Source organism: Argopecten irradians, unplaced genomic scaffold (assembly GCF_041381155.1).
Source record: "Argopecten irradians isolate NY unplaced genomic scaffold, Ai_NY scaffold_0426, whole genome shotgun sequence".
In the NCBI taxonomy this organism is placed as follows: domain Eukaryota; kingdom Metazoa; phylum Mollusca; class Bivalvia; order Pectinida; family Pectinidae; genus Argopecten; species Argopecten irradians.
The window spans coordinates 1-57,801 of record NW_027187893.1 but is presented as its reverse complement, the minus strand read 5'-3'; the positions used below and the strand labels follow the sequence as shown (position 1 = coordinate 57,801).

At 35.6% G+C, this 57,801-nt stretch overlaps 3 protein-coding genes across 4 annotated transcripts; 2 read left to right on the top strand and 1 right to left on the bottom strand.

The window, feature by feature from the left end:
• Window positions 1-9,029: 9,029 nt before the first annotated feature.
• Window positions 9,030-27,147, top strand: LOC138312700 (nucleolar protein 58-like). Its single transcript, XM_069253479.1, has 23 exons — window positions 9,030-9,082; window positions 14,071-14,125; window positions 14,279-14,369; window positions 15,122-15,202; window positions 15,570-15,686; window positions 16,241-16,357; window positions 16,735-16,787; window positions 17,669-17,725; window positions 19,525-19,560; window positions 19,768-19,830; window positions 19,990-20,025; window positions 20,206-20,268; window positions 20,429-20,464; window positions 20,646-20,708; window positions 20,868-20,903; window positions 21,085-21,147; window positions 21,307-21,342; window positions 22,663-22,716; window positions 23,094-23,141; window positions 23,443-23,487; window positions 25,026-25,065; window positions 25,487-25,632; window positions 27,009-27,147. Exons 2-22 carry the CDS (start codon window positions 14,072-14,074, stop codon window positions 25,534-25,536), a joined length of 1,239 nt encoding a protein of 412 aa, XP_069109580.1. The 5' UTR covers window positions 9,030-9,082; window position 14,071; the 3' UTR covers window positions 25,537-25,632; window positions 27,009-27,147.
• Window positions 27,013-36,653, top strand: LOC138312698 (uncharacterized). Its single transcript, XM_069253478.1, has 11 exons — window positions 27,013-27,174; window positions 27,395-27,551; window positions 28,115-28,333; window positions 28,849-29,083; window positions 29,842-29,940; window positions 30,287-30,445; window positions 31,680-31,712; window positions 32,011-32,088; window positions 32,255-32,369; window positions 33,637-33,761; window positions 34,044-36,653. The coding sequence occupies exons 1-11, from the start codon at window positions 27,085-27,087 to the stop codon at window positions 34,063-34,065; spliced, it is 1,332 nt and encodes a 443-aa protein (XP_069109579.1). The 5' UTR covers window positions 27,013-27,084; the 3' UTR covers window positions 34,066-36,653.
• LOC138312697 (uncharacterized) lies at window positions 28,371-53,084 on the bottom strand. 2 transcript variants are annotated; one of them, XM_069253476.1, is made up of 11 exons: window positions 52,897-53,084; window positions 52,151-52,306; window positions 51,334-51,472; window positions 48,501-48,584; window positions 47,441-47,472; window positions 46,218-46,638; window positions 44,145-44,280; window positions 42,047-42,325; window positions 38,025-38,653; window positions 36,454-36,537; window positions 28,371-35,223 (listed from the first exon to the last, which is right to left on the bottom strand). In XM_069253476.1, the coding sequence occupies exons 1-11, from the start codon at window positions 53,080-53,082 to the stop codon at window positions 34,901-34,903; spliced, it is 2,469 nt and encodes an 822-aa protein (XP_069109577.1). In that variant the 5' UTR covers window positions 53,083-53,084; the 3' UTR covers window positions 28,371-34,900. The 2 variants fall into 2 exon arrangements, with proteins under 2 accessions (XP_069109577.1, XP_069109578.1); XM_069253477.1 differs by lacking the exon at window positions 48,501-48,584.
• Between the last annotated feature and the right edge of the window lie 4,717 nt (window positions 53,085-57,801).

The following is a 57,801-nucleotide window of genomic DNA, read 5'->3' as shown; positions in this document are numbered from 1 at the left end:
GGACCTTGGATTTTGTCAGGTGCTATCGCCTGTAGTGATACACTGATAGCCAACCACTGATTGCCCAAATATTGTCACAGAATTCGGATTTCCAACCAAATCGTCTATATTCTATACCTTGACCCACTGATAGCCATCCGCGGTTAGCGCCAGAGTCCGTAGTTCCCGTCTAAAGTCCCATCTGCTCCAGGTGATACTGATGAATCCAAACAGCCTAATCTGTAGTTGATGAGGTACCACGACAGACATCACCGTCCAAGCCAAAATCGTCCGTCCATAAAACAGACCCCTGACTCAAAGAATATAAGAACCAAGCTCCGTGAAACTCCACACCATACACTGCTCTCTTCGTTGTGGATGCTCATAACTACGTGGCGTACATAGATATTCAAAAACTAGAGCAGGTCCTCTTAGATTGCGATTATGTTTTGGTAAATTACTATGTCTTAAAAAGGGGTTGTGCTGGCTGCATACATGATGGTCCAAATTTTTCGTTAGCGGTCAATAAAAAAAGGCGAACACAGAGCCATGGGACCAATGTGACCCTATGACTTCCAGTGATTAGCGAACCTCCTGAGGTCCTAAGTCTGGTTTAGCGATACCTGCACTGTTTCCGAACTGGTATAACCTTTCTCATTCGCGCTCATAGTCATAACGGACTTCGCTTGATGATGCGTATCCCGACTTTTGTATCGAACATATTCGAGACCCTATTTTTTTATCTAAGACCAAAGGTTGTGTACACATGTTACAACTGTCAGCAAAGATAGAACCAGAGATCCGAGCATCTCTTTCAATGATAGTAACTCCTGAAGACACGCAATTAACAGGATAAAACGTGTTTATGGTGATAGTTTATATACATATGTGCTAAGGCTGAATTGTTTAGGAAATCACATCAGTTTGCCTTAGCATCGTTATTTGTCATTATTGAGCAATGTGCACACTACATACGTTCTTGGCGGGGGGAGGCGGAAGGTAGGGGGTGGGGCGGGGGGGGGGGGAGGGGGGGGGGGGGGGGGGGGGGGAGGAAATAAGCGATTTTGAAACGAAGTTAATTGTCCCTGCTACATCTTGGCCGTTGCATCTGATCGTTGAAATTTCAAATTGAAATATATCCATTAACTATTGCACCAAATGCCTATTCACGGCAGATATCCCACTAAATTGCCTCTCAGACTGGACGATTAAGTATTAACAAAAGAATAACGGTCACTGCAAATTATTATTTCACTCTAAGTGTCCATGTGTTTCATCTAAAATATTACATGGAAACAGAATTGTAAATAAACTTACCCCTTATCTTTCGTTCTCAAACAGGTTGAGAATAAGATCAACGACTTTCGTTGAACTCTTTACTGTAACGTCAACAATGTAAGATAAGATATAATTAAACCAGCAATACCGTTTCACGCCGAATGTATACGTCTTTTGATATTTTTTATTCTTAATGCTGATGGAAACATAGAAATTCATGTTTTAAATAACAAGAGGCCAAGAGGAACCTGTATCGCTCACAATGGCTCACATGTGGACTTTTTTTTACTATAATAAGTATTTACCAAAACCCCTTACAGTCAGGAAACCAAAAGTGACCCGACGAAGACGTTTTAATTTTGAATCCCAACCATATAATGATGCTATCAACAGCATATGATTACGATGTGTTCTTGGTTTTAGTTGTCATCATAGGATGATCCCTTTCTAGCCCTCACTTACCACAGTCCCCGGGTGGGGTCAGCCCCACTATTTGTACAAGTTTGAATCTCTACATCCGTAAGGATGCTACCTATTGCAATATGAGTGCAATTAACATGCTTATTTCAGAGGAGAAGAAATTGTCATTTAATATGAAAATAGCCAATTTGACACCCATTTTGTGGCCCCGCCCCTCAAGAGGTCAAGTGCCCAACCACATGGCATGATTTTTGAATCCCCCTTACCAATAAGGATGCTACCATTGCATTATGGAAGCTACATGTACCCTAATGCTTAGTTTCAAAGAAGACGTCGTTTATATAAAAATAGTTCAAATTGAACCTTTTGCCCCGCCCCTCAGGCCCAAGTGGGTCAGACTCCCCATCATTGAGTACAATTTTAATTCGCCTATCCGATAAGGATGCTACCATTTCATTATGAGTACTATTCACATCAGCCTTAGGTTCAGACTTATAAAATCATATGAAAAAGAGCATCCAATCTGACCCCTTTAAGCACTGTCCCCTCAGGGCTCAAAGGGGTACCCTCTTCATTCGTACAATTTGAATCTCCATCATATATAAGCGATGTACCATTGCATTATGATGCAATCACATGCCCCAAGGGTTTTCAGAGATAGAAGTCATGATTTATATGAAAAATAGTCCAATTTGAACCCCTATCAAGCCCTGCCCTCATTCAGGGGCTCAAAGGGAAAAAGTCCGTCATTCGTAACATACAATTTTGATGCCCAAGAAGTTGTGTATATAAAAAACTAGCCAATTTGACAGAGTTTGTGGCAAAATCGAACTCAGCTGCCCCAGGGTTATTCTTTTGTACAAGTTTGGTGAAATCCCTGTTTAAAGATGCTAACAATTACATGTTATGAGTTACAAAACGTAGTTCACTAATAGAAGAAGTGATTATTTAGGTAGTTAAAACGAGCAATTGTGAATCTATTTTAGCCCCACCCCGTCAGACTGCTCATATTAGATACCCCTTAATTATTCGTGAATGCTTTGTGTCAATAACCATCCTCGGGATGGCTACCATTGCATTTAGGACTTCGGAGGTAGTATTCAATTTAGAATTCGTCGATATTTCCGTACTAGGACAATTGGAATGTAAGGCAAAACACCTGCCTTAGGCCTCCGGTGGGTCAGTACCTGACCAATTGTGTACAATTTTGAATCCCGTACTCTTATTAAGGTTGCTGGATGATTACAATTACAGTTCAATTATGTTGCTATCCAAACGTAGTTTCAGATTAGATGTGTTTATATGATATTTAATGTTGTAGCCATAATTATCACTTGGGGTAAGACCCCGCTCATGGCTCACAAAGGCTCGTCATAACACTTTTCATTCGTACAATTTTCCACAGAATTCCCACCACCTATAAGGATTTAGTCCTAATTACATTTTAGTTGTTTCTTCATAGCGTTAAGGTCATGAGAAAATTTGATGTTTTTATATTAATGCTTTTCGGCTCGCGCCGCCCTCATGGTTCCCGGGGGTCAGCCCCTTCAGTTGTACAACTTATAGTATAAATTCCCAAATCCTATATAGATGCTTGGAGTAGTTTGCATATGATTAGGTTGGTTCACATGCTTAGTATTCAGTTCAGATGAAAAATTCGTTTATGGTTATATTTGTTAAGGATTGGAACAAATTTGAGTCCTAGGTGGGCCCCAGCCCCTTATAAATCCCGAGTCACCCGACTTTTTGTACTGCTTTTGAACCCTTAGACTTTTGTAGTGATGCTGAAATGGAAGTTGTGACATGTTATCCAGTGATTTGTTTTTCAGAATGACCTGTGTATAGCTGGGGAAATTAGCCAAAATGACTCCCATGGAATTTTTGGTGCTAAAAGTGCTGCCATTTTCAACCCTTTTTAGTACATTAGACCGTTAAATCTCCACCTTATAAGGATGCTTCCAGTTCATAATGAGTTGTCCTATTACAATGCTTAATTTTGAAAAAGTTGTGTTGTATGAAAATAGCCAATTGGTAAGACCGCTCGACTTTTTCTCCGCGCTCTAATCCCCGGGGTTAGTCCACCATATGGGTATAATTTTGAATTCCCATGCCCTATAAGTTTGTGCTAGCCATTGCATTATGGTACTAAGCTAATTCAGTGCTTAGTTTTTAAATGATGAAGTGTTTTTAGTGATATTTAGGGTTGCAGGAATTGAAACCTTTTGAGAAGCTCGCCTCCAGGCCCCTGGGGAGATCTGCTCCGTAATTGTGTACAGAGTTCATATACCCTATAATAAAGATTGAAAGATTATAATTTATATCACTGTGGTAGTATTAATTACCATATAAACCATTTTACGCAACAATTCCCCTCATCTTTTTCATCATTATACTCTGTGTTTACGAATTATGGCCTTCAAGACTTGAATTACATTCACAATTTCTAGGAATTCATTGTTTGAAAGTTTGAATGACTATGGGCCGAGAATGAATTGATTAATATGGAAAATCTGTAATTCCGTAACAGACACGGATTAAAGGTAAAAAAGTAGTTGAGGAATTTGATTGCGAAGGTACTGGGCAGGACGTTTCATTTGTTTTCGGTTTTTTTTTTTAAAACCAAGGCAATTGTTAGTAAGTTTTTTTTTTTTTTTTAATTTTAGAATTCAAAATTAGTTTGGGCAGTATTGACACAATATAATAATTGTAAAATTGAATATGAAGTTACTTTTTGATTTTAAAAGTCTTTCACCAGTGCTTATACATTACCATTGTCATCAAAGCTTGACCACATTACATATAACTGTGGAGCGATGGAGCCTGTCCGCCTTTCATTTTACAACACCTACAAACTTAATTTCACCGTGCCTTTGAAATGATGGGGCTTCTAAACAAAAATCATGTTAGTCCTCTTGGTTCAACTCCTAATAAAGTATAATAACTATGTAAGCTGCGATGTGCTTCCACAACCGTCAAAATACCTTGACAGGATTGTGTTAATTCTGGATAACCTTAATTGTAAAAATTAATCTTCTTGTATGTAACAGGGGACCTTATGTTATCAAATTTCATTATATGTTGCTTTCAACCATAAGAGTAAAATGATATCTTCTAATTTGTTTTACAGGTCTCTATTATTCAGTAAGCATTTGACATTTATAAAATGCTTTGTCATAGACCATAATTAAAATTTAATGGTTTATGTTTGAACTTTCCATAGGGAACCGTGTATTAAAATTTTACATTGGGTTTTGCCATTGTTAATAACAAATTTATGTAAATAGATCCGATTATAAAATTACAGTGTTCCGTGTTTCTTTCTTGACCAAGGCAATCTTATTAGTTACAGGTAATCCAATTAAAATATTTTGATCTTGAAACAGTTACACCGAATGTTTTCTATACTGTCCATAACGTCTGTTTATCAAATTAACCTTAGATAAAATAAATCTGTGTCATAGAATGAAATTCCCTGTCATATTGGGAAATAGACGTCCATCATTGAATAGTGGACCAATAAAAAATGGTTTTGTCACTTTGTAATTTTCAGGAATGATACAAATCTACTCTGAACAATAAGTGTTGAAAAAAAAACAATGGTCAAGTACACCTAGTATCACGGAAGCCTCTATGTCATTTAAATGGTCGGTAGAATGATCCGAACAATTATATTGTCATGTCGGATAATGGTTCGTATACAAGTACCCTCACGGTAATTCTATGCCAAAGTCATGTATTATTTGACTGCATAGTTTTTAATCAGTAATTACCAAAATTAGATATTGTCAAATCACGGTCAGCAAAGCAATCTTTGTATAAAATAACAGGAAATGTATCTAAAGAATTGGGCTTATTTATCTGGCATAAATATGGACGCAGGGCGTTATGAATGATGTCCATGGAACTTGAGATCCATACTGGGTATCACATAAATTGAAAGATATTTTCCATTGAGCTCACCGTGTTGTGAACGTATTGTATTATACAGCTTTAAATATTTATGCCTCGAGTTCTAGTTATATAGGAAAATTCGTATCATTAAACAAATAATGTTAGAGGCCAATAACACCTCTCGTTCAAATTTAGTTTAGTTACAATCATTAAAAACGTTGATTAAATCCCCCTAAAATGTCCCTGTATCAACTACCCTTAGGATGGCTGTGTTGAAGGGAGTTTTTTTAAGCTTCCGTGTTGCAACGTCAGTTTATTGGGATTTGGATAAAACAGTATAAGGCAATTACAGTTAAGTTTAGGTGGGGTTTTAATAGGGTAGTGAAATTGTTTTATGAGTAATTCATTGTCAAAATTGGGATAAACTAAAAAACATTAAATTTAAATCATTATAGGTATGAATTTGCCGATATCTGGAGTGTTGAATGGATTTCAGTTTGCCTTTTTTGCATCTTCTTGAACACATAGTAGGTTTTCTGGTAGAAATTATGGTTATGATTAAAGCTCCTTGAAATACATTTGATGAACATTTATTTTAACATAAAATGTTCATATGGTGTTGTCATCTTTTGGGGGAAACATGGTACAAATTAGATATGTAATTTCTTTCCACTACGTAATACTCTAAGTTACGCTTTTTTTTTTCGAGGAGAATTTCTGGGGAATGGACATTTCGGGAACGTATTAGGGGTTCCGTTGATGTTTATAACACTATATGGTACTCCTGGTTGTGCGAAAAGTCTTCAAGACGAGATCTAGGGATTAACCGATGTCCCCCATGGAGGTAGATGTTCCGTAGCGCTAGAACGGTGGCTAACATTAGGGGTCATGCATGGGTGAACCCCGAACATTTGGGGCATCGTTAGATCTATGTATTGAGAGCTTTAACGTAGAGTTTCATAGTTGGAGAGGCAATGAATCAAGCCCACCGTAAATTTAATTAGATTGTTAGGCTTCAGTACGCTGATATTTTGCCCCCCATAGCAATTAGGTTTGGTCATGCCCTTGAGGAAGACCATATTATGTACAAAGACGGGGAACGAAATAGTCTAAGAAATCTTGGTTGGAATTTACATGGGCCAATGGTTTTGTTGCTTTGGTATGGCTATCATTTGGATAGGTTAAAATGAAGGATACAAGACTAATGTGGTGTTGAGGGTGGTTAGGTTTGACTTCATTTGCAAAATCCCCAGCAATTATGCTTACAAAATGGCAGAACCGGTGAAGAATCGTTACGATTATTTAGATATTGGTACATAATCTTAGAAGGGGTGACAAATGGTAAATGATTGTTGAACTGGGGCATCATGGCTAAGTCATGCTGAATTGTCTACGTTACCTAATTGAGATATCTGCGATGTTAGAAGACGCGTTACAATTAACCATACTTTGTACCAACGGACATTGCGCTGCAATGCATTACTTAAACTTGTGTTATATGCAAAGCTTGAAAAAGCGCTTCCACTCTGTGCAATAACACATGAAATCAGGCCTTTTTTTGCGGTCTAATTTGTGTTACTGATACACTGAAGCCACCAGCAGACTCCCCAAATATTGTCACAGAATTCGGATAGTCCACCAAAGTCGTCTATATTATCCTTGACCCACTGTATTGCCATCCTCTGATCCCAGAGTCCGTAATTCCCTTCCAGTCCACCTGTTTCCAGGTGTACTGTTGAATCCAAAAAACAGACCTAATCGGTAGGCATTGATAGTTTACCACGACAACATCACCGGTCAAGGCCAAATGTTATGATCCGTCATAAAACATCCCCTGGCCAAAGACATAGCCTCCACCGTGAATCCACACCATAACAAATCGCTTGTCGTAGGGGTCATGTCACGTGGTACATAGATATTCAATACCTGCAGTCCTCTGATTGGTTTAAATTCGGTATATACTTTTGGTACGGAGGCGGTATTGTCTGCATACATGATGGTCCAAATTTAGTTGCGTCCAGAGCTTCAGACCATGGACCCTTTGCTTCCGGTTAGCAAATCTGAGAGCTCCAATAGGTGGTTTAGCGTACGGAATATTTCGAAACTGGTAAACTTTCTCATTCCGCACGTGCTCAATGACTCCGATGACGTCTCCAAGTTTCATTCATGGACATGTTCTTTCTCTAAACATACAGTCGTGGATACAACCGTTAGTATAAATGAGAACTTGTTGATATTTGTCCATGCTGAAATGCAAAGATTGGTGGGGAAACGATTATTCTTCATTGAATGATTGTTGATCTGAAAGTAACATGCTATGATAAACGTCAAAACTCAAAAGTAAGAAAGATCTCTGTACATTCGATAGATCGAACTAGTTACAAAGAGGACCGCTTTGTGCCCTCCTAGAGAGCCATTCATCGATATATACCAAACATCGGGAATAGATTGTCATCATGCTTCAAATGTATGAGGACACCAAATTAAGGTCTTTTAAGGAACTATTTAGATAAAGCAAAGAGTCAATTTGCCCTATTTACAAAAACTGATATTATCAAAATATGTTTTCCATTATGTTGAGACAGAAGAACTAGCACATAAGAAATCAAAAGATACGTGGAAGCGAACTCTTTTTGAAACATCTTATTATAAATATCTAAGAAAATGGAGTCTTATGTATTGTAGTGGCACAAGGACGATACATGCACATGCTTTTGATTCTTTACCATAGCTACACCAATAGGTGCGATACTCTGTCAAGGAGGACCCAGTATTCACATTTCAGTGGCTGTATCCTATATTTTTCAAAAGCCTGTGGTACATGTTACAATGTATGTAAATGGGACAATTCATTTATCATAGTCCTATCAACAACATATCATTTAGTATTCAAAGATAATTTAGATTCCGTATAAAACATAAAAGGTCTATTTCAATGTAATCAAATAGGGTCATTAATCACCTAGTGATTTCTTCCTAATTAGCAAATAATTAGAAAGATTCCTAAATTTTCATTTGGATTCCTGGAGAGAAAATCACACTTTACGATACTGTCGCAACTCGACATGGGTCTCTGTACCTTACCGAATAAGTGGATGTCTTATCTCGTGGGGCATAGGACAACTATATATGACTAGCTATAACCTTAGATTGTATACAAAGGTCCAAGTAAAAAAAGAAACCATTCGATTAACAGGCAAAACCAAAGAAACAATGTCCAGCCCATATCGACTAAAAGTAAAACACAATGATTGTCTCGAAGTCTTGCAGCGCAAAAAAATCATAAAATAAAATAAAATTTAGTGCAAAGTTGAATGCGGATACAAGCAGCATTCTCGTTTGCACAGTTAAGAAGTATTGCAGCTTACCTTAAATTGGGTCGTGGACACAAATACCACACTAGGCACCACCATCTGATTGGCTTATTTTCTTACTTCCTGCCATGTGCGCATGCGCATCGAAGTGTAAACAAAGCTGGGACAGATACTGCGTCGCAGATACTGCACATCGTCAGGTTGTTGTGTTGATTTGTCATTTTAAGAAGCTGAACGCACTAGATATGGGATTTATTTAATTGCCATATATATATCAAATAATGTTAGTACGGAGTGACAAACTGTCATGTCTTGTTAGTTCCATGAAATGAAATACAAGAAATAGTGTGTCTCGGTTAAATCAAGTTATGACGTTGCTTTAATACAGTACTACATCAATCAATATGGTTTGTGATATGGTTTTCCGAGAGAAGGGACGCCGAGACTCCAAACTGATAAATATTTGAGTCCCATAGGCCTCATGGATTCTGGACCTACATAGATTTTTTGTAAACTGATCATTTTCATTTGAAATTGTTACTTTTCAGACCATTTCATAACACTTTGTGAGACTGAATGGTTTAATAGATGTGGTGTTAAACGCATGCACATTGGCATGAATGGTAATGCCGTTACTGTGTTATATGATATAGTGCTAATGTAAATTGAATAATTAGTGCTTGATGTATGGTTTATAATGCAGTTCATTAATACTGGGGTAGAAAAGAATGAAGTGCGGAATACTGAGTTAAATTATATGATGTAGCGCTTCATCGAAAAGCATGATATATAGATACGATGTGGTTCATGGGTCGAAAACATGTGGTGCTTCATATATGGTTTGGTAAGCCAATTGATAATGAGATATAGATTGGATGTGGTGCTTAAGTCGAAAACATGTGGAGCTTATTATATGGTTTGTGTTGCATCAAAATACTGATATAAAGGATGTGGTGCTTAGATCAAAAACATGTGGTGCTTATCCTATGGTTTGTCAATCCAATTGATAATGAGATATAGGATGTGGTGCTTAGGTAGAAAACATGTGGTGCTTATTATATGGTTAGATAAGCCAATTGATGAGATATAGATAGGATGTGGTGCTTAGGTCGAAAACATGTGCTTATTATATGGTTTGTGATGCAGCAAAATGCTGAGATATAGGATGTGGTGCTTATTATATGGTTTGTTTTGAAGCTGTATACTGAGATATAGGATGTGATGCTTAGGTCGAAAACATGTGGTGCTTATTATATGGTTTGTTATGAAGCTGAATACTGAGATATAGGATGTGATGCTTAGGTCAAAAACATGTGGTGCTTATTATATGGCTTGTTATGAAGCTGAATACCGAGATATAGGATGTGGTGCTTAGGTCGAAAACATGTGGTGCTTATTATATGGTTTGTGATGCAGCTGAATACTGAGATATAGGATGTGGTGCTTATTATATGGTTTGTTATGAAGCTGAATACCGCGATATAGGATGTGGTGCTTAGGTCAAAAAGATGTGTTGCTTATTATATGGTTTGTGATGCAGCTGAATACTGAGATATAGGATGTGGTGCTTAGGTCGAAAACATGTGGTGCTTATTATATGGTTTGTTATGAAGCTGAATACTGAGATATAGGATGTGGTGCTTAGGTCAAAAACATGTGGTGCTTATTATATGGTTTGTGATGAAGCTGAATACTGAGATATAGGATGTGGTGCTTAGGTCGAAAACATGTGGTACTTATTATATGGTTTGTTATGAAGCTGAATACTGAGATATAGGATGTGGTGCTTAGGTCGAAAACATGTGGTGCTTATTATATGGTTTGTGATGCAGCTGAATACTGAGATATAGGATGTGGTGCTTAGGTCAAAAACATGTGGTGCTTATTATATGGTTTGTTATGAAGCTGAATACCGAGATATAGGATGTGGTGCTTAGGTCGAAAACATGTGGTGCTTATTATATGGTTTGTTATGAAGCTGAATACTGAGATATAGGATGTGGTGCTTAGGTCGAAAACATGTGGTGCTTATTATATGGTTTGTGATACAGCTGAATACTGAGATATAGGATGTGGTGCTTAGGTCGAAAACATGTGGTGCTTATTATATGGTTTGTTATGAAGCTGAATACTGAGATATAGGATGTGGTGCTTAGGTCGAAAACATGTGGTGCTTATTATTTGGTTTGTGATGCAGCTGAATGCTGAGATATAGGATGTGGTGCTTTAAAACATGTGGTGCTTATTATATGGTTTGTTATGAAGCTGAATACTGAGATATAGGATGTGATGCTTAGGTCGAAAACATGTGGTGCTTATTATATGGTTTGTGATACAGCTGAATACTGAGATATAGGATGTGGTGCTTAGGTCAAAAACATGTGGTGCTTATTATATGGTTTGTTATGAAGCTGAATACTGAGATATAGGATGTGGTGCTTAGGTCGAAAACATGTGGTGCTTATTATATGGTTTGTTACAGCTGAATACTGAGATATAGGATGTGATGCTTAGGTCGAAAACATGTGGTGCTTATTATATGGTTTGTTATGAAGCTGAATACCGAGATATAGGATGTGGTGCTTAGGTCGAAAACATGTGGTGCTTATTATATGGTTTGTGATGCAGCTGAATACTGAGATATAGGATGTGGTGCTTATTATATGGTTTGTGATGCAGCTGAATACTGAGATATAGGATGTGGTGCTTAGGTCGAAAACATGTGTTGCTTATTATATGGTTTGTGATGCAGCTGAATACCGAGATATAGGATGTGGTGCTTAGGTCGAAAACATGTGGTGCTTATTATATGGTTTGTTATGAAGCTGAATACTGAGATATAGGATGTGGTGCTTAGGTCGAAAACATGTGGTGCTTATTATATGGTTTGTTATGAAGCTGAATACTGAGATATAGGATGTGGTGCTTAGGTCGAAAACATGTGGTGCTTATTATATGGTTTGTTATGAAGCTGAATACTGAGATATAGGATGTGGTGCTTAGGTCGAAAACATGTGGTGCTTATTATATGGTTTGTGATACAGCTGAATACTGAGATATAGGATGTGATGCTTAGGTCAAAAAGATGTGTTGCTTATTATATGGTTTGTGATGCAGCTGAATACTGAGATATAGGATGTGGTGCTTAGGTCGAAAACATGTGGTGCTTATTATATGGTTTGTTATGAAGCTGAATACTGAGATATAGGATGTGGTGCTTAGGTCGAAAACATGTGGTGCTTATTATATGGTTTGTGATACAGCTGAATACTGAGATATAGGATGTGGTGCTTAGGTCAAAAACATGTGGTGCTTATTATATGGTTTGTTATGAAGCTGAATACCGAGATATAGGATGTGGTGCTTAGGTCGAAAACATGTGGTGCTTATTATATGGTTTGTGATGCAGCTGAATGCTGAGATATAGGATGTGGTGCTTATTATATGGTTTGTGATACAGCTGAATACTGAGATATAGGATGTGGTGCTTAGGTCGAAAACATGTGGTGCTTATTATATGGTTTGTGATGCAGCTGAATACTGAGATATAGGATGTGGTGCTTAGGTTTGTGATGCAGCTGAATAACATGTGGTGCTTATCGATAACATGGTTTGTTATAAAGCTTTGTGATGCACTGAATACCGAGATATAGGATGTGGTGCTTAGGTCGAAAACATGTGGTGCTTATTATATTGTTTGTTATGAAGCTGAATACCGAGATATAGGATGTGGTGCTTAGGTTAAAAAACATGTGGTGCTTATTATATGGTTTGTTATGAAGCTGAATACTGAGATATAGGATGTGGTGCTTAGGTCGAAAACATGTGGTGCTTATTATATGGTTTGTCAAGCCAATTGATGAGATATAGATAGGATGTGGTGCTTAGGTAGAAAACATGTGGTGCTTATTATATGGTTAGATAAGCCAATTGATGAGATATAGATAGGATGTGGTGCTTAGGTCGAAAACATGTGGTGCTTATTATATGGTTTGTGATGCAGCAAAATGCTGAGATATAGGATGTGGTGCTTATTATATGGTTTGTTATGAAGCTGAATACTGAGATATAGGATGTGGTGCTTAGGTCGAAAACATGTGGTGCTTATTATATGGTTTGTTATACAGCTGAATACTGAGAGATATAGGATGTGGTGCTGGCTTAGGTCAAAAATAATGAGATGTGGTGCTTATTATATGGTTTGTTATGAAGCTGATAGATGTGGTGCTAGATCGATAGGATGTGGTGATGCTTAGGTACGAAATAGGATGTGGTGCTTATTATATGGTTTGTTATGAAGCTGAATACTGAGATATAGGATGTGGTGCTTAGGTCAAAAACATGTGGTGCTTATTATATGGTTTGTTATGAAGCTGAATACTGAGATATAGGATGTGGTGCTTAGGTCGAAAACATGTGGTGCTTATTATATGGTTTGTTATGAAGCTGAATACCGAGATATAGGATGTGGTGCTTAGGTCGAAAACATGTGGTGCTTATTATATGGTTTGTTAAAACAATTGATAATGAGATATAGGATGTGGTGCTTAGGTCGAAAACATGGTTTGGTAAGTCAATTGATACTGAGATATATGTCATGGCGCGGCGTCAGTCGTCCGTCCATCCGTCAACATTCTTTTGAATCGCTACTAGTCATCGAGTTCTCCATGGACTGTGACCAAATTTGGCCACCAAAATCCTTAGTTGAAGGGGAACAGAACTTGTATAAATTTTGCCTCTGACCCCCCAGGGGCAGAAGGGCGGGGCCCAATAGGGAAATAGAGGTAAATCCTATACATCGCTACTTGTCCTAGAGTTCTGCATGGATTGTGACCAAATTTGGCCACAAACATCCTTGAGGGAACAGGAACAGAACTTGTATAAATTTTGGCTCTGACCCCCTGGGAGCAGGAAGGGCGGGGCGAAATTGGTAATCAGAGGTAAATATTCAAATTCCTTCAGAAAAGGAACAATGAACCTGTATTCAGAACATTACTTTGTATTATAAACCAGATGAGCGATACAGGCCCTTTGAGCCTCTTGTTATGTAGCTAAATACTGAGATATAAGATGTGGTGATTAGGTTATGATTGATATCTGTAGTTATTAGACATTAGTATGTAGAGAGTTTATGAAATGAACATTAATGAAGTCGTAATTAAATGATTTTATTTATTTTAATATATAGAATGAGCAAAAGAAGAAAGGTATTGGAAGAAGGATGGAGACGTTTAAAGAGCAGAGTATGTAAATTGATTGGAAGTGACATTAAATTAAATGCATGAAATTTGTGTTAAATTATGGAAGTGTATTAGCATTAGATATGATCAAACATTTTTAGCAGAGTTAAAATGATGTAGTTTTAATGCTAACTGTGTAATGCTTGTTACTTGAAGGTGGAGAAATTTGTAAAGAAGCAAGTTCCAGGACCATCAATTGCTGTCCTTTATATGAAGGAGGGACGGGAGGGAGGAATCAAGTTCTGTGGTGAATAATACATTTTTTTGCATAAATGGTGTAAATTTTGTTTAATGTTAAGGATGTCAGGATTGACTTCCCATGAATATGACATTACGTTGATAATTCATGTGGAAGGTAATGCTTCGTTAAAGACATAATTGATGAAGAAAAAGCGAATTGTATGATAAATGTAGTTAAGTTATATTTGTTATATTTTATTACTGTTAAAACACCTCATACAATCTGCCATTAGTATACCATTACCAAAAAGTGTTACGTATGGTTACAGTTGACTGGAATTGTGTTTGGTTGGTCCTTGTTGAAATGATGTAAAAAAGAAGGTATTCATTCAAGTTGATGATAGAAAAAAATGGTGCAAGTTGGATAGTGTGATATGTAGTAATTACCAGTGACAAACAAATTATACAGTATACAGTTGTTGACTGGGGTTGAGGGCAACAGATGATTTGTTGGGCCCGAAGACAAACTGTTGCCCGAGGCCGAAGGCCGAGGGAAACAGTATGTGTGAGGGTCCAACAAATCATCTGTTGCCCGAAAACCCAGTCTACAACTGTTTTGTTATACCCCATTGTGACGTCACTCCGGTCCAACAGCACATTTTAACATTCGATTTTAGCAGTTCTTTGGACCGCTCGGCGGAACAGTTCATTTATTGGCATTTTTGTCAATAGAGTTTATATAGAAACGATTGTATAGCGGTATAACAATAGCTGCTGATGTATAGCAAAATTGAAAATAAGCATATTTTCCGATTACAGGGTCTAGCAATATGGAAAAATTTGTGAATGAAGAGGCAGTTCAAGAGTCATTCATAAGTTGTTGCGGAAAGGAAGCAAAAGGTACAAGAATTATATGATGTTATGATGATGTGAAATGTATTAATTTGTAATTGAATACACTATTGATGAATAAATGTTTTGTTACTGGTTAAAAAGAATATGACTGGTAGAAGGCATTTTTAGTGTTGAAGTCTGAATTACTGTTATGTACATGTTATGTATAGTTTTATTGAAGTTTATAACAGTAAGCATCACATTAGTAATGACATATTTTTTATTTATCTGAAAGCTTGAAATGTGTATAATACAAAACGAAACACATAGATATGAAAATTGTTTCCTACACAAAACTAAAATTAAATGATCACATGGACACAAGAATTGTGTTGTGCACAATAGAGGTTAAGATTTCATTTTATCTGTTTAGATGGAGAAGAGACAGAGGAGTCGGGATGTACTGAAAGAATAAGCATAGAAATGGATCCATCGGCCATAAGTGTTCAAAATTTGAGAAAAATAGTTTCAGCCATTGTAAGGCAGCATGGTATGTATACCAAAGCAGCATGATATGTATACCTGTATAATAGATTAACAATAAGTGCAACATATTATGTAAATGAAGTATGATGATTCAAAAGTTTGATCTCAATATTATCAAGATTAATCCTGACATGTATGAGTTATAACATGTTATATAGTGAATAATATAGGGTGTATGGAAAGATGTTTAAAACTGATTTGATAATTTTTTTACTTGTTTGTAAAGCCAAAATGATTGATACAGCATTAACAAAATATGTAATGGTATAGATTTTAATCTCCAAAGTTAGTGTTTGTTAGATCATATCACCTATTGTGGATACCCCGATAGCTCTATGTCATAAGATTGCATAAAGATTTGTTTGATTAGTGGTAACAGATGGAAATATATGTATGGAATCCCTTACATGATATTTCAGATATTGGCTAAAGAAAAGCAATAAGTAAATCCCATTGATATTTAAACAGACTCCGAAATGAAAGTTTTACTTGTACACCTGATGCTATGCCTTTGTTGGTGATGTGTCACTAGTGTCAAAGAAAGATTTTTATCAACAGTTGAAAAAGTCGACAAGAAAGTGCAGAGAGGCTATTGGGGAGAGGATAGGTTTCGTCCACCATGGTGGCCAGAAGATGTACCTTTTGTGTCCCCAAATGCTGCAAGGGGGAACAAAGGTAAGGATGTTACTCTGAATCACAGGTGTAGGCTAGTTCCTGTGACTCAGAAATGAAAGATATTCATATTCGGCCACTACACATGTTCTTATCACTAACAAGGAAATGTGTATTGGCCGAACTTTCAAATCTTGTATTTTAGAATCACAGGAAGTAGCCTACATCTGCGCTCAGAATAAATGTTATATAGACTCAATAATATTTATGTATCAATTAAAATTTAACGTTTTGTAATAGAGGTGACTACTGTACATAATGTTTTTATCAGTTTTATCTGTAAGTGATATATATTAATATAAAATAAATTGATAATTGCATGACTTACTTTAATACTTATTTTTACTAATCAATGTTTGATGTTATTTAACTTTATAAAGGAAGATCAACTTTGACTGGGCTTGTAGAGACCATCAGATGTTACCAAGGCTGGGTAAGAATTATTACTATTAAGTTTGATCATAGTGTAAAGATTTAACATGAAGTTATGTATTGTTCAGAAAGTGACATAATTTGAGTTTTTGCAAGGGTATTTACAAGTATAGGATTGACAAAAATGATTGAATTAAACATAATATGAAATGTTTTGCTTATAAATATTCATTTGTTATTGTTTGAAGGTTTTGAATAAATGTTCTGTTTTAAAAGCAATTATTATACAGTACCTGTCAGTAATGACAGGTTTCCATGAAGCACACATAACATATAGTGCTTTTGAAAAGTAAAAGCGAAGCAAGTGTTGAAGTATATGTGAATATGTAGTTTAATAACTGAATGCTTTAATGACATTGTTTTAAGGTCATGTGACCCCAAGTGTCAGGATTACTTAAAGTCATCATCTTTCGTTCCTCACTGTGCATTAACTTTGTACATTTGAACTCCATCTCCAGTTATAGCTGTATAAATTGGCTGAAACTTCTATGAAATGATCCTGACATAGTCCTGACAAAGTATTGTTATTTTTCGGGTCAGTCCCAGATACAGGATGGCTGCCACAGCTGCCATCTTGGAGACACATTTTGAAATTCTTCAGAAGTTCCACTGGTGCGATTTATATGCTTGAAATGATCCTGAAATGGCCCCGACTATGTGTTTCAGGTTAACCACGAATTGAAGATATGGCCATCATGATACCATATGTAATATTGGTTTTTTCGCTGAGGTAGTCAGATGGCGGTTAAGGCCCTTGGAACTTAAAACTGAAAAGGGATACATAAATAGTATATAAATGAAATGTATATAAATGTTTGTATTTAAAAGATAATTATAGATATACAGTAATTTCATACTAAGTTACTGTTGACATTTACCTAGATGTCCATTGAAGCTGAATGCAGGGAAGACCCTAGAGATGGAAATGCTGATGCAACAGTAAGTATACAACATGAGATTAAAGTAAGTGAAAACATGTAATTGACAAAATTACAAAGTAGAAAAATCACATTTTTTTAATCAACAAATGTATTTTTTCATATTGTAAAAGAATGTGATGTCAACCAGTTTATCATTGAATGAAGTACATTGTAAATTTTAATTAAGTAATACATGTATGTATATATATATATATACATGAAATAAAACTCAACGACCTTCCTCTAGTACTTTCGTCATTTCATGATGGCTCTTCAGAAATGTTTATTTTTCAAAGAAGAAATCAATGACGTCACAAATAGCGTGAGGTCGCAAGGAACACACGTTTACATAACAATAATATGAGGTTGGGCCATTTTCTATTAGGGACTATTGAGGTTTTTTGTGAACATTATTTGCCCAATTTTGATATGAAATTAGTCAAACTTTATTAGAATTATTAGCCTAAGATATAGCATTTGAACATCCATATCCGTCCTCGATGAACCCCTGGTGGACCAGAGGGGTATATAGGACCAAACAGGGTCAAAATGATTAAGATTTCAAAAAATACTTCTATGCTCACAGGTCTGATGGAAGCAAATACTCTTCATAGTCTAAAAAGTCAAATATATAAATCACTGACTAACTTCAAGGCCCACCTTATAGTGTTTATATGTCTTTTATTTGTTTCATTATATATTCTAACTCAGGTGACCGTTAAGGCCCATGGGCCTCTAGTTTATAATATATTTAGAAGCTAATTTCCTTTGTTTTCGAACAAAACAGTGTCTGAAGAATGTAATTGATATAAAGGTATAACATTAAATTGATCACCTGCACAAGCATGTATATGTTTATTGACATTCAAATTACGTAGATAATCCATGTTATTTGTTGCCTATGAACAATCATAAGTGTTCTAAGTTGATAAGTACTTTGTCCGATGTAAAAATTACCACAACGAGAACAAATCGTAGCATATATCACACACTTCAATTTACAATTCATGTGTGCATTTGCAGTGAAATACAAGCCATTTTTAAACACATATGTACTTCATTCAATAATAATTGGACATTTACCGCATCTAGGTGTCTTCCATTTCGACACCACGGGGTCAGCAATAGAGTTATTGAACTTGGAACTTGTTAACATATGTTTTTAATTTTTAGGTTGTCTTCTACTCTGCAAGATAGTATGATTTTCAAAAGTCTTTCTCATACGATCTCTACTTTGCATTAACTGATTACATTTATTTTTAATCACAGGAAAAATATTGAAATTTCTTGGGTTGAAAGTAGAAACAAAAGTAATCAAAGCCTTATTTACTTTATGTTAATGTATACGGGATGTAAACGGTCCCTTTTCAATTGCTTTACCAATACCATGCTCTATTACCTCATCAGGATAACATTGAGCCTTAAGATATTAACTGACCAAGTCTAATATCTGGTAATTTCTTCTCACTAGCAATTATAATAATCCTTGAGGCGAGATTAAAAGGAATATTCACTTTAGTATGTTTACTATGATTAGAATAAAAATTCAGGTAATTGTGTGCATCTGTTGCTTTATAATATAACTCTGTAGTAATTATACCAGCTTCATTTGTTTGAACTAAAACATCTAAAAATGGCATATAAATTTCACTGCACTCCATTGTATAAGAAATTGATGGATGGAGATAATTCAACATATGAAATGAAATATATATATCCTTGTCTGGTGGCCATATCATAAAAAAATCATCAAGGAACCTTAAAAAATTATGTTTAACAAATTCATATATTCATAGGTAATATATACATCTATTGCAGGAGACTGGCCAATCGAAGAAAAGGAAAAAGACAGAAGTAAGTATTTATCTATTTCCATTTATTCATATAAATAAATGTTGTCATGATTGCATTTCACAACTGAAAAAGGAATGCATTAAAAAGTGGAATGAATTATTGACTTGGCAAATCCATCAATGTGAAGCTGAATATGAAAACAAGCTATCAAAACAGCAAATTTTCATACATTGATATATTTATCATGATAACATATTATAACTACAGGAGACAGGGGAACATTTGCAGAAAAACAAAGGCAAAGAGGCCCAGAAATCTGCAGAGGTCAAAGTAAGTGAATACAGATTATTTGCAGTATTATGATCATAAATCTACCAACAAGCAAGTGTCTGTTTTGTCCAGGATTTGGGGGATTATGGTGTCAGCCAATTTAGTAGAGAAATTGAAGAAACTGATATTTAAAGTAATGCATGTATACTTATATTGCAGGAGACTGGCCAATCGAAGAAAAGGAAAAAGACAGAAGTAAGAATTTATCTATTTCCATTATTCATACAAATAAAACTTGTCATGATTGAATTTCACAACTGAAAAAGGAATGCATTAAAAAGTGGAATGAATTATTGACTTGGCAAATCCATCAATGTGAAATTAAAGTAGAAAATGAAAGCAGAATTTTATCATGATAACATATTATAACTACAGGAGACAGGGAAACATTTGCAGAAAAACAAAGGCAAAGAGGCCCAAAAATCTGCAGAGGTCAAAGTAAGTGAATACAGATTATTTGCAGTATTATGATCATAAATCTACCAACAAGCAAGTGTCTGTTTTGTCCAGGATTTGGGGGATTATGGTGTCAGCCAATTTAGTAGAGAAATTGAAGAAGCTGATATTTAAAGTAATGCATGTATACTTTAAATTGCAGGAGACTGGCCAATCGAAGAAAAGGAAAAAGACAGAAGTAAGAATTTATCTATTTCCATTTATTCATACAAATAAAACTTGTCATGATTGAATTTCACAACTGAAAAAGGAATGCATTAAAAAGTGGAATGAATTATTGACTTGGCAAATCCATCAATGTGAAATTAAAGTAGAAAATGAAAGCAGAATTTTATCATGATAACATATTATAACTACAGGAGACAGGGGAACATTTGCAGAAAAACAAAGGCAAAGAGGCCCAGAAATCTGCAGAGGTCAAAGTAAGTGAATACAGATTATTTGCAGTATTATGATCATAAATCTACCAACAAGCAAGTGTCTGTTTTGTCCAGGATTTGGGGGATTATGGTGTCAGCCAATTTAGTAGAGAAATTGAAGAAGCTGATATTTAAAGTAATGCATGTATACTTAAATTGCAGGAGACTGGCCAATCGAAGAAAAGGAAAAAGACAGAAGTAAGAATTTATCTATTTCCATTTATTCATATAAATAAAACTTGTCATGATTGAATTTCACAACTGAAAAAGGAATGCATTAAAAAGTGGAATGAATTATTGACTTGGCAAATCCATCAATGTGAAATTAAAGTAGAAAATGAAAGCAGAATTTTATCATGATAACATATTATAACTACAGGAGACAGGGGAACATTTGCAGAAAAACAAAGGCAAAGAGGCCCAGAAACCTGCAGAGGTCAAAGTAAGTGAATACAGATTATTTGCAGTATTATGATCATAAATCTACCAACAAGCAAGTGTCTGTTTTGTCCAGGATTTGGGGGATTATGGTGTCAGCCAATTTAGTAGAGAAATTGAAGAAGCTGATATTTAAAGTAATGCATGTATACTTAAATTGCAGGAGACTGGCCAATCGAAGAAAAGGAAAAAGACAGAAGTAAGAATTTATCTATTTCCATTTATTCATACAAATAAAACTTGTCATGATTGAATTTCACAACTGAAAAAGGAATGCATTAAAAAGTGGAATGAATTATTGACTTGGCAAATCCATCAATGTGAAATTAAAGTAGAAAATGAAAGCAGAATTTCAAATTATATGAGAGTGGTTCATTTGTGTGTTTATTCATTAAGGATATCTGATGAATGAAAAGTACAGGAAAAGGATCAATGTATTGATTTCCATAATGTTTATTTATGTCAAAAAACATGACATTGACAAAATGTACAATTCATCAGTGCTTCAATACAGGTAATTGTTAAAACAATTGGAATGGCTCAAAGTATGTGATTGTAAGATTTATGAATGTAAATATTGTGATGAGGTTGATAGTATGACTTTTTGAATACTGTATGCCTCTCGCCTTAGATATCAGAAAATTATGATACACAACTACATGAAGACCCTAATTTAATATCCTGCAACTGCTGAATACTGATGTATAACTACTGCTAGATATCCATCAATACGATCACATGAATTTATTTTCCATCTGACGGATACCTTGCTAACTTGACACCAAACTTCAACCTTGTGTTGAATGTGACGTCACTTTTTAGCAGGACTCAATGAAGTTTCAATAATGATGTCGTTTTCACATTAATGAAACCCTTGTATGGTGGTGTCATCTTTTTCATGGAAAGGCATGTATTGTTAATAATTCTTAGATGGGTAATTATTTTGTTTTTGAGTAATTTAGTATTGTTTCATTAATATTACACACTGAACAGGTTTAGTGGAACTGTTAACGAAAACACTTGTATATGTCACACATTAGTAAAAAGGAGTACAATCTCATTCAGTTTAGCGAATGAGTCTTTATCTGCGCTTTAAAGAATCATCTTAGTTTGTTAAATGAAATAATTACTTGCAATTGGCATTCGCTTTGAATGTCAGGAAAGAGTTGCAGGATAATTGAAATACACAGATATAGTGTTTTTTAAAACCAGATTTATTTTGGAGCTTGACACAGAAAGCCAATCAAAGTCTCGTCATCTTATGTTTCCTGAGTCTCTCACCAAAATAACCCTTGTATTGTAAGACAGTAAACATGGATACCCTATATATACCTACAATGGAAGTGAATGTGTTTCCTATTGTTCCATGACTTAGCACCATATGATTTGTTGGAAAACTGTTCTCGTAAATATGTAATGAGACCTGGTGACATTGAAGAATGATTACAACTGTACAAAAAAGCAGACATTTGTTATAGTGAGTTATTGTTTTCATTTGAAATACATGTACATATTCCAGGTGTCTGGTGTGCCTTTCAAAAAGGATGAAGAACTGAAAAAACCTGATGTTACGGTAAGTACGAGTCTTCCACAGAAAATTACATATGGTATTTCAAGATGAGAAAGATTGAATTGTAAAGACAGCAAAAACGAATTGTCTTGTCAAAGATACCTATGGTGACCAACAAAATAACTTTGATATGGACTTAGCTTAACAAAGCTTGCGATACATATGTTATAGTATGAATTTACTGCAAGTGTGTTTGTTGTAATTATGTTTTACTGTTAATACAGTATATGTTAGGTTATGACATTTTGAATGTAATTCAATATATATGTAGTTGGACATAATGCCAAAAAATTGGTGCCATGTATCATAATATTACCTAAATAATTGAGTTAATTGATGTAAGTGTATATCATATTCAAATAGAGAATGCTATTTTGCAGGTGTCTGATAAGCCTAGACATGAAAAAAATGAGGCCAAAAACATTAATGTAAGTGAATTAAGATATCATTAAGATGAGGAATATAGAAATGGCAGCAAAAAGTAGGTTTAAAAGATTCAACGGAATCTTGATTTATTATGCTATTTAAATATGTGATAGTTGTATCATTCCTGAGGGTGTAAATATATGTTTGTATATGTGTTTCTGTAAGCTGACAAGTTAGAATAAGTTGCAGTTCCATTTGGATTTTTGAAAATGCATTGTGGGAATGTTAAATTGAAGTATTAATCCCTCAATTAATTATTTTCATGTCATTCGAAGGATTTGCTTTCGATATTATTTTATGCAGAGAGCTTCACTGACTGTTGATGACATCATTAACATGTGTCAAAAGGTAAAATATAGTGGATATCAGTGCTTGTTGCATCTAATTTAATTCAGAATGTTATACAGTGTTTACTGGTTATGTTTGTTCTTACCCATGGTAAGATGAAATCATCAGTGTTACAGAAAGTAACGACATCAGCATGCTTTGATGACACTTTTTGCTTTTTGTAATGCATAACGTTATGAATGATATGCATTCAACTTTGAATTTTTTTCCTGTTGATGTGATTTAACCAATTTCGATATACATTTAGAGCATTTATTACTTGATTTATGAAACGTTGAAAAGTCTTATTTTATAAAAGAGTGTAATGTAGCATACCATCATGAAAGTGTCATAACTATACATTTTCATGTTTCTTTGAAGCCAGAATAAATATATTGATAGTTTTCTAATAGATTTCACTGATTCAAAATACTTTTCTAAAACACTTTAAGTTAGTTTCATTGGTTGAAATTGATAACTGGTTTATGAAATCCTGTATATCGAATACACTCACATTATACAGTGTTTTAAAGTTTTGTTATATCATGAAATATCATGTACTATGTGATTGAATGGGGTATACAAGTTTATATCTTCTTAACTTCTGTTTAGTTATTTTTCTTAAGTTTAAAGAGTCTAAAATGTGCGTAATATACAAGTTTGTATACCCTAACTTCACAGTTAGATATTTAGAAATACCCAAGATTTCATTTTTATTTATAACAACATTGCAATAGCCATTGAACAAGTTCAGATTATGAAAACATATATTTATTAATTAATTAATGGGAAGGTTTGTTATTAGAAGTCATGATACAAATCTGTTAATGGACCAATTGTAAGAGTGTAGTTAATGAAAATAATTTTGTCTTTGTGTGGTTGCAGCTGAAAAATGGAATGAGAATTAACGTCTTTAATTAAACATGGTGTACATTCAAGTCACTGAAATATATTGAAATCTTGGGTATGGCCCATGTACATACTGGTATAGATGTTTGAGATGTTGAAGAAATATATTGACCTAAATATCATAACCAAATATAAAACGACACAGTGTTCTACTCTTCATATTTCTATCTATATCGGTATGTGGCCCCAAAGTTTATGAAACTCATTCTATCAAGCCAGACTTTTTTCTGTAATTTTAAAAATATTTTTATTCACTTTTCAAATATGTACCGTATTTTCCGGAGCATTATCGTACTTCAAAAGAGATCGATCGTATCAGAAACGTGAAACATAGATGGTTACGTGGGTGCATGGGCCTAACTTTTGCGTGCGGCTTATATAACGGTGCGTCTTATACGTGTACAAGACCTGAAAAAATCGTACAAAAGGCCTCTGTGGCTTATACACAGGTGCGGTTTATTGTCCGGAAAATACTGTACACAAAAAAAAAATCATGTCTGTTTCGGGTTACATTAGTTACACTGGTGACATATGCAAAAAAATGTTTCACAGATGAAATCAAAGGATATGAGGCTGATAAATGTGTTTTTGTTACTTGTTATTGTTACTTATTGTATTCTGTTGAGAAATTGTTCTTTATGTTACATCAGTTGAACCAGGAAATTTGGAATGTATGGATGAAATGTATGTGTAAGTATAACATAACATTATGCCAAGTGGAATTGATATCTGAACAAAAGTATTGTATTTCTTTCCAAGAAACTTTCATTTAGAAGAGTCTAACAGTGGAAATATGTTATCAGATTATTTGTGTTTAAGTATTCAACAATTCAAATGTGAAATAATTTGAAATAGCACAGTGACTACTTTTTAATGAAATATGATATAAGTTTATGTATACAACCATGGTGTTGCTTCAATCTGCCTACAATTATTTCCTTATAGCAAGTCATATGTAGTCATAAGTATAATTAATGAAATTGGCATAAGTGGAAATAAGAAAGACATTTGAAAACTGATATTTACATACTGATAAGAATTTAACTTGCATCCTTGTGGAAAACGCCATAATTTTTGGGACACATGTAATAAATGTTTGTACATTACATAGGGTATTGGTACAGAAGATGTGACCCATGTAATGCTGAGATCCTTATCTAACTTAAGCAGTGCTGATATGAAGAGGGTTGCACTTCCGCTGATGGATGCTTTGTTTGCACCAAACTCTGTCCCTTTTAAAGAAAGTGAAGACAAGAGGTATTAAATTTATGTGATTGTATTACTAACACTAATTTTTAGAAAATAATGTCTGTTAAAGTTATATTGGTGGTTATATTTTGTATGTTATATGGTTGCGTAGAGAGTGAGAATAACCAAGTAGAAAGTATTAAAGACACTGACGATAAAAAACCTGTCATCAAAGTTCATGGTTTAGATAAATGGAAAGCAGATAGAATTGGACTCAAGAAGTTGCTATGATAATCAGTGCACTAATTGATGGGTTGCCAGCTGTCAATCAAACTGTCTATGTATCACATGTGACTATTTTATTTGTATTGTGTAAGTTGATGGGACATTTAAGCATTAAACTGTCTTCCTATGGAATAGATACCAGAACTTTGTGGATATCATTCACATTTTAAATTGATTGTCTGTAAAGTTGTGGCATTTACATTAGACAATGGATTCCATAGGAAGATAGTTTAATATTTAAATTTTACATTATTAACTCATTCTGTGGGTCTATGCATTAATGTTGTAAAGTAAAACCAGGAACCTAGTCTATTGAAGACAATTTAATCCACAATATGGAACAGCCATGTTGACTGTCACCAGTTGACATTACCATGTCAACATTAGTGATGTTATGATGGTCACGTTTGGGTGTCAGTTACACTCACTTAGACTTCATTTTGCCTTGGTTAGTTTATATAATATGATTAAGTGGCAAGTGTATATAAATATATGACAATGTTTCTCTTAAAGGGACAATAAGTGTAAGAGTACATTAAAATTTGCACATATTTCTGAAACATACCAGTTCTTATTGAAATTAGATTAGTTGGTTTTACTGTGATATGCCAGAAAAGCCACTGTAGTGAAATGTATGTGAAATGTTCAAACTCACTTACTGTCCAGTAATTTGAAATATTGGTCAGATGGCTTGTATGCCGAACCCTGACCCTTGCCAGTGAAGTAAAGAAATGTTTGTGTAGAACTAAGTAACTCATATTGCTCGTACAGTAGTGTGTTTACCTTATTAGATGCATGTCCTTGTCTAAATATAATTTCACCAACTCCTCATAGCATTTGTTTAACGTGCATGACTTGGGCTCACGGTATGGGTACATCGTATATATGTTGTACCTGCTTGATCATATTGATAAACGATTTGGAATTTCATTTCAACAGTATAAATCAAAATACAATGTCGTGAAGTTTGTCAATATTTGTTGTTATATGTTTCATAAGGAATGTAAAACAAGGCATGTATGTCATATTTGGCTTTGTGGTTATGTAGCAGAATAAGCCTAACTGAATTTTCCCTTTAAACATAAATGATTTCATGTATTAAACTTTTTTGCTTTTTTATCCCTTCATTGAATGTGCTGTAATATATCTGGTCTTTTCAGATTTACACCTCCTAAGGGTTTCCGTGCTTATCAGAGCCTACAGCAGGGCGATTGTTTTTTTTCATCTGTGAGCAAGATGGCGTATGGAAATGACCAGGGAAAAGAAATCATAAGACTTGGGACTGGTCTGTATGGTTATATCCATACAGAAAGCTATGTGGAGCAGGTTAGTCTTAGTTGGAAACGGTTTTGACAGAAACTTAAAAATAATGATTGACACCAGTTTTTAAGATCAGCATATGAAGGTGTGTACGATATGGGTAATTCATATGTTAAGCAGTTTAAAATTTAAAATAAAGATAATGACGAAATATTATCATGGAAATAGCCATAACTGAAGTAAAATAAAGAATATCAAATATCGCATATTTGATTTATCATTGTAGTTTGTAGCTAAAGGGATAAACGCTCATCAATTTCTGATGGAGGCCTCTCGTGATGATGTCATAGGAGGTCTCCAGAATATGACGGATGAAAGAGAACTTATACGACAAGTGCTTTTAGCTGAAGCACAGCTGACGTTGCGACCGTCGTCATATGCTGGTAAGTGTTTCCAAGGGTATTCAAAGACTTGTGCAATCAATAATACTACTCTATTTAGTCTACAAACTATGATTACTGTCGTGTCGGCCTAACCGTTGACAAAATAAATGATCTAATACCTATGTTGAGCGACAGATATTATCAAATGGTCGAGTGGTTCTGTCAATCGTCTGGAGGGGCGGAGTTTACATAGCCTACCCGACGTCAGGCAAAACAACAAGTGGGCAGAGTTTATCTGACAATGTTCTAGTGTTTGGTAGGCAATATGGCTGCGTCTGATAAGAAAAACATGCGCGGCGAGTACGTCACTGTCACCCTCAACAGTTAGGCCATCACGACAGTAAGATTAGTAATGTTATTATGGATTGCATAAATGTTACTAGTGATGTGGTATATATCAAGTTGAATAATGTAGATCTTATAAGTAAAGGTGCAGTAAACTTAACAGCATCAGTTAAATGTGAAGTGTCCGAACAGCATCAGCTATATTTGAAATGTGCTTTTATTATTTGCTTAATTGGGGAAAAAGGAAATGAAATGTCCATTATTGTTTTTACATAAAGGATTTCTGCAAGTATTATTTGCTGCCGGGTACCTCCAAAGAACCATCAAGCAATTTCAGGAGTGCACGCCATCAACCCTTGCGAATTTATACACAACCAGTGTGAAGCCATATCCAAAATTATTGGCAGGAGAGGAGGAGCCGCTTTATGTGATGTGGGTTAAGACAGGCGACAGCGTTGTACCCAACCATGTTGTTCCGTTGCAACGAATATCAAGAGGTAAAATAGTATCAATAAACAACACAACAGAAATATGTCTGAGTTGAAAAATGTATTATGATTATAAATCACTTCATAACAATGAAAAAAAAAAATATATACCGTATGTAAGTGTGAATTTCTCCCTGATATGATAGCATGCACCAAATCACTTATTATGGTATTGATAATGATTGAATTGGAAGAATAGTACTTAAATATATTTACTAGAAACATGGAGAAATTGACAAAATTAACACATTATCTCCATATATATCATTTGGATGCAACACATATCTTACACCTATAACAAAATTGTTTAAGAGTACAATATGTATAATTTATGGTTGAAACATTTCCAAATGCAAGTCAGTTAGTATCGATTTTTGTTCCAAAATAAACCACCATATAGTGGTAAAGTGTAAACTAAGATCAACACTCTCTCAATAATAATATTTATATATATATATATATGCAGTGAATAGTTTGGAAAACTAACATTATATGAATATGTTATGTTTTTCAATAAAATATAGCAAGAGTTGCAGCAGAGTCTTCATGGGGTTGGTTGAAGCCACCAACCATAAAGAAATGTAAGGCGACACAATTTGGCTGGTGCATTTGTGAAAGCAATTCAACATGGATCAAATGTGAACGTTGTGGAGTTAAATCAAATCCGGAATGCTTTGGTATTGCCAAGCAATTTTACACAGATACGAGGAAGACTACCTACATTTGTTGTGGTGATGTTTCTACTATACCTAAGGTGGTGTAAGTACACAATACATTGCATTACATCATTGGTAACAGAACTCAGAAACGCAGTTCTAGTTACCATATCAGACCCAATAAGCGCCCATGTCCGTGTAAATGCCCATCTTCCTTATTTCAAACTTCAAATTAAATTGCCTGGGCCCAGTTTCATGAACAGTCCTTAACTGTAAGGAATCCCTTAACTCAAAATCCTCCCTATAAAAGCAATATAGAAGTTAATTTTAAGTCTTAAGTTCAGGATCCTTCCTTAAAATCTGTGATGCTTTCCTATGCATAATTTTAATTTAAGAGATTCCTTAAATTTAACGATTGTTCATGAAACTTGGCCCTGGGCATAAATATAAAACCAAAACTACACAAAACTGTATAGGTTTGCAGTAAGTTCATTTTATTAAGCACCTTTTTTCAAATTTTTAAATGCCCTGGGCGCGTATTGGGTCAAATACAGTAATATGAAGTGGAAGCATACATTCCAAATAATGTTTACAGGTATGAGTTATTCATAAGTACATATAAAAATATTCACAACATTAATTGCATCCCCGATGTGACAACACATTTTACATGAAATAATTTAATTGAAGCTAATTTGAAGACTTAATTGTTACATTACAATAAGTATATTAAGAAACAGGTGGAAGGTCAAAACAAAGCATTCCTCCTGTAAGCATGTAGAGGATAGCAATGTTTGACTAATGCATTGAAATATATATTTTCTTGTAGTGATAACTAGAACACATACAATCCTATTACAGAATCAGTGATTACAGTGGTGTAGCAATTCACCTAGGCGATCTGGTAAGCCTGCAACCAGGAAGATGTCTCACTAACTGGGTTATTGACTACTTCATAGAGTGAGTTCTGGATTGATACTACTTATCAATAAAAAGTTTAAGCACATATTTCGAGGCCATCACAGCATTTCAAAATGGACAACGCTATTGTTGTATTTTTACCTCATTTTCAAAATTTACGGTAAGACGCGTCATTCACCTGGCATAATTTCTAAAAAAATATGTGAATATTTGTTATGCCAATAAATGTTCTGAATATATGTTTACCTGAAATGTCCATGTTTCCAGTCCCAGTCCCACTCAATTTTCATGCACTCAATAAAAATGTAAATTATACTTGCTTTCTTTCACTTGAAGCCTTTATCATTTTTTGTTGAATTTTGAATAAAAAAATTATGTTCTACAGAACCATGGTAAAACCAAACAATTCCCCAAATTGTGCATGCCTGCCAACGATTGCATGGGAAGTAGCCATGAAAAAAAATAGCCAACAGATCAAAAGACACAAGGCTCTTTGGAAAGATCAGTTAGAAAAGCCTGTGGTCATGTTTGTTGTAGCTGAAAGGTATGTTTCATAGCAAGCTTACAGTAAGTGTTGCAAGCAACACATGTCCCCTGCCGTCAATTACAGTTGTTAATCCAGTGCAAGTTATTATTGCTTAGTTATGCTATCATTGTATGAAGTTTGAACAAAATCTGTTCATGTGTTCATGGGTTATCATCTGTAAAGTAATATCTTGTGTAAGAATCCTTTGTAGTTGACCTTTTGACCCCAAATTCAATACCAAGCTGTAATTTCCCAAATGCTACCATTGTGTGAAGTTTGATAAATATCTGTGGATATGGTCTCAAGTTATCGTATAGAAACTAATGTTTAGTGACACAATAGATTGTTAGTAGCGGTGGACTTTGTAGTTGACCTTTTCACCTCAAATTAAATTCAAGCTATGCTATCTCTGATGTTACCATAGTATGTAGTTTGAGCAAATTCTGTTGATGTGTTCTCAAGTTATCGCCCTAAAACTAACATTTGTGTAAGAATCTGTTGTTAGTAACAGTGACCTTGGTAGTTGACTTTTTGATCCCAAATTCAATCTCAAGCTGTATTTTTTCAAATGCTAACATTGTGTGAAGTTTGATCAAAATCCGTCCATTCGTTATAAAGTTATCTGTCATTTCGGCCCGTCAGCCGACCAGACAGACAGACACACTGGAACAAACACTATAGTACCCTCTGTTTTCACTGGCAAGGGACTAATAAAATATAATAAATCAGCCAGATCCTAAGTTATTTCAATACAATGTTTTTTCTAAGAGAGTCTTTTAAAATCACAATATATAGATATGGCATCACCTTTGTACCCTTTGACACTTAAAGTAGGCAAGGTCTATCAATGGAACAAAGTCAGTAGGCCTTCACCAAAGCATATCTTTAAGGCATACCTGTATGTATGTAGGCTTACCTTGTGTGCGATTTTGGCATGCAGGTATGTTAATGATATTTAAAGTCGAAAAAACTTTATACACATGGAACAAAACATGGAAGAAAGTTTGCACATCATATACATTTTAAAGGGACGTGTACCACACATAGCAAGTATATAATCTACATTAAAATCGTTCATCATTATCCATTACGGATTTTCATCGCGTCTAATGTTATATTTTAATACATTATGATTTTTTACACATTTACCAGTAATATTCTCCATCACTATTACTGGTAACTTACTGTTATTTGATATATGAATTATCCTCAAATATAATAAGCAATCATTATATGTTCCTTTGCTTTTCAGAGGACACTTCCTGGCAGGTGTTGCATTGCAGACGTAAGCTATTTTGTATTTGCATAATGTTTTCAATTTAAGTCTTTTATGACAGGTCTTACTTGCATATGCTATAGTAAATACATATACGTAACAAACGAGTAAATGATCTATAGAATTACAATAACATATGGCAACTTACATAGTCTGAAAAAGTATGGTTTTATTCATGATTTGACGAAAACCATCTATTTGAAGTTTCATTGGAATATAATTGAATTAAAGGAATTACTAAAAATAGGTAAAATTCATAATATCAAATAATTTATTGTAAGCTTTAATTTTCTCTGTTTTTATTTAGGCAAAAAGAAATCCTTTTTGCCGACAGCCTACAGCAAGATAAGTCAGTCTACATCAGCTATGCCACCACATTGAAGAGGTAAAAATGACATCATACAAGTTTCTAACACAATAATTGAAAAAGATAAACAATGTTATAAGTAACAAATATAATGGAATTTAAAGTAGAATGAAATGATGTCAAGTGTGAATGTCTATGACTGAAAAATTTATATACTCTTACACAATCTTCATTTTCATAACAGATTGTTGGGTACTAGTACAGAGGACTTTCATGTCGAGTGCATGCCCAGTCAGCAGCAAATCAACAATACTGACTGTGGCATCCACACTATCAGTAACATCAACGCATTGTTTAAGGTAAAAAAAAACAAATTTGACACAATGTACAATATTTGCTAATGTTATGTTATACATTTGACATTAAACTGTCAGCATTTTACAAAAATGTAAAGATACAGTCTAACAGTAACTTGAATTATAATTTAGCACTCTACTCGTTAATTGATTACTTTGTCATGATGGTGTCTCTATTTTATTTCTTTAACAAAACCCCTGATAGCTCGAACTGCTATTCATGAAATAACATTCATTTCTCAAACAAAATTAAAACTTTAAGCCGATGGCTAAGCAATATCCCCCGCTTCCTCTGACTGGATGTGTCTTACTTGTTCTTGAAAAAATATCATGGTGACAGGAAATTAAAAAGTTGTCTCGACAAATTTTTAAAACATGTACATATTGACCTGGTTACCATGGCAAAGAAAATTTTGACTAAAGAAAACCTGCATGCACATCCCTACATAACAATACTGTCAAGTTTCATTGAAATCGATCGCTTAGTTTAGACAAAATTTGAAACCTGTGTTAACTTGGTTACTGTGGGAACTAAAATTAAAAAAAAAAATGCATGCATGCCTATACACAAGGTACTAATCATTATTGCCAAATTTCATTGAAATCGATCCAGTAGTTTAGGAGTTGTTTAGAGAAATTGTGAAACCTGTGTATAGTAACCTGGCAACAGAAATTTGAACAAATGCAAACTTGCATGCACATCTATAAAACAATAACAATACTGCCAATATTCATTGAAAATGACCCAGTAGTGGTGGTGGTGGGGTGGTTATAAATATGATCTGTTCATTTAAGTACATATTTTTATACCATATACTGTATTAGTTGAGCATATGTTTACTTATGTAGAAAAAAATATTTACAGTAGTTATCAGTTTATGTATGCATGTTACTCCTTTGTATCCAATATTATTATTATAATGGATGAAAATCACTTGTATGATAATAAGATGTTGTAATACAGTTTAGTGTTGGATGTTCATACCAACCACTGATATTCCAAGTATTGCTTTAAGTAACTATGTCTCCAGAAGTTCGAGTTAAAAACCGGTTTTTACTGCAGTTTTTTCTTTAATATATCTATTTTTATCTAATATGTTTATTTATCTAATTGATTACTTGAGAGTAGGATTAAAGATTTGTTCGCATATTAATTACCTGCACATAATTTTATCTCTATTAGTCATGACATAAATAATCCACAACTTTTAAGAAATAATGGATGTCAAATGACACAAATTATTAATTCATATTTTTGCTAACAATACAGATCTCTCAGAAGGGTTCACAAGTACACCACGACTGGTTTAAAGGCATGCAAAAAATCAAGAACGTCAGTGCAAGCTACCTGAGGCAGCGTATGAAAGAAGAAATACTAACCGAACAGATGAACCAGTAAATCATTATCATTACTTCAATCAAGTATAATGTATTATAAAAATATACCAATATGAATAACATACAATGCATTCAAGTTATTAACATCCTTTTCATTAAAGTGCACTTTGTATTTATCCAACGATAACTGTACATTGATAACTTAGATATATATTACAAGAAAGATATTTTTGTACACTACTACGTATTCCACTTATTTGCTTCTGAAGAGGCAGAATTTTTTGCAGTTATGAAACCTTTGTTGCTATTAATAACATTTTCTTTTTTTTATCTCGACAGATTCCAAGAAAACAAAGAATGAACACAAACAGTGGACGTACATTGTATACAAATTTATGGCATGTCTCCATAAAAACATTTTGAGTTTTCATCACAATTAAAACATAAACATCTGTTCTTAAATCCGGAGTATGAAAATAACATATCTTATTTATCACATAACTAGCCCGTCTAGCCATTTAAATACTGTAAGACACATATATTATAACCCTATTGTGACATCACATGTAGTTTTGAAATCATAATCTTTACATGACGTTGCATGACTGTCCCAGTAGACGGATTTCTACTTTTTCATACAGAGACGAAATAAAAACAGTTTCAATTTTATTTTCATTAGCGAATGCTATGTGATAAATGAATCTTAAACTAGTGACTATGTAATAAGAAAATTTATCAAGCTATATATTGATCTAGCACTCGCCTGAGGTCTTGTGGCATATCAAATTATTTAACTCGTTTGATAAACTTCATGTTACATAGCCTCGAATGTAAGATCATCTATGTAATAATATTAAGATATTATGAGAAAGCTTTTTAAAATCATACAAGGAAGTACATAGAGTACATAGACTAAATATTGAGAAGCAAAGTGACACTCTTTTCGTCTTTGTACTGGTGATAATTCTATGGCAACATTATAAACTAGAGTAGGTTACAACTAAAGAAGTAGTCATTAACTCAGGTCTCTGGATGAAATGGTTCGATATATGGTATGACAAATAGGAGTTTTTCTTCAAGCAAGGATTTATAAGTGAGAAGGATTTGTCACTCGGGGTTTCACTGGACGAATACCTTGCGCGAGCTTTCGTGTTTGTGCACAGACCATGACCTTGGGTGACGACTGATTTCCCTTCTCAGTTATAAATCCTTGTCTGCAATACATGAGTGTTTCTATACCATAGAAACAATTTCAATGAGCTACTGAAATGACTATGGTTCATGTAAGTCAAACTAGTTCTAAGCTTTGCAATTGCTGCATTGCTCTGTTCAACTGCCTGACTATTTACTTTAACAAATTGTGGATAATCGGCCAATTTGTATCCTCTGCTACATAATTTGTGAGACCTGTAATGCAGTCTATCCACAAGGAACCAGGTGTTCCGGAAATGATATGGTTCCCTGTTCAAGCAATAGTTATGTAGGCCACATGCATTATCATAGATGACAAAGTTGGGAGCTGGAAAAAAAATGGAATAAGTCAAGTAAGCATAATTTCATGTTTAATAGTTAATGGACAAAGAGCAAAGAAAAGAAGAATACCTATACATCCTATATCTCATTTTCCTGTTATTTAAAAAAAAAATCATCCGAATTATGAATAAAACATTTATCAGAAATTCATACTCCTTTCATGGACCAAATACCTTCACCACCTCAAATGATTATCTTATTTATTTCTTCCATTAAATGAGGATATCTTGTTAAAAGTAACAAATGTACTATGCAATAGATGTTTGATTTAAGAATCAACTTTTCAACTTTTATATAATGTTGGTAACATATATAAATTGTTCAACCAAAAGCTATATACAATACTGGAAGCTTCGTGACTCCCTTATTGCATCCATTAATTTTTAATTTGTTGTTGGATCTGTCTTATCATTCCATATTTGTTTTTATAAACCGTATTCGCTATAATTTGCACCTGAGGAACTTAACAATTTGTAACAAAGGGTGACGCTTATAAAGGAGCAAAAATGCAAGTTGTGGATGGAGAAGTCGGCTAAATTTTACTTTTTCTGTACACATGACATATTCATCTGTTAAAGTAAACATGCATATACATACCTTAAACCTATGAGACACATTATAATGATTTACATGTAAATGACTTGGTAATATCATGTAATATTGGAGACAATGCTGATGTAAGTAGAAAAATATTGTTAAATCCATGGGATAAGGAGTTTTTAAAACTTAAAGTCCTCCTCTATAAAAGGATAGGGTCGCAAATTAAGGCGAATACGGTAATGAATGATATACCTTACACACTTATATAAATATCAAATATATTGATATGTTATTGCATGTTCGTTGGTGTTTGTTAGTTGTTCAAAGTATGAAGATGACTGGATTTAATGAGATATCAAATTAAAAGCTTCAGAAACACACCTTTTAAAAAAATTATTTAAATATTAACGTATAAAATATAGTATGAAGATATTAATAATTTAAAACTGACATGTAATTATTGGTTGGTTTAATTTCTATTGTGTAATTACCTTTCCAACATTTGAAGATTATGAGACATGTAGCAACTATATTGATATGTTTAATGATCACCTTAGGCGATTAAGCTGATTAAGCTCCAACAGTCATTATTGTGTGTGTTGCTTGGTGTTGTAGTTTACAGATAATCATTTGTTGTGTTAATGTAATTCATACATTAGAAACATAACCAACATACCTGTTTCAAACCTTGTCAGAAGGACTGTAAAGGCCATATCAGGACTTTCAACACTATCCATTATGCTATATCCATAGCAGTTTCCTGAAATAGAATTGTAAAAAAAAACATAAATACATATAACTGACAATGTTTTTTTTTACACTTATTATTTGATGGATGTAAACATGTTTGTCCAAATTAAAGACGTATGAAATATACTTTTCTTCAGTCTCTTTTCATTTCCTGATTTCCTCATATATTTCTGTCATACGTACAGGTATAATGTACAGGTGTCAGACAATACACCCATGTCGCATGAGGCTGTATTGCATGGCTACCAAGCAATATAGCCTTGTGACATCACAGTGTCAACAAAATTACTACAATTTAAACTTATTTTTCATCACAAACAAGGCTTAGTTTACTGTGATAGATTAATGCAGTTGATGGTATTTGCGTTGAAGATTAATCCAAATTTTCATGTATGGAGAATTGACTTGCAGTCATGGTTTGCTATGAACTTATTTCAAAATCGCAGGATAAAATGGATGTGAAATTGCAATACGATGTCAAACTGTGAGAGAAACAAGAGGCCCATGGGCCTTAACGGTCATCTGACTCGTGGCACAAAACAACAAAGTCACAGTATAAAGAATTGGTTAACGATTAATATAAACAATACAAGGAACTCCTTAGTTGAATATGTAAGTTTCTGAAATAGGTAAATGTCATTTGTTGAACAAATTTGGTAGCCCTTCATCCATATATGGTTGTAACCCATTCCAGGATTAATATAATGAGGAGTCAGATTTTAAAGCCAAATTTCAGCAAAGCTCCCATTTTGGACCTCCACCGTACTATCCCCATGGGCCTTAGATCGGTCCTTTATAAAATATGATTGTCCTCACCTAAAGTTCCCCCTTCTGAATCAATTAAAACCCCTATAGACCAATTTTATTGAGATCGGAGACTGAACCCGAAAACAGGAAATGGGCCAGGGGCCAGCGGCCATCTTGGAATACCAAAATCTTTACTAAAATGTTTGCATGTTGTTCGGCATCAATTAAAACCCCTATAGACCAATTTTCATTGAGATCGGAGACCGAAGCCTGAAAACAGGACGTGGGCCAGCTAAAATTAAGAAAATTAGCCCTTTTGGGGCCCCATAACTCAGCCTCTAGGGGTCGACCAGGCTCATTTATATGAAATATGATTGTCCTTCCCCAATGATGTTTCACACCACATATGGATGAAATTCATCCAAGGATGAAGGAGGAGTAGGATTTTAAAGCTAAAATTTTCAAAATTTTCACAATTTATAATTCATGCAATATTTGGATAATTACATCTGCAAAATTAGAAAGCAGCCATTATAGTTGAATCAGGAATATACTAAATATTAAAATACAACAAATAAATCACTACATAACATTTTTGAAAATTTGATGGATTAGGGGGTCAAAAAGGGTCAAACCATACATAATCCTTAGTGATGAAATGAATGACAATGGTTTCTATGTAATATGGAGTGATGTATGGAGTGATAATTAAAATGTTACTTCACTTGAAAAAATAAATGCTGTACTTGCCATGTTGACAATGCATCGTGAAAATGCCAGGCAACAAATTGTCCTTGCCTTTCTTACACATGGATTCCTCTGTTTTCAATTTTGGTGTATCCACAGCATAAGTTGGTCGGTCCCTTAATTTCTTTGCAAAAGGATAAAACATGTTTGAATCTTCAGTAGCCGTTGCTGCTTCTGTTGATAGGAATGTTGCTTCCTTAAATGGCTCTTGTGCCCGTACCAACATTTTTTTTATAATAGGTATTAGAAAAGCTGGCACTTCCTTCAACAGGCTCATCAGTTCAAAAACAATTGGGCACTCTTTATGAAGGATATTGAGAAACACAGCTGACGATAAGCATTCTTTGTCTTCAAGAAGCCTTTCTAGTACGGGGATGGCTGAGAGATGAACAGAAGCACACACTGAATACCTTGACGACAAAATACCCATGAGGTTATGATATTCTTGAGGGATGCTATGATCCGTTCCTGTTGCCTCACAGTAATGTATAAAAGGAAGCAGTTCAGGAGAGTGAATCTTTAATCGTTCTTTCAATGTTGAAAAATCTTCTGTTGTTTCCTTTGTTGACAGGAACGATTGTAACAAGTCTCGGGTGGTTTTGTCAGGAATAAATATTCTATCCTTGTGACTGGTATAAGAAAAATATAAAACTTAATATAAGCATTTTTAGTTATAGCTATTGTTTTCAAAACAAGAGGTCATGGGCCTTAGCGGTCACCTGAGTTCAGATACAGAATGAAACAAAGATATGCATACAAACACTATATGTATATATTTGCCCATCAGGCCCTTGAGGTCAGTCAGTGATTTTATAAATTAGACTTTTTAATCTGTGATGATTATTTGGTTCCATCAAATCTGTGAATTCAGAAGAAAGATTTTTGAAATGTTATCCATTTTGACCCCTTTTGGCCCCACCCCTCTGGCCCCTGGGGGTCGGCCAGGACCAATATGGCTATGATGTTAAAATGCTATCTCAGGCTAATAATTCTAACCCAGTTTGAGTAATTTCCTATGAAAACTAGGCAGAAAATATTCATAAATGTGTTTTTCCTATATAAACTAAAGTAAACTTGACCCCCTCCCCAGGAGGAAACCTGAGACCCCAGGGTCATATAATTCACAATTTTCATAAAACACATCTATGACGAGTATTTGATTCTACCATTTCCAGTATTAAAGAAGAAGATTCTTAAAGTTTTAGCCTATTTGCCCCTTTTGGCCCCGCCCCCTGCCCCGAGGGGGTTGACCAGGACCATATAGATATAATATTAAAATGTTATCTCAGGCTAATAATTCTAAACAAGTTTTCTCCTTTCCCATGAAAATTGAGCAAAATATGCTCATAAATGTGTTTTCCCTATATAAACTATAGTAAACTTAACCCCCTCCCCAGGGGGAAAGGTGAGACCCCAGGGTCATATAATTCACAATTTTTGTAAAGGACCTTAGGACCTTTCTATCTATGAAGAGTATTTAATTCCACCACACAGAGGAGAAGAAGATTTTTGAAATTTTAGTCAATTTTACCCCTTTTGGCCCCTCCCATAGCTCCCTGGGGGGGGGGGGGGGACCATTTAATTCACAATTTTGATTGGCCTTATCCCTTAGAAGGTTTGTGCAAAATTTCATTGAAATTGCTTCAGCAGTTTTGGGAGAAGAAGTCGAAAATGTAAATTGTTTACGGACATACGACGCACGACGACGGACAAAAGTCGATTAGAATAGGTCACTTGAGACTTCGTCTCAGGTGACCTAAAAAGTGTTGAGTGATTAGTCCTGAAAATGATAAGCACCACGACTTTATTGACCAACAAGCACCACGACCCCACATCATCATAATAACCACTGAATAATTAGCACCACGACTTTATTTACCAACAAGCACCACGATTTGATTAGTTTAACGTCCTATTAACACCCAGGGTCATTTAAGGATGTGTGAGGTTTGTTGGTGGAGGAAAGCCGGAGTACCCGGAGAAAAACCACCGACCAGCGACCACGACCCCACATCATCATAATAACAACCATTGATAGATAAGCACCACGGCTTTATTGACCAACAAGCACCACGACCCTACATCATCATAACAACCATTGATAGCTAAGCACCACGACTTTATTGACCAACAAGCACCACGACCCTACATCATCATCATAACAACCATTGATAGCTAAGCACCACGACTTTATTGACCAACAAGCACCACGACCCTACATCATCATCATAACAACCATTGATAGATAAGCACCACGACTTTATTGACCAACAAGCACCACGACCCTACATCATCATCATAACAACCATTGATAGATAAGCACCACGACTTTATTGACCAACAAGCACCACGACCCTACATCATCATCATAACAACCATTGATAGATAAGCACCACGACTTTATTGACCAACAAGCACCACGACCCTATATCATCATGATAACAACCATTGATAGATAAGCACCACAACTTTATTGACCAACAAGCACCACGACCCTACATCATCATAACAACCATTGATAGATAAGCACCACGACTTTATTGACCAACAAGCACCACGACCCTACATCATCATAACAACCATTGATAGATAAGCACCACGACTTTATTGACCAACAAGCACCACGACCCTACATCATCATAACAACCATTGATAGCTAAGCACCACGACTTTATTGACCAACAAGCACCACGACCCTACATCATCATCATAACAACCATTGATAGATAAGCACCACGACTTTATTGACCAACAAGCACCACGACCCTACATCATCATCATAACAACCATTGATAGATAAGCACCACGACTTTATTGACCAACAAGCACCACGACCCTACATCATCATAACAACCATTGATAGCTAAGCACCACGACTTTATTGACCAACAAGCACCACGACCCTACATCATCATAACAACCATTGATAGCTAAGCACCACGACTTTATTGACCAACAAGCACCACGACCCTACATCATCATCATAACAACCATTGATAGATAAGCACCACGACTTTATTGACCAACAAGCACCACGACCCTACATCATCATAATAACCACTGAATAATAAGCACCACGACTTTATTTACCAACAAGCACCACGATTTGATTAGTTTAACGTCCTATTAACACCCAGGGTCATTTAAGGATGTGCAAGGTTTGTTGGTGGAGGAAAGCCGGAGTACCCCGAGGAAAACCACCGACCAGCGACCACGACCCCACATCATCATAATAACCATTGATAGATAAGCACCTCGACTTTATTGACCAACAAGCACCATGACCCCACATAATGATAGCAACCATTGATAGATAATGATTTATACCTTACAGTATAAATATAGGTATTGTTCTTTTTATTTCAGAGTTATCTGTCTCCGTTTTCATGTATTAAACTATCAGCTGGTTACAGTTGTTTGAGTAGTTTGTACGTAAGAACAAACCCATATGTTTTCAATCTCGTGACATTGGCGCCCCACGTTGAGCGCCAATGTCACAAGAGTGATTTTATATAATTTATGGGTTTGTTCTTATGTACAAACTACTCAAACAACTGTAACCAGCTGATAGTTTAATACATGAAAACGGAGACAGATAACCTTAAATAAAAAGAACAATACCTGACAATACATAGGGACACATAAATGTACCGGCTATAATGATATATTTATACTGTAAAGTAATAAATACAATATACAGGTATTTATTAATTATAAATGACTGTAAATTAAAAGTTTTTTCTAAACGTAATAACCACGAAACTGAAATATAATATACTACCATTTATCATAATTGTCAAACTGTAATGAAACGTGAAGGTACGAGAAAAAACACTCTTTCATATGTACATATGAAGGGTATTGATATTCTACCTTTGAGTTCACAAAATGTTATGACATATGTAACCTTACGGGTAGAATATCCCTATTATTTATATCCACATATAGAAGAGTCTTAAAACTACTATACATGAATTATGTTAAGGATGTCAGTAAGATAAATCCTAGGCTTAAGTGATACTTATCTTCCAACATTTCTTCTCTCTAGGTATTTCATTTTGAAGCTGTACCAATTTTGGTAAATTTTTCTGTGTCCTAGCGTTGTTGCATCAAATAATACCATTTCTGGTGTCGGTCCACATTCACTACAACTGAAGCCACTATTGATGTCAATGTCTAGAAGGTCTACAAAGTTGTACCATGACAGACGAAAGTGGCGATACAGGAAAGTCTTGGATAGTTCTCCATTGCCTTCTTCCATTTGTATTTTCAACCATGTCTGATGGAAAGCATGTAGGGTACACCTAAAATAACATCACAAAGATTTATGGTGGGACATCTTCTCGCCAAAGTTGAAAATTACCAAAATAATACAAACAAAGAAATATCCTTCCACAAGTAGATAAAATTGCGATTACTTCACACTTTTTAAAACGATACTTTTTCATCACTTTTGTCAATACGTAGCTTTTCCAGAAATGTAATGTTTGCAGGTTGGTTTTTTTTTGCAATATCCAGGGTCATTAAAGTAGGTGCAAGGTTTGATCATGGTGGATAACAGGATAAAACCACCAACCAGTGATCAGTACCACTTTGGATTTGAACTTGTGACGCAGTCTAGAGAGCTTGTGGTAAGATATTTGGACATCATAACCACTCTGCAAACGCGGCCAAATTTTGTTGCAATTACAAAACATAATGTCTAACAAGAGCTGTTGGAGAACAGCAAAGCTCGCCTATTTACTATTTAAACATGGAAATATGACAAATTAACAGACTCAAAAACCCCCTAAAGGGCCCTAAATTGGTTGTATTATCACGTTCAGCATCCATACAAAATCATAAACATTTATGATGACTTAAGCTTAAACAATACACAAAATAGAAACTTGCTCAAAAACTTTAACATGGAAATATGACAAATTAACAGACTCAAAAAAAACCTAAAAGGCCCCAAATTGGTTGTATCATCACGTTCAGCATCCATACACATTAGGAAAATAAAATCATAAACATTTATGATGACTTAAGCTTAAACAATTGACGAAACAGAAACTTGCTCAAAAACTTTAACGTGAAATGGGACGCCAACGCCGACGCCGGGGTGACAACATTAGCTCCCCCTATTCTTCGAATAGGCGAGCTAAAAATGTTTTGGATAGGGAAAGCTTTGTCCATTTTGTTATATTTCTGTTGCCTTTGTAGGACAGTAAGGTAAAGGAACATTATTTAGGACATGAACAAAGCCTATAAATACATAACAAGAGGCAAATGGGCCTGAATAGTTAACTGACTTTGGTTACATACTTGAACAAAGACATATTTACTATAGTATATATTGGCCCATCATCCCCTTGAAGTCAGTTAGTAAATCCGTCAGTTTGACATTTTATTATATGAGGAGTATTTGATTCAATTACAGTACATCAATGAATTCAGGTTTTGAAATTTTATCCGTTTTGAACCCTTTTGTGCTCCAATCCTCTGGCCCATTGAGGTTAACCAGGGCCTATATGGATATGACGTTATTTGACCCTCTCCCCAGAGGATAATCCGAGACCTCAGGATCATGAAATTAATAGTTCCTTTCTAGGGCTTTGAGAACGTTCAATGGATTAAAGTAATTCATACTGACACATCTGTGATTGAACAAGAGTTTTGGCCCCTTCTACAGATCCCTTGGGGATGAGAGCCATAAAATAAATAATCTGGATTGAAATTATGCTGTACAATGTTGGTGCAGAATTTCAATGAATTTGCTGAGACTTTGTCTAAAAAGAGATAATTCTGGTCATTGGTTCATATTTACATTCTGAGTGTTTCGTCACTATATGAATCAATACACTATGAATACAACGATTCTTGTGCATCGTTCAACTAATTTCAAACCTCACACCAGTTTCTTACCAATTGAAATAGTCCCCCACAATATTTTACTGTATAATCTTCCTAAGATAGAATAAAAACAGATGTTTTGAGATCCCAAAACGACGCGTGTAAAGTACTTTTTACCGTCGATTAGTCCCACCTTCCAGTGATTATGACATCGTCATTTGACGTGATTTTCTTGACGTCTTAAATCATGAATTAAACAAAGAAGTTACTTCAAAATAAAATACCTACCTTCCATATACATACAAATACATGTATTCTCGTAAAACCTCATGATGTACCAGGAAATTTCCCATATTGAGCACACCATCTGACCATCCATCATAAAAATACTGCTGCCCACATGTTCTACATGTCCTTGAAGTCACTGGAAAGTATAAGTCACAAGGAATGTTGACTATTGCTCTACAACTTAATATCATATATGTTACACTCACTTCTATTGTTTAATATATGTTTTTTCATAGACCAAAAGAAATGTACATCAAATATTAGGATGTTTTATATATGCAGAAAGTTTTCGCCAAAAATCTGAAAAGCAACAGTCATTGACCAAATGGAAGTATTGCAAAAGATATCAATGCGTCACGTAACAAGAGGCCCATGGGCATTAACGGTCAACTGACTATTGGCACAATACAACATAGTCATTTGAAGATTTCAGCCATTTTGACCCCTGTGATATTGAATGAAGATCAAGGTCATTTTTTTTAAAAACAAATATGGTAGCCCTTCATCCCAGCATATCACAGGCCCAATGTCAGGTCTCTAGGCCTTTTAGTTATTCACAAAAAGTTATTTCAAGATTTTAGCCTATTTTACCACTGTGACCTTGGATGAAGGTCAAGGTCATTCATTTCAACAAACTTCATAGCCCTTCATCCCAGCAAGCTGCAGGCCCAATATGAGTATCTTGGGCCTTTTGGTTCTTGAGAAGAAGTCATTTAAAGATTTAAGCCTATTTGACCCCTGAGACCTTGAATGAAGGTCAAGGTCATTCATTTGAACAAACTTGGTAGCCCTTCATCCCAGCATGCTACAGGCCCAATATTAGTACCCTGGGCATTTCAGTTATTGAGAAGAAGTCGTTTGAATGAAAAGTTTACGCACGGCGGACGGCGCACGACGAAGGACGGTGCATGATGACAATAGGTCAGATGACCTAAAAATCACTGACATTTATGCAAACCTACATGATTGAGTTATATGCTTTATTTTGAATATATCTAAATATACTTTGTGTTTATAAAGTCATAGACAATCAAAGTACTGATAGTACTGTAGTCAGGCATGCCTTGTGAAATAACCCAATATTAAAATGATCAAATCATTGTACATTTAAAAAACTTGTGAAATATTATGTATATTACTATTCTTCGATCCTGTAGCTGCACGTAAATTTCACATACCGCACTTTATTTTGTTTAGTGTCTAAATTTGTTTTTATTTCTTTTGCGTACTGAATCAGAATTTCTGATTGGCAGAAAGAGAATGGCACGAAAACCTAACATTGTCATGACGTCACAATAGACACATTAATATTTCGTATTGATTTGGAAAAAACAATCCATTGGAACATCAACGGAATCGTACTTTTTAACCTTTTCCATTTTATCAAGTATTTTGAATAACTAATTACAAAACATTGATGTTACTATTTCTTAACTTCATTGGTTATGAAATGATATGTTTTGTTTTGTAAACTATTGAGAGAATCCACTACGCGGATGCACATAGTTTGCCAAAATGAAGTTTAACAAAATGTGACATAAATGCTTGAATGAATCAGAAAACCATACAGATTTGGTTCTTGCTTTTTCAGAAATAAGGATGTAATAATATAATTCATCTTAAATCGTAAAATAATTTCTATTTGAAAAGAAGGTTTTAACTGATCTAACTTTCAAAAATTCTTCAGGTATGTTAACATTTACTATTATGCAGGTAGCACATCAATAATATACATTAGTTACATATATTAATGGGCTATAACAAGTTTATAAATGAACATATCAGGATGAAATAAATAGATAGGAAATTTTGAATTTTTTTGAAAATTGTGACCTTGAATGAAGGTCAAGGTCTTCAATTTGAACAAACTTTGCAGACCTTTATCCAAGCTTGATGCAACAGGATGAGTACCCGAGACCTTTTGTTTATTGAAATGAAGTAATTGAAAGTTTATGCACTCATGGAATTTTATTGGAAAGCACATGAAGAAGGAAAAAGCTTGATGAGTATAGGTCTTTCTGACCCGTTTGGTTAGATGATTTAAAAAAAATATGTTGAAATTGAGGTACATACCTGTGCAATCTATCACCCTTTTACATGTGAAAAGGTGGATACTTGTTGTATTTTCATCAGTGGCGGTTCCACAAGTCAAGCACTCTTCGACTAAACTAGAAAAAGACAGTGGATCTGCAAGGCATGGGAAAGGAGTGCTTCTGTTGAAGGGAATTTTAGTGGATGACAAACATTTCAAATTATGCTCCGGTTGGATGCCCTGTGACTCTAACATATCTATAATGAGTCTGTCAATCACATCCGGAACATCTGAACTATCATCTGACAGCATATTCCTCAACTTTTTAATGTGGCAGCACTCCTTCCATTCGCATACAAGACATTCCAAGTTTCCCTGCCAGCATCTCACTACACCAACATTCAAATCACATAAAACTACAGCTTGGGGTCTTCCTGATCCACTCAGTTCCCAAACTTGACACTGAAAAATAAGATGGAATAGTTCATAACATTAGCAGTGCCTTCAATATGTACTTATTTATCAGAATGTTTGCATAGGGGGACCCTTAAATCAATTGGTGTAAAGCGAATGCAACATGCAAAATCATAATATCCTAATGTTTTGTAAAAGGACTGTGTATGGTTTGTGTTCCTTTTTGTACCCCCGAATCCTTCAAGTTATCATTTTGTGATTGCATTGTTGAATTTTAAGTATCTGATAACCCTTCATGTAATAAGTTCAGTGAATTGCATCACGACGGAAACACCCTGCCTTCCTTTTGATCATTTTACCTCATTCTGATTGGTGGTGTACCTGGAGTCAGGTGTCCAACAGAAGCAGATTCACAAATATGGTAATTTAAGACAAATTTTGACACACAATCAAATAAACTTTAATGCTAAATTGACCTTAACAAAAAGAAGGTTAAAGAGTTGCAAGCACTGTCTAATATCAATGTTGTTCATTTTATAATAGAACATCACTGACAGGTATACCTTAGTAAATGTATTTAAAAAGTCACTAAATTACGTCAAAATCTATTTAACTGTACAAGACTATAACACTATTTCAAAATTGAATATGAAGAATTGGGAAGAATATCACCAAAACAAAATCCATTAAAATCTGACAAATTTGATGACATCAGTATCGATCAGAAACAAGCAGGTCACAATATTAACATAACAAGTGGTGTTAACAAATTTCTTGTTTTGATAAATGCAATGATCCTTTTTTTGTCACGTGGTATGCTTATATACTGTACAACCTTCACATAACTTACCTCCTGAATGGTATCGCTGAAGTAATTATGATCTGAAACACACAATTTAATGTGTAAGATCACAAAGTTAAACACATAAAAGCACACCAAGACTATTAGTTTTTTAAACAAGTTGTTGTAATAATGTCATTTACAATTCTATCAAATTTACAATTTGAAGCAGATGTACACATTTACAAACAGAACATGTGGTTGAAATAAAAAAAATAAAGCAGTACATGACTTACAATAAGTATAAAATACAAGTAACTTGAACAACTTTTACTACAAACAAAACAAGATGCCCAGAAGGTCTGTATTTCTCACCTGGTTTATTTTTGGGGTTTTTTTTGGAGTAATTCTGTAATTTAGTCATTAGTGATTCAAAAGACAAATTGACCACATGATTTGTTTAATTTTGAATCCCAACCATAAAAAGATGCTTTAGATGCCATGCAAATATGCTATCCAATACATAGTTTCAGAGAGGAAGTAATTTATATTAAAATAGTAGCCTAATTAACCTTTTTGGCTCCGCCCCTTAGGCCCCCAGGGGGTCAGCCCCATCATTTGTACAGTTTTTAATCCCCACCCTATAAGGATGCTACCATTGCATTATGGGTGCTATCCCATGCAAGGTTTCAGAGAAGAAGTAGTTTATTTAGCCAAATTGACCCATTTTGGCCCCACCCCTCAGGCCCCCTGGGAGTCAGCCCAATCATGTTCCCAATTTTCAGTTAGTAGCCAATTAGGATGCTACCAGCCATGTTTTGTTGAAAACCAACCAGTGGTTATGGAGAAGAAGTCAATTGTTGTCGGACGACGGCGCTGGACAACGGACGCCTGACGCTACGATATCCCATAAGCTCACCTCGGTCCTTCGGACCAGGTGAGCTAATAACTGAATAAGCATACAATGATAACCATTTTTTATATGGATGACTCAAAGTTTCATGAATGGGTCAGAAGAGATAGTTTTGTGAAATACAGTTTGCTATGATAATGTATTAACTAACTTTGGTCATTAGGACCTTTAGAGTTTTGAAGTATTACAGAAATTGTGTACTTATACTAGAATTACCTTCCAATTCTGGTGGAGCTGAAATGTCTTCTGTAATAAATGTTGAAACTGCACTCACATGAAGACATTCATGTTTCAAGTAATCTGTAAACATTAATAACCATCCTATAAGTAATGAGCAATACATTCATCCCAATGACTTCCAAAACAGGTATTGATGAATAATGATAATAATATTTTTTCTCCCATACTTCACAGGGAAATCCCGCAGTTGCTAGGGAAAAGATAACTCTATCTTACACAGGGGGGTGCAAGACGGCTCACACACGCTAGACAATAACGTGACGTCATCAATACATGCGGCGTAACTGCGCCGCACATTGTAGATGACGTCATCAATTTTGACAACGACGTTCCTGCGATAATGGTGCGATGAAAAAGCTGGAAAGCAAGTGGAATCTCATCACTTTTTCTACTAAGTATGGGAGAAAAAGAATCTTACATGGGTCTGTGAAGTGGACAGGGATATCTCAACCCTTGTGAAAGATTTTGGCCGTCAACCCTCGGCAAGCCTCGGGTTGACCGGCCAAAATCTTTCACTCGGGTTGAAATATCCCTGTCCACTTCACAGACCCATGTAAGATTCTATTAGTCTAAAACTGAAGCTTAGCAGTTATTTCCTGTCATTTGTAATAGTCACGTACCTGTTCATGCTCAGTATCACTGAAATAGTTAAATGATGTTGCAAATAAATCCATCCACAAATAGTAATAACAAAGTGTCAATTGTAAAAATTAAAGATAAGTGTCTGCTGGCAATCTTAAACAAGGACATAGTCATTCAGATCCCCCGCCAATGGAGAGCTAAATCAATTAATGCATTAATTTTATATGCAAGTAAGAGTATAGGGAAAGTATTTTAAAACCCAACTACAATTGAAGAATATATACAAAACATATTTATGTTTTCTTTAAACAAGAGGCCCAGAGGGCCTGTATCGCTCACTTGGTTTTTTGTTAGTAATTATCACAAGACTCTGACAATTAGAAAAATAAGCAAAATTGACTATAAGGATATAACCATTGCATTATGAGCGTAATCCCATGTTAAGTTGCAGAGAAAAAGTCATTTATATGGAAATTGACCACTTTTGACCCCCGCCCCTCAGGCCCCTGGGGGGTCAGCCCAATCATTTGCACAATTTTGAATCCCCACACTATAAGGATACTACCATTGTATTATGGGTGCTATACCGTACTTAGTTTCAGAGAAGAAGTCTTTTATATGGAAATAGCCAGATTGGCCACTTTTGACCCCGCCCCTCAGGCCCCCTGGGGGTCAGCCCCATCATTTGCACAATTTTGAATCCCCACCCTATAAAGATGCTACCATTGGATTATGGGTGCTATACCATGCTTAGTTTCAGAGAAGAAGTCGTTTATATGGAAATAGCCAAATTGGCCCCTTTTGACCCCGCCCCTCAGGCCCCTGGGGGGTCAGCCCCATCATCTGTACAATTTTCGGTTAGTAGCCCATAAGGATGCTACCAGTCAAATTTTGTTGAAATCCGACCAGTGGTTATGGAGAAGAAGTCGATTGTTGACGGACGGACGGACGGACAGACGACGGACGACGGACGCCGGACGCCACGGTATGGCATAAGCTCACCTTGGTCCTTCGGACCAGGTGAGCTAAAAAGTGAAACCAACTTTGAAAACATTTGCTTCTTTGAAAAATACCAGAATTGATCTTAGCTTTAACAAAGTTCAGCAGCTAACAGTGTGATTTTTTATTTGTTTTAAACAGCGACGAGTTACATAGGAATTAAGTGAATGTTACTATGGAATTAAGTGAATGTTCATAGTAATTGAGTTTGATATATCTGAGTTTTACTGCATGCATATTAAATAAAAAGTAAAGCATAATACAAAATTAGAAGTCCTACATAAAATGTGTCTATGAAGTTTCATGGAAATATCTCTGCTGGTTTTAGAGATGTGCTCCGGAAACGATTCTTACACAAAAATATGCCATTTGCAGCAATGTTTCTATGGTTACAGAAAAAAGTACAAAAAGTGAAAACCTTAAAATAGAAAAAGGCACTACTAGACCATAAGACCAATGTGTTTATGAAGTTTCGTGGAAATATCTCTTCTGCTTTTAGAGTTATGCTCTGGAACGAACCTGATACAAAAATATGATATTTTCAGCAATGTTTCCATGGTTACGGAAAAAATGCAAAAAATGAAAACCTAAAAATAGCAAAAGGCACTGCTAGACCATAAGACCAATGTATGAAGTTTCGTAGAAATATCTCTTCTGGTTTTAGAGTTATGCTCTGGAAACCATTTGTACGGACGGACGGACAGACGGACGGACGGAACCCATTTGTATGTCCAATCAAGATTGGTCCAAAACATGAAGTGCAATATGGATCATTAGTCACCAAGGGGAAATTAACATTGAATTTGAGAGATATTCCTTCAGTACTTTATCACATATATAGTGGCAACAGGATTTAACAAGACTTGGAGAGGAAGGACAACCGGATCACTGACAAAAGGTGATTTGAATAGTTCACCATCTGATAAGGGTTGACTTAAAACTAGAAACACCAAGTCAATATAAATATTGACTACACTAGTACTAGCCTTTGATAATTGAGCTCACTCATAGCGTATCGAATATATATCTATGACATAATTTCACAGTTAGTTACATGTTAATTTGTTTATTTTTCAAATTTTGTGTCTCGATAAAGAGGGAGATCCCTTCAGATTTTGAATAAATATTTGACCGTTACCTGTTAAAAATAGTGTTTACACAGACCTTATATTTATTATTTTAAGTAATCACCGTCTGTATCATTGCAAAAGCATCATTTTGTAATCACCTTCATAGCTGTCTGTTACTATGGGTGGGATACTGTCAAAATCCTTTACTCCAGAAACGTTGCATGAACAGCACCAAATACAAGCAGTCTGGTCTGTGAACCTAACACACTTCCTCTTGAGTACACAATAGTGATTTGTCTGTAAGAGAACAAATACATAATATCACTACATGTTTGTAACAACAAAGATCCCTCTGATACACATGTATTACGCATTGGTCAGAACCATGTAAGGATCATTTCATGCAGGTATCAGCCAAATCGCATTGGTAGAACTTAAAGAAGAAGTTCAAAATGATTATTCAAGATCGCGTCTATGGCGAATAACAACACTTTGTTTGGACCATGTCGGTATCATTTCAGTGAAGTTCCAGCAAAAAAATGGTAGAACTTGAGAATTAAGTTCAAAATATATTTCAAGATGACGAATGTGGTGGCTATCTTGGATTTCGGATTGACATAAATATAACAACACTTGGTCGGGACCATGTCAGGATCATTTCATGCAAGTGTCAGCTAAATCACACTTATTAAGGAAAAGCTGTTCAGCCTATTTGACCACTGTGACGACGGACGAAGCACAATGACTATAGGTCATCCTGACACTTCGGGTCTCATGATCTAAAAATATATTTATATCATTGATTTCTATGTGCAAGCCAACTTTTAATACTTAAGAGTACAATTTGAGTAAAAAATAAACCCAGATAAAACATTCACTTATTAAGATATAGTTTTTCAACATCCTGTGACACAAAGTGAGACATTTCTGAGGAATGTCTCATATACAAATCAAATTGAATATTATGGAATAAACCTGCAGCGTCTTGGTACTGGTGCTGAAGTCTTGCACTAAGAACACTGTCTTCTGACCATTCAAAACATGCATTCCCCTGTTGTTACGCAGCTCGATGGTGTACTTCGTCAGAGTGTCCATCTCTGCCAGCACCTCACCAAAGGAAAATCCAGATGCCTACAAAAGATTGTAAAGGATGTTACAGCTTTTCATATATACATACCAAGATAGTTGTGTGGGAACTAAAGACATATCTGAATAAAAAGTTGTTTGCGCATCATGCCAACTGCAAGCCACCATTTCCTTTGCTAGTAGGTTGTATTCCTTTGCTAGTAGGTTGTATTCCTGGTAAGCACACGCATTTGCGGTGTATCTAAGTGACTCGGACGCTTTCATGACACTTCCTCTCAATAGAATATGCTGCAGAAATCATTTGCCAGGATGGTTTATTAAATGAGTTTAACAGAAATTATCTTTCAAAATAAGTGAACAAGAGGCCCAGAGCGCCTGTATCGCTCACCTGGTTTGTAATGCCAAGTAATGTTCTAAACACAGGTTCATTGTTTCTTTTCTGAAGGAATTCGAATATTATACAAGTTCTGTTCCCCTTCACCCAAGGATGTTTGTAGCCACATTTGGTTAGAATCCATGCAGAACTCTAAGACTAGTAGCGATTTAAAGGAAATGTTGACGGACGGACAGACGGCGGATGCCGCGCCATGACATAAGCTATCCTGCCCTTTGGGCCAGGTGAGCTAAAAACTAACCTCTGCTCCTTCTTCTTCACCCAAACCTGGAGATTCTGTCTGTTCAAATCTTCCTTCAGAAATGACTTCGCCAGATCTTGCCTGATCTCTGGAACCCTTCGAAGCTCTTGGCCCATCACGCCTTCTCTTCTTTGGTATCTGTTCAAAGTCATATTTCTGACTTCCAATTTGCACACTCTTCTTCATTCCTGTACAAAATGACATGTAAAAATATATATGAAATTATAGCCAGACTGGCACAGACTTCTTTTATTCTGTTTTATAACAAGAGGCCCATGGGCCTTGGTCACCTGAGTTCAGATAAAGAATGAAACAAAGACATGCATATAAACACTATATATTTGCCCATCAGGCCCTTGAAGTCAGTCAGTGATTTGATAAATTTGTTGAAGTTTTAGCCAATTTGACCCGTTTTGGCCCCGCCCCTTAGGCCTCTGGGGATCAGTCGTGGAAAATTTGGTAATAAGATTCAATGGCCATCACATATTGATAATTTTGACTAAAATTGACTAATTTCCTATTATAATGACTAGATAACGCTAAAAAATGTGTTTTCCCTATATAAACTATAGTAAACTTAACCCTCTCCCCAGATGGAAACATGAGACCCCAGGGTCATATTATTCACAATTTTTGTAAAGGACTTTAAGACCTTTCCATCTATGCAGAGTATTTCATTCTACCATTTCCAGTATTTAAGAAGGAGATTTTTAAAGTTTTACTCTATTTGCCCCTTTTGCCCCCATCCCTCTGCCCCGAGGGGGTTGACCAGGACCAATATATATATGATGTTAATTATCTCAGGCTAATAATTCTAAACAAGTTTGACTCATTTCCTATGAAAATTGAGCAAAAAATGCTCATAAATCTGTTTTTCCTGTATAAACTATAATAAACTTGACCCCCTCCCCAGGGGGAAACGTGAGACACAGCTAAGCCATGCGCTCAGCCGTGACCGACCCTGGCAGGGGGCCAGTACCTAATCGACAGTGACTGCTGGCAGGAAGCCAATATTTTCAGCGACAACTCTGCATTTTAGATGACTTGGCTGATTTTTAGATGACTTGTCTCAATTTTAAAAAACTTGTCTGAATCTTCAGAATTTGTCTGCTTTTAATAAAACTTGTCTGAATCCACACAGAAAATCTGCATAATTCAGATAAAAAAACATAGTAATTTCAGACTTTCCTATTTCCTAGTCAGTGCTTGTTGGTCAATAAAGTCGTGGTGCTTAGCTATCAATGGTTGTTATGATGATGTAGGGTCGTGGTGCTTGTTGGTCAATAAAGTCGTGGTGCTTAGCTATCAATGGTTGTTATGATGATGTATGTGTGGTCTAAAATGATGATGTGTAGGGTCGTGGTGCTTGTTGGTCAATAAAGTCGTGGTGCTTATCTATCAATGGTTGTTATGATGATGATGTAGGGTCGTGGTGCTTGTTGGTCAATAAAGTCGTGGTGCTTATCTATCAATGGTTGTTATGATGATGATGTAGGGTCGTGGTGCTTGTTGGTCAATAAAGTCGTGGTGCTTAGCTATCAATGGTTGTTATGATGATGTAGGGTCGTGGTGCTTGTTGGTCAATAAAGTCGTGGTGCTTATCTATCAATGGTTGTTATGATGATGATGTAGGGTCGTGGTGCTTGTTGGTCAATAAAGTCGTGGTGCTTATCTATCAATGGTTGTTATGATGATGATGTAGGGTCGTGGTGCTTGTTGGTCAATAAAGTCGTGGTGCTTAGCTATCAATGGTTGTTATGATGATGTAGGGTCGTGGTGCTTGTTGGTCAATAAAGTCGTGGTGCTTATCTATCAATGGTTGTTATGATGATGATGTAGGGTCGTGGTGCTTGTTGGTCAATAAAGTCGTGGTGCTTAGCTATCAATGGTTGTTATGATGATGATGTAGGGTCGTGGTGCTTGTTGGTCAATAAAGTCGTGGTGCTTATCTATCAATGGTTGTTATGATGATGATGTAGGGTCGTGGTGCTTGTTGGTCAATAAAGTCGTGGTGCTTATCTATCAATGGTTGTTATGATGATGATGTAGGGTCGTGGTGCTTGTTGGTCAATAAAGTCGTGGTGCTTAGCTATCAATGGTTGTTATGATGATGATGTAGGGTCGTGGTGCTTGTTGGTCAATAAAGTCGTGGTGCTTAGCTATCAATGGTTGTTATGATGATGATGTAGGGTCGTGGTGCTTGTTGGTCAATAAAGTCGTGGTGCTTAGCTATCAATGGTTGTTATGATGATGATGTAGGGTCGTGGTGCTTGTTGGTCAATAAAGTCGTGGTGCTTAGCTATCAATGGTTGTTATGATGATGATGTAGGGTCGTGGTGCTTGTTGGTCAATAAAGTCGTGGTGCTTAGCTATCAATGGTTGTTATGATGATGATGTAGGGTCGTGGTGCTTGTTGGTCAATAAAGTCGTGGTGCTTAGCTATCAATGGTTGTTATGATGATGATGTAGGGTCGTGGTGCTTGTTGGTCAATAAAGTCGTGGTGCTTAGCTATCAATGGTTGTTATGATGATGATGTAGGGTCGTGGTGCTTGTTGGTCAATAAAGTCGTGGTGCTTAGCTATCAATGGTTGTTATGATGATGATGTAGGGTCGTGGTGCTTGTTGGTCAATAAAGTCGTGGTGCTTAGCTATCAATGGTTGTTATGATGATGATGTAGGGTCGTGGTGCTTGTTGGTCAATAAAGTCGTGGTGCTTATCTATCAATGGTTGTTATGATGATGATGTAGGGTCGTGGTGCTTGTTGGTCAATAAAGTCGTGGTGCTTAGCTATCAATGGTTGTTATGATGATGATTGTAGGGGTCGTGGTGCTGCTGTTGGTCAATAAAGTCGTGGTGCTTAGCTATCAATGGTTGTTATGATGATGATGTAGGGTCGTGGTGCTTGTTGGTCAATAAAGTCGTGGTGCTTAGCTATCAATGGTTGTTATGATGATGTAGGGTCGTGGTGCTTGTTGGTCAATAAAGTCGTGGTGCTTATCTATCAATGGTTGTTATGATGATGATGTAGGGTCGTGGTGCTTGTTGGTCAATAAAGTCGTGGTGCTTAGCTATCAATGGTTGTTATGATGATGATGTAGGGTCGTGGTGCTTGTTGGTCAATAAAGTCGTGGTGCTTAGCTATCAATGTTGTTATGATGATGATGTAGGGTTCGTGGTGCTTGTTGGTCAATAAAGTTCGATGGTGCTTAGCTATCAATGGTTGTTATGATGATGATGATGTATCAATGTGTTATGATGATGATGTAGGGTCGTGGTGCTTGTTGGTCAATAAAGTCGTGGTGCTTATCTATCAATGGTTGTTTATGATGATGATGTATCGTGGTGCTTGTTGGTCAATAAAGTCGGGTGCGTGGATGATGTAGCTTGTTGGTCAATAAAGTCGTGGTGCTTGTGCTTAAGAGGTGCAAGGGTGAGAGTTGGTCAATAAAGTCGTGGTGCTTAGCTATCAATGGTTTGTTATGATGATGATGTAGGGTCGTGGTGCTTGTTGGACTCAAATAAAGTCGTCATGGTGCTTAGCTATCAATGGTTGTTATGATGATGATGTAGGGTCGTGGTGCTTGTTGGTCAATAAAGTCGTGGTGCTTAGCTATCAATGGTTGTTATGATGATGATGTAGGGTCGTGGTGCTTGTTGGTCAATAAAGTCGTGGTGCTTAGCTATCAATGGTTGTTATGATGATGATGTAGGGTCGTGTGTGCTTGTTGGTCAATAAAGGTCGTGGTGCTTAGCTATCAATGGTTGTTATGATGATGTAGGGTCGTGGTGCTTGTTGGTCAATAAAGTCGTGGTGCTTAGCTATCAATGGTTGTTATGATGATGATGTAGGGTCAGTGGTGCTTGTTGGTCAATAAAGTCGTGGTGCTTAGCTATCAATGGTTTGTTATGATTGATGATGTAGGGTCGTGGTGCTTGTTGGTCAATAAAGTCGTGGTGCTTAGCTATCAATGGTTGTTGTATGATGATGTAGGGTCGTGGTGCTTGTTGGTCAATAAAGTCGTGGTGCTTAGCTATCAATGGGTTGTTATGATGATGATGTAGGGGTCGTGGTGCTTGTTGGGTCAATAAAGTCGTGGTGCTTAGCTATCAATGGTTGTTATGATGATGATGTAGGGTAGTTGGGGTGCTTGTTGGTAATAAGGGTCGTGGTGCTTGTTGGTCAATAAAGTCGTGGTGCTTAGCTATCAATCGGTTGTTATGTGATGATAGATAGGTTCGTGGTGCTTGTTGGTCAATAAAGTCGTGGTGCTTAGCTATCAATGGTTGTTATGATGATGATGTAGGGTCGTGGTGCTTGTTGGTCAATAAAGTCGTGGTGCTGTAGCTATCAATGTTGTTTATGATGATGATGTAATGGGTCGTGGTGCTTGTTGGTCAATAAAGTCGTGGTGCTTAGCTATCAAATGGTTGTTATGATGATGATGTAGGGTCGTGGTGCTTGTTGGTCAATAAAGTCGTTGGATGCTTAGCTATCAATGGTTGTTATGATGATGATGTAGGTCGTGGTGCTTGTTGGTCAATAAAGTCGTGGTGCTTAGCTATCATGGTTGTTTATGATGATGATGTAGGGGTCAATGGTCAATAAAGTCGTGGTGCTTAGCTATCAATGGTTGTAATGATGATGATGTAGGGTACGTGGTGCTTGTTGGTCAATAAAGTCGTGGTGCTTAGCTATCAATGGTTGTTATGATGATGTAGGGTCGTGGTGCTTGTTGGTCAATAAAGTCGTGGTGCTTAGCTATCAATGGTTGTTATGATGATGATGTAGGGTCGTGGTGCTTGTTGGTCAATAAAGTCGTGGTGCTTAGCTATCAATGGTTGTAAGAGTTGTTGATGATGATGTAGGGTCGTGGTGCTTGTTGGTCAATAAAGTCGTGGTGCT

Bases quoted from the DNA above. Each gene is read 5' to 3' on its own strand.
- LOC138312700 (XM_069253479.1), top strand. From the start codon at position 14,072: ATGAGCAAAAGAAGAAAGGTATTGGAAGAAGGATGGAGACGTTTAAAG. The intron at 23,142-23,442 runs GTAAGTGAATTA...TATTTTATGCAG, and splicing joins ATGAGGCCAAAAACATTAAT to AGAGCTTCACTGACTGTTGA. The intron at 23,488-25,025 runs GTAAAATATAGT...ATGTTACATCAG, and splicing joins TCATTAACATGTGTCAAAAG to TTGAACCAGGAAATTTGGAA.
- LOC138312698 (XM_069253478.1), top strand. From the start codon at position 27,085: ATGGCGTATGGAAATGACCAGGGAAAAGAAATCATAAGACTTGGGACT. The intron at 32,089-32,254 runs GTAAAAATGACA...TTTTCATAACAG, and splicing joins TATGCCACCACATTGAAGAG to ATTGTTGGGTACTAGTACAG. The intron at 33,762-34,043 runs GTAAATCATTAT...TTATCTCGACAG, and splicing joins CTAACCGAACAGATGAACCA to ATTCCAAGAAAACAAAGAAT.
- LOC138312697 (XM_069253476.1), bottom strand. From the start codon at position 53,082: ATGAAGAAGAGTGTGCAAATTGGAAGTCAGAAATATGACTTTGAACAG. The intron at 51,473-52,150 runs GTTTATTCCATA...GTTCTCTTACAG, and splicing joins CCAGTACCAAGACGCTGCAG to ACAAATCACTATTGTGTACT. The intron at 42,326-44,144 runs GTAGGTATTTTA...ATGTTATTTTAG, and splicing joins TATTTGTATGTATATGGAAG to GTGTACCCTACATGCTTTCC.